General features: G+C 45.2%; 1 protein-coding gene and 1 pseudogene across 2 annotated transcripts in view; one reads left to right on the forward strand and one right to left on the reverse strand.

The window, feature by feature from the left end:
- The first annotated feature begins 3,225 nt into the window (after positions 1-3,225).
- On the forward strand, positions 3,226-30,547 carry LOC121568482 (annotated as a pseudogene).
- Positions 30,548-43,164: 12,617 nt separating this feature from the next.
- Positions 43,165-72,089, reverse strand: part of LOC121567610 (rho guanine nucleotide exchange factor 26-like) — a 70,026-nt gene continuing 41,101 nt past the window's right edge. For both annotated transcript variants that reach the window (XM_041877791.2, XM_041877790.2), the window contains exons 12-15: positions 71,874-72,083; positions 47,343-47,413; positions 45,992-46,096; positions 43,165-44,564 (exon numbers count right to left, since the gene is read on the reverse strand). In XM_041877791.2, coding sequence (XP_041733725.2) covers positions 44,422-44,564; positions 45,992-46,096; positions 47,343-47,413; positions 71,874-72,083 — 529 coding nt within the window. In that variant the 3' untranslated portion in view covers positions 43,165-44,421. The remainder of the gene's footprint in view (positions 44,565-45,991; positions 46,097-47,342; positions 47,414-71,873; positions 72,084-72,089) is intronic.

Raw genomic sequence — 72,089 nt, forward strand, 5'->3', positions numbered from 1 at the left:
AGACAAAATGAGGAAAAAAAATTCAGAAAATCACATTGTAGGATTTTTAATTAATTTATTTGCAAATTATGGTGGAAAATAAGTATTTGGTCAATAACAAAAGTTTCTCAATACTTTGTTATATACCCTTTGTTGGCAATGACACAGGTCAAACGTTTTCTGTAAGTCTTCACAAGGTTTTCACACACTGTTGCTGGTATTTTGGCCCATTCCTCCATGCAGATCTCCTCTAGAGCAGTGATGTTTTGGGGCTGTCGCTGGGCAACACGGACTTTCAATTCCCTCCAAAGATTTTCTATGGGGTTGAGATCTGAAGACTGGCTAGGCCACTCCAGGACCTTGAAATGCTTCTTACGAAGCCACTCCTTCGTTGCCCGGGCGGTGTGTTTGGGATCATTGTCATGCTGAAAGACCCAGCCACGTTTCATCTTCAATGCCCTTGCTGATGGAAGGAGGTTTTCACTCAAAATGTCACGATACATGGCCCCATTCATTCTTTCCTTTACACGGATCAGTCGTCCTGGTCCCTTTGCAGAAAAACAGCCCCAAAGCATGATGTTTCCACCCCCATGCTTCACAGTAGGTATGGTGTTCTTTGGATGCAAATCAGCATTCTTTGTCCTCCAAACACGACGAGTTGAGTTTTTACCAAAAAGTTATATTTTGGTTTCATCTGACCATATGACATTCTCCCAATCCTCTACTGGATCATCCAAATGCACTCTAGCAAACTTCAGACGGGCCTGGACATGTACTGGCTTAAGCAGGGGGACACGTCTGGCACTGCAGGATTTGAGCCCCTGGCGGCATAGTGTTTTACTGATGGTAGGCTTTGTTACTTTGGTCCCAGCTCTCAGCAGGTCATTCACTAGGTCCCCCGTGTGGTTCTGGGATTTTTGCTCACCATTCTTGTGATCATTTTGACCCCACGGGGTGAGATCTTGCGTGGAGCCCCAGATCGAGGGAGATTATCAGTGGTCTTGTATGTCTTCCATTTCCTAATAATTGCTCCCACAGTTGATTTATTCAAACCAAGCTGCTTACCTATTGCAGATTCAGTCTTCCCAGCCTGGTGCAGGTCTACAATTTTGTTTCTGGTGTCCTTTGACAGCTCTTTGGTCTTGGCCATAGTGGAGTTTGGAGTGTGACTGTTTGAGGTTGTGGACAGGTGTCTTTTATACTGATAACAAGTTCAAACAGGTGCCATTAATACAGGTAACGGGTGGAGGACTGAGAAGCCTCTTAAAGAAGAAGTTACAGGTCTGTGAGAGCCAAAAATCTTGCTTGTTTGTAGGTGACCAAATACTTATTTTCCACCATAATTTGCAAATAAATTCATTAAAAATCCTACAATGTGATTTTCTGGATTTTTTTTCCTCAATTTGTCTGTCATAGTTGACGTGTACCTATGATGAAAATTACAGGCCTCTCTCAATTGGTGGCTGACTAAATACTTTTTTCCCCCACTGTATATATATATATTATTTTTTTGGGGGGTGGGGTAAGGGGGGGTAGAGGGATTACTTTATCCTATCCCAGTGGATTGTGCGGAGGAGCGGGGTGACTTGAGAGAACTTGGGAAGGTTGAACACCAGACGGGCTGCAGCATTCTGGATGAGTTGTAGGGGTTTAATGGCACAGGCAGGGAGCCCAGCCAACAGCGAGTTGCAGTAATCCAGACGGTAGATGACAAGTGCCTGGATTAGGACCTGTGCCGCTTTCTGTGTAAGGTAGGGTCGTACTCTGCGAATGTTGTAGAGCATGAACCTACAGGTTCGGGTCACCGCCTTGATGTTAGCGAAGAACGACAGGGTGTTGTCCAGGGTCACGCCAAGGCTCTTTGCTCTCTGGGAGGAGGACACAACGGAGTTGTCAACCGTGATGGCGAGATCATGGACCGGGCAGTCCTTCCCCAGGAGGAAGAGCAGCTCCGTCTTGCCGAGGTTCAGCTTGAGGTGGTGATCCGTCATCCACACTGATATGTCTGCCAGACATGCAGTTTGTTCTTTGTTATAGGGCCAAAAAGATTGGAGAAGTGGTTTACCCATACATCTCCATTTTGGATAGATAGCTCTGCGTGTTGCTGTTTGTTTAGTGTTTTCCAATTTTCCCAGAAGTGGTTAGAGTCTATGGATTCTTCAATTACATTGAGCTGATTTCTGACATGCTGTTCCTTCTTTTTCCGTAGTGCATTTATGTATTGTTTTAGTGATTCTGCATAGTGAAGGTGTAGGCTCAGGTTTTCTGGGTCTCTATATTTTTGGTTGGATAGGTTTCTCAATTTCTTTCTTAGGTTTTTGCATTCTTCATCAAACCATTTGTCGTTGTTACTTTTCTTTGGTTTTCTGTTAGATTTTTTGATTTGATAGAGAAGCTGAGAGGTCAAATATACTGTTTAGGTTTTCTACAGCCAAGTTTACACCTTCACTATTACAGTGGAACGTTTTGTCCAGGAAGTTGTGAAAAAGGGATCGAATTTGTTATTGCCTAATTGTTTTTTTAGTGGGTTTCCACACTACTTTCCTTCCATCTATAGCATTTCTTAATATGATTTAGTTCCATTGGCTTTGATGCCTCATGATTGAGTATTTCTCTGTTCAAGTAGACTGTGATGTTGCTGTGGTCTGATAGGGGTGTCAGTGGGCTGACTGTGAACGCTCTGAGAGACTCTGGGTTGAGGTCAGTGATAAAGTAGTCTACATTACTACTGCCAAGAGATGAGCTATAGGTGTACCTACCATAGGAGTCCCCTGTCTCTCACTTTCTCTGTCTATCATATCTCTCTCTCTCTCCCTCTCTCTCTCCCTCTCTCTCTCTCTCTCCCTCTCTCCCTCTCTCTCTCTCTCTCTCTCTCTCTCTCTCTCTCTCTCTCTCTCACTTACTAAAGGTGTAAGCTGTTTTGCATAGGACGTGTGTTGTGATGACCTCTCCTGTTAGTTTAGATTTGTGAGTGGTTGAGCTGCTGTCTCAATGTTTTCACAGAAAGGAGACCTTTTAAATCCCCTATAGTCCTCCTAAGCTTCTGTCCTATGAGTGATCATCTGCGTTATAGATTGTTTAAAGCTCTGGGATCACCAGTCAGGATGAGTTGAGTTTGTGGCTAATTGAAAGGCAGAAGAATGATGTACAGCCAGTTGTGTGTGCGCGCATGAGAAGGAGAGGGAGTAAGCAGAGGGATAGAGAGAAGTGTGAAGGAGAGAGGAGAGCTGTAGAGAGAAAGAGAAGATGACAGGATCAGTGGAGGAGAGGAGGATGAAGAGGAGAGATGGAGTGGGGGATCAGGGAAGTGAGAGAAGAGCAGAGAGAAACAGAGGAGATCTGTGACAGAGAGAAGAGGATGGCAGTAGAGAGTGAAACATGTACTTACTATGGCTGTTACAGTGGGGGGGGGGGAGTATTTAGTCAGCCACCAATTGTGCAAGTTCTCCCACTTAAAAAGATGAGAGAGGCCTGTGATTTTCATCATAGGTACACGTCAACTATGACCGACAAATTGAGAAAAGAAATTCCAGAAAATCACATTGTAGGATTTTTTATGAATTTATTTGCAAATTATGGTGGCAAATAAGTATTTGGTCACCTACAAACAAGCAAGATTTCTGGCTCTCACAGACCTGTAACTTCTTCTTTAAGAGGCTCCTCTGGTATTGAATAGAGTTGAAGGATGGGACTAATAACAAATAACAACAAATAATAACAAAGATAGCTAATAATGTAAGCATACTGTGTCCATAATAAGTATATAGGTTGTATGTTGGGAGCTTTTGGGAAAGAGCACAGTTAGAAAGATATGGCATTTAGAAGCAAACCGGATGGACATCATGAAAATGATCGGAGAGGTTGAGAGTAGAAGAGGTTCAGGAGAATATATATATATAATTATTGTAAAATTAACTCTGTCCATAAGGTGTAGATAGTAAGTATAGACCGGAAGTAGAGGCCTGGGCGTTGTTGTTCACTAATTTACTCCAAGTAGGGAAAGGATGGTGGGGTTGAAAAGTAATAAAGGGGAATATATATATAAAAAAATTAAAAAAACATGGGGGATTGGAAGTGATGCAGACAATTACATTGATAGAAGATACAATCTATCTGCAATATTAAGCTGATCCATCCCCCCAACAAAAAAAAAAAAAAAAAAAGAGGCTCCTCTGTCCTCCACTCGTTACCTGTATTAATGGCACCTGTTTGAACTTGTTATCAGTGTAAAAGACACCTGTCCACAACCTCAAACAGTCACACTCCAAACTCCACTATGGCCAAGACCAAAGAGCTATCAAAGGACACCAGAAATAAAATGGTAGACCTGCACCAGGCTGGGAAGACTGAATCTGCAATAGGTAAGCAGCTTGGTTTGAAGAAATTAACTGTGGGAGCAATTATTAAGAAATGGAAGACATACAAGACCACTGATAATCTCCCTCGATCTGGGGCTCCACGCAAGATCTCACCCCGTGGGGTCAAAATGATCACAAGAACGGTGAGCAAAAATCCCAGAACCACACGGGGGGACCTAGTGAATGACCTGCAGAGAGCTGGGACCAAAGTAACAAAGCCTACCATCAGTAACACACTACGCCGCCAGGGACTCAAATCCTGCAGTGCGAGACGTGTCTCCCCTGCTTAAGCCAGTACATGTCCAGGCCCGTCTGAAGTTTGCTAGAGTGCATTTGGATGATCCAGAAGAGGATTTGGAGAATGTCATATGGTCAGATGAAACCAAAATAGAACTTTTGGTAAAAACTCAACTCGTCGTGTTTGGAGGCTGAGTTGCATCCAAAGAACACCATACCTACTGTGAAGCATGGGGGTGGAAACATCATGCTTTGGGGCTGTTTTTCTGCAAAGGGACCAGGACGACTGATCCGTGTAAAGGAAAGAATGAATGGGGCCATGTATCGTGAGATTTTGAGTGAAAACCTCCTTCCATCAGCAAGGGCATTGAAGATGAAACGTGGCTGGGTCTTTCAGCATGACAATGATCCAAACACACCGCCCGGGCAACGAAGGAGTGGCTTCGTAAGAAACATTTCAAGGTCCTGGAGTGGCCTAGCCAGTCTCCAGATCTCAACCCCATAGAAAATCTTTGGAGGGAGTTGAAAGTCCGTGTTGCCCAGCGACAGCCCCAAAACATCACTGCTCTAGAGGAGATCTGCATGGAGGAATGGGCCAAAATACCAGCAACAGTGTGTGAAAACCTTGTGAAGACTTACAGAAAACGTTTGACCTGTGTCATTGCCAACAAAGGGTATATAACAAAGTATTGAGAAACTTTTGTTATTGACCAAATACTTATTTTCCACCATAATTTGCAAATAAATTCATTAAAAATCCTACAATGTGATTTTCTGGAGAAAAAAATCTGATTTTGTCTGTCATAGTTGACGTGTACCTATGATGAAAATTACAGGCCTCTCTCATCTTATTAAGTGGGAGAACTTGCACAATTGGTGGCTGACTAAATACTTTTTTCCCCCACTGTATGTGCTTGTCTCACCTTGCTATCTTAAGATGATGTACTAACTGGAAGTCTCTGGATAACGGTGTCTGATAAATGACTCAAATGTGTAGAGTGAGAGACTTCAGCGCAGATGGACAGAATAGATAGACAGAACAGGTGGACAGAACAGATGGACAGAACAGATGGACAGAACAGATGGACAGAACAGATGGACAGAATAGATGGACAGAACAGATGGACAGAATAGATGGACAGAATAGATGGACAGAACAGATGGACAGAACAGATGGACAGAACATATGGACAGAATAGATGGACAGAATAGATGGACAGAACAGATGGACAGAACAGATGGACAGAACAGATGGACAGAATAGATGGACAGAATAGAATAGGGCTCAGAGAGAGGTTAATGTGATCAACACTACATGAACACACGTCATACTGGGACTACAAATCAGCCTTGGAAGAAAGATAGTATTCCTGTCACACACTGTGTGTGTGGGTGTGTAGCAGCCACAAGCTTCCTTCACTCTCTCAAATGTGTTGGTGTAGGAAGATATCAAATATTTGATAGGAAAAGAAAGTGTAGTGTTCTCCCCCACTCAACTATGTAATAATTTCATTTATATGTAATCGAGAGCTTGGGGACGTATTTGACTGAATAGACCTGCTGCTTTTCTTGTGTAGCCGAGGCCGAAGGTCCAACGGTCGGGCCAGTTGGCCAAAAATCTACTGGCCCGAACAGAATCTCTTCTGGCGCGGACATGGTGTAGTTCTTAAATGCATTGTGGTCATGCGGGGCCTATAGGTTGGCATGCTTTCTCTCTATATTCAGCTAATAATAGGCTACATTTGGTTATTATGAAATGTATTAAAGGGGCAGTGCAATCAAAAATTTGAAGTTCCTGTGTTTTATATATATACTGTATTTCCACACTGAGGTTGGAATAATATTGTGAAAATTAGGATAATGCAATTTTAGTATAGGAGCTGTTTGAACCACTGAAATTTCAGCTTATTTAGCTGGGTGTTTTTTTTTTGGTTAATAGACCAATAACAGAGAGAGTTTGCCCTCCTCTCTGCTAATTACAGCTAGTTTTCAGGTTATACATTCCTCCCATTAGACTCCTCCCATTAGGTCCCTCACTCCAGACCACTGCCAGACAGTCCTAGCAAAATACTTGGTTGAGAAATTGCATTTAGCTAAGAAGCTATTGTTGTTTCTTTTTGAACATTTTAATTGAAACAATCACAGTTAAGGTACTTAATTGTTACCCAGAAATAATTTGATATTGGGACAAAAACAGCTGCATTGGACCTTTAAAAAAAAAGCTGTGTAATATATTTTAGCAATGGAAATCATTACTGTGTTCTTTAGAATTGCATTGTATTAATTATTGTTTTCTAAAGTAGGTCTATGTCATTTTGAGAATATTTTTTTTTTGCATCTCAAAATAGGACGCTGCCCCTTTTTGAACACAGAAGTTCCAAAAGAGACATGTACCTGGCTACAGAAGGCTAGCCAAGACTAATGGTAGGTGTCTTTTTGTAGCTTTATTTTAGCACACTATCAACAGTAGCCAGCATATTGCTAGTATGTTCACTATTGAAGGTTTACGTTTGTAAATCACTTTCCCTAAAATAAGTATGCTCAGAGAGCAGATTGATGGGTGCTTCTTTTTCCACTGGACAGCTCTCGGGTGCTGTGTGGAGGCATCAACTCATGTACTGCTCGAGAAGTTGGGACTCGCAGGAGCGTGGTGGTGCTTGAATGAACGACCAATCATATTACTAAACTGTAATAACCTGTATTAATAAGTGAGTATATAAACTGTAATAACCTGTATTAATAAGTGAGGATATAAACTGTAATAACCTGTATTAATAAGTGAGGATATAAACTGTAATAACCTGTATTAATAAGTGAGTATAAACTGTAATAACCTGTATTAATAAGTGAGGATATAAGCTGTAATAACCTGTATTAATAAGTGAGGATATAAGCTGTAATAACCTGTATTAATAATTGAGGATATAAGCTGTAATAACCTGTATTAATAATTGAGGATATAAGCTGTAATAACCTGTATTAATAATTGAGTATTTAAGCTGTAATAACCTGTATTAATAATTGAAGATATAAGCTGTAATAACCTGTATTAATAATTGAGGATATAAGCTGTAATAACCTGTATTAATAAGTGAGGATATAAGCTGTAATAACATGTATTCATAAGTGAGGATATAAGCTGTAATAACCTGTATTAATAAGTGAGGATATAAGCTGTAATAACCTGTATTAATTATTGAGGATATAAGCTGTAATAACCTGTATTAATTATTGAGGATATAAGCTGTAATAACCTGTATTAATAATTGAGGATATAAGCTGTAATAACCTGTATTAATAATTGAGGATATAAGCTGTAATAACCTGTATTAATTATTGAGGATATAAGCTGTAATAACCTGTATTAATTATTGAGGATATAAGCTGTAATAACCTGTATTAATAATTGAGGATATAAGCTGTAATAACCTGTATTAATTATTGAGGATATAAGCTGTAATAACCTGTATTAATAATTGAGGATATAAGCTGTAATAACCTGTATTAATTATTGAGGATATAAGCTGTAATAACCTGTATTAATTATTGAGGATATAAGCTGTAATAACCTGTATTAATAATTGAGGATATAAGATGTAATAACCTGTATTAATAATTGAGGATATAAGCTGTAATAACCTGTATTAATTATTGAGGATATAAGCTGTAATAACCTGTATTAATTATTGAGGATATAAGCTGTAATAACCTGTATTAATAATTGAGGATATAAGCTGTAATAACCTGTATTAATTATTGAGGATATAAGCTGTAATAACCTGTATTAACAATTGAGGATATAAGCTGTAATAACCTGTATTAATAATTGAGTATATAAGCTGTAATAACCTGTATTAATAAGTGAGGATATAAACTGTAATAACCTGTATTAATAAGTGAGGATATAAACTGTAATAACCTGTATTAATAAGTGAGGATATAAACTGTAATAACCTGTATTAATAAGTAAGGATATAAACTGTAATAACCTGTATTAATAAGTGAGGATATAAGCTGCAATAACCTGTATTAATAAGTGAGTATATAAACTGTAATAACCTGTATTAATAAGTGATGATATAAACTGTAATAACCTGTACTAATAAGTGAGGATATAAACTGTAATAACCTGTATTAATAAGTGAGAATATAAGCTGTAATAACCTGTATTAATAATTGAGGATATAAACTGTAATAACCTGTATTAATAAGAGTTTGTATTCAATTGTGTATTCTTTTTTTTTCTCCCTCCCTGTTTGTCGGTTACCACGGAAACAGGCTTGGTGCTGTATTGTTTAACAGGTATTATTCTACAGTGGCTCCGCTCCTCCCCGTGAGTGTCTTCCTGTCCTCTCTTTCCTCTTCATCGTCCTCCTCTCCCATCACCAGATCGTTCTCTTTCTTTACCCAACTGATATTCATTCTGAATCTCTCTCTCTCTCCCTGTCAGTCTGCTGTCCACCATCAGCCACCTGGTTCTAGATGAGATTCATGAGAGGAACCTTCACTCTGACGTTCTGCTCATCATCGTTAAAGACCTGCTACGAGTCCGACAGGACCTCAAGGTCATCCTCATGAGTGCCACGCTCAACGCTGAGAAGTTCTCCAAATACTTTGGTACGCAATGACAAAGTGTAGACTCAGTGTGTGTTTTGTTATAGCAGAAGGTGCAATGGAGTTTGAAAATCTAAAATGGAAATTGGGAATGACCATTGAAATAAAGTCAGTATATTCCTCACTCTGCCCCCTCCACTCTTTCTATTTCCCTCTCTCCATGTCTCTCTCTCTCCATGTCTCTCTCCAGATAACTGTCCTATGATCCACATCCCGGGGATGACCTTCCCAGTTCAATAATTCCTACTGGAGTATGTGTTGGAGATGATTAGGTGAGATCCTACTGGAGGATGTGTTGGAGATGATTAGGTGAGTTCCTACTGGAGTATGTGTTGGAGATGATTAGGTGATGTCCCACTGTACAAACTAGGATATATCCACTAGCCTCAAGCCTAAATGAATGGGGAAGATTAGCACCTTCTAATCCGGTGTCCTTAGACTTTTGGCTGAACTGTTTGTGTGTGTGTGTGTGTGTGTGTGTGTGTGTGTGTGTGTGTGTGTGTGTGTGTGTGTGTGTGTGTGTGTGTGTGTGTGTGTGTCCATGCCCATCCCCAGAAGGAGGAGCGGAGGCCCAGGTGGAAGAGGGGTTTCATGCAGGATCACAACTCCCAACCGGAGAAGGAGTAGAAAGAGACAGAGTACAAGGAGAGCTGGCCCTGCAACGCCCTGCTATGTGAGTTACTGAGAGGAGGAGAGCTGGCCCTGCTACGCCCTGCTATGTGAGTTACTGAGGGGAGGAGAGCTGGCCCTGCTACGCCCTGCTATGTGAGTTACTGAGAGGAGGAGAGCTGGCCCTGCTACGTTCTGCTATGTGAGTTACTGAGAGGAGGAGAGCTGGCCCTGCTACGCCCTGCTACATGAGTTACTGAGAGGAGGAGAGCTGGCCCTGCAACGCCCTGCTACATGAGTTACTGAGAGGAGGAGAGCTGGCCCTGCTACGTTCTGCTATGTGAGTTACTGAGAGGAGGAGAGCTGGCCCTGCTACGCCCTGCTACATGAGTTACTGAGGGGAGGAGAGCTGGCCCTGCTACGTTCTGCTATGTGAGTTACTGAGAGGAGGAGAGCTGGCCCTGCTACGCCCTGCTATGTGAGTTACTGAGGGGGGAGGAGAGCTGGCCCTGCTACGTTCTGCTATGTGAGTTACTGAGAGGAGGAGAGCTGGCCCTGCTACGCCCTGCTACATGAGTTACTGAGAGGAGGAGAGCTGGCCCTGCAACGCCCTGCTACATGAGTTACTGAGAGGAGGAGAGCTGGCCCTGCTACGTTCTGCTATGTGAGTTACTGAGAGGAGGAGAGCTGGCCCTGCTACGTTCTGCTATGTGAGTTACTGAGGGGAGGAGAGCTGGCCCTGCTACGTTCTGCTATGTGAGTTACTGAGGGGAGGAGAGCTGGCCCTGCTACGTTCTGATACATGAGTTACTGAGGGGGGAGGAGAGCTGGCCCTGCTACGCCCTGCTACATGAGTTACTGAGGGGAGGAGAGCTGGCCCTGCTACGTTCTGCTATGTGAGTTACTGAGGGGAGGAGAGCTGGCCCTGCTACGTTCTGATACATGAGTTACTGAGGGGGGAGGAGAGCTGGCCCTGCTACGTTCTGCTATGTAAGTTACTGAGGGGAGGAGAGCTGGCCCTGCTACGTTCTGCTATGTGAGTTACTGAGGGGAGGAGAGCTGGCCCTGCTACGTTCTGCTATGTGAGTTACTGAGGGGAGGAGAGCTGGCCCTGCTACGTTCTGATACATGAGTTACTGAGGGGGGAGGAGAGCTGGCCCTGCTACGTTCTGCTATGTAAGTTACTGAGGGGAGGAGAGCTGGCCCTGCTACACCCCAACTCTACGAGTCAAGTGAGTTACGGGGGGAGGGGAGGGGGGAGGGGGGGGGGGTCTGATGGCACAATCTCATGATGAATCTCCAGTGGTTTAAATAAAGAGATTAATTTCTCCCACCAGTGCCTCTCTAACTTATCATGCTTTTAGTTTAATAGACATCCATTATATTATTCTGATAGGACAATGACAATGTTGTTGAGAGGATTGTCAAAGCTGTCTAACAAATGAAATATTTAATTTAATAAATGACAATTGTTTTTGGTTCTTTATCATTGCCAACAGTATTACTGTCTCATTCATTGATTGATTAGTCTGTATGTCTTCCTGTTTGTGTCTGTTCCTGTCTGTGATTGGTGACTCCGCGTGTGTGTCTCATTGTGATTGGCATATACTCTGACAGCACCATAGATGTGTTGGAGATGATGGACGATGATGATAAGATTGACCTGGAGCTCATTGTGCTGCTGATAGGACACATCGTGCTGAGCCAGGAAGTGAGTTTTAACTTTGCCTTGGTGTGGAGTAGAGCCCAACCAATGTTTTTTTGGGTCCGATACCGATTCAATAATGACATCATGAGAATGGCAGCAAGTGTTCAGATAAGCATGAGATTCAATTTTTTCATCCTATTTATTAAATATTAATTATCAGTGGAATTATCGGCCAATACTGATATGGCAGTAAAAGGACAATATCGCCCAATAATATCGGTGAACCGATATATCGGTCAGGCTCAGTCCCACTGCTGTTTTGGTGTTGACTGTTGATAGGGTGAAATACAACATGAGTCAGTGCAAAGTTCAATACATATCTTTATTGTCCCATTGAGAATTTACAATAATAGAACATACAATATACACATTACAACATGGGACCATTATCCAGTAGCAGTGTTTGATAACATGGAGACTTGAAGAAGGGCTGTGTGGTTGAAACATGGGGAGGAGAGGAGAAGTAAAGAGAGGAGAAGAGATGTAAAGACAGAAGAGACGTAAAAAGAGAAGAAGAGACGTAAAGAGAGGAGTAGAGACGTAAAGAGAGGAGTAGAGACGTAAAGAGAGAAGTAAAGAGAAGAGAGGTAAAGAGAGGAGTAGAGACGTAAAGAGAGAAGTAAAGAGAAGAGACGTAAAGAGAGGAGTAAAGAGAAGAGACGTAAAGAGAGGAGTAGAGAGAATAGAGGATAGTTTCTCTTTACTGTAATGCCTAGAGGTTTGGGCTATAGGTCCATTTGAAATTCAGCAACCCTACCTCTGTCAGCTACCGTGACTCCGAAGGGAGCCAGCCGGCTGATTGGTCGTGACATTGTCAGAGAGCTGAGAGGAAAATAAGTAGATTGGCCATGACAGGGTTCTTAGTTGGGGCTAGGGGCCGGCTGTCAGGGTTCTGACCGTGGTGATTGGTTAATTAAGACATTCGCCCCGGTGATTACACACCCATGGGGACGACATCACAGACCATAATTAATGTCGAGAGAGAGAGAGAGAGAGAGAGAGAGAGAGAGAGAGAGAGAGAGAGAGAGAGAGAGAGAGAGAGAGAGAGAGAGAGAGAGAGAGAGAGAGAGAGAGAGAGAGAGAGAGAGAGAGAGAGAGAGAGAGAGAGAGAGAGAGAGAGAGAGAGAGAGAGAGAGAGAGAGAGAGAGAGAACCATTCATCTTGGGGGGAGCCACAAAGTCATAACCCTCGCCTATTTTTAAATTTTTTCTTCTTAAAGATGGATTTTAAATCTAAGTACTGGTGTGGGAGTTTAAGAAAACAATTCCTTTCTACAATGACAACACATTCAGGAAGTGTCATTTCTTTGGTGGAAAAACAATGAACGATACAAAGCTAAATAGATGTAAACACTCAGTTTGATCTATTTTTCCATGTTTCATGTTGTTAGTCTGTATGTCCCATTGACCCATTCATAAATATCCACCCTTTTAGGCGAAATTATAGAGAAAATTAACCAAATGTAAAACATTTTAAATATGTTTGATAGAGAAGTTAAAATCATGTTCAAGTGTTCATTATCCTAGCTAAATCTTGCTCACTCACAGAGTTGTGGCTAATTTAGGCTCTAAATGTCCACTGTGTTAGGATTATGCACCTAACAGGTTGGAAAATGTACCTAACAGGTTAAAATGCACCTAACAGGTTAAAATGCACCTGCAAAAAAGTAAGCGCTTGACCAATGTAACAACAAAAAAAGTGAAACATGTCCTTTTTCTATTAGAATATGTTTTTAAAAAAATCTAAATATATTGTTTTTCCCTCCAAAAGTTATGAGATCCAAAAGGCACTGGACAGTAGAAATGAAATGTAGAAATGACCCAATCGGCTATTTTACAGACTGTGTGTGTGTGTGTGTCATGGCGTATTCCCTGAATCATGTGTCCCTCCTGGGTCTGTGTGGTTGAGGTTTAGGATGAATTAGCATTAATCAGAGAGCTCTGGGAACAACGGCCCCTGAAGCTGCTCCATCACGACACTATCTCCATTCAGTCAGCTCAGGTGATGAACCCTGAAGCTTCTCCATCACATCAGTCATACCACCTCAAAAAGCACAAGAAATCAGATTGACACCCACCATCTGATTGTTCTTAAATCATTTCTGTAGTTAGAAACCGATAAGATTAGCATTCCTGAAACATTCTTTTGTTGAATAATTTAATCTCAAATTGGCCATTTTAATTTATAGGATTCATATAATCTTCAATAAATATAGTACCTAACATCCGAGCTGCTGCTTGGAGTATTGCTTCTTCATCATATGTAATTAATAACCTGTGAATCTGGCGGAGTTTTTTCCCCTGTTCAGAGAGACTAGCCATTGAAGTCGCTTGCATTTACCATAAATGAGTGTGAAAGTACAACGTTTTGCCCACTAGATGCCACTGTTTCTGCTACTGCCACCACACCCTTTTATCAATTTTACTGGTGTCTTGTGTTTATTAAATGGATCACATTTTATTTGCAACTTTGGGTAGAAAACCAATAGCTTTTACTCATGATATGAAAAAAATGGTGTGGTCATCGTCACAATTCAAGCCAGTTCTCCATGAAAACAATTGAGTTTGTCCTTCTCTTAGACTTAATTTGTCACCAGGAAACGGCCCGTCTGTGTGTGTTTTATTCCCTTAAAAAAAGGTCTGGATTAGTTCAACCATTCCTGCCGAACGAGCACAGTTCTAATGGTTTCAATGTCATGTTCTTTAATGGTCTTCAATGGTTAAAGTACCAAACACACACTGCATAGTGTTTTGTAATGGTATTGGGCTGGGTTGGGTTTAATAGTAAATGTCACTAATCACACTACATATAGAGATGTTTTCTAATAATAATAATAATAATAATAATAATAATAATACGACTGCCATGCAATGGTTTTTAATTCTACTATTTTATTAGAGTTGTCACAACATTTTAGTCACTAGCCCATTTCTCTATCAAATTTTGGGCTTGTAGGAAAAGTCTTTATATGATAATTGCACCATACGGATAGCCCTGTCAGAAACCTGCCATTTGTTGGACTATTCAAGGAGAGTTGGGTTGAAGCATTAGGTTGCTAAGAGAAGGACAAACTAAATTGCTTTCATGGAGGACTGGCTTGACCACACAACTGACCACACAATTTATTTTCATCATGAGTAAAAGCTATTGGTTTTCTACCCAAAGTTGCAAAGAAAGTGTTGTGATCCATTTAATAAACACAAGAGACCAGCAAAATGGATAAAAGGGTGTGGTGGCAGTCGCAGGAACAGTGGCATCTAGTGGGCAAAACATGGTACTTTCATACTCATTTATGGTAAATAATGGCTAATTTCTCGAAACAAAAAAAAACAAAAACATTCACAGGAAATACATTATAAAGGATGAAGACGCAATACTCCAAACCACATCTTTATAATCTGTTTCTAAGTACAGAAACGCTTTGAGAACCATCTGAGATGGTGGGTGTCATGGCTTGGCTGAAATGACATGGAATGACCTCTCACTGTCTCCTTTCTGTCCACTCCGGTACCAGATTCTGTTCACAAATCATAATAATGGGCTACTTTTCATGAATTCAACAGGATCATAATGACATCGCCCCAAACCCTGATGCTAACACGACTACCCTAGACACACGCCAACTAAGCAAACTACCTACCTGTACACTTTTAGGCTGCGTTTACACAGGCAGCCCAATTCTGATCTTTTGCCCAATTATTGGCAAAAGAGCTGATCTGATTGGTCAAGAGACCAATTAGTGAATAAATATCAGAATTGGGCTGCCTGTGTAAACGCAGCCTAACTAATGCTAACACCACCGTTGAATCTAAAGCTAAACTAATGCTAACATGGGCACTATTCTCCTCTGAACCCATTAACCAGCTTAGTGTGGATTGTGGTTAGCTCAGCTTTGTCTCTGGGTGGCTCTGGGTTTTTAGGTGACTGATTACCTTTTCGTTCCCTTTTGAGCAAATTAGGCTTTTATTCATTCCAAAACGCTTATGTTGTGTAATTAGCTCATTTGACTGTGTAGTCAGTGTGCAGCAGGCTTTGTGTGGTTACTCCGAGCAAAGGGAGAGAGAGCTTTTGTCTGCCCCTGGCTTGGCTGAGATGACAAAGTGGGAATGTTTGTGAAAATGGTAGGATTCAGGTCCTGTTAGTTTACTAAGGAACTGTCTGTTAGTTTCTGACTGGAAAAGCTGTGATGTGTGTTGCCTGAGCGTGTTGAAATCAAAATCAAATCAAACAAATCAAGATGTATTGGTCACAGGGAGGGAGACGGAGGGAGGTGAAAGGAGGGAGGCGTAGGGAGGTGAAAGGAGGGAGGGAGACGGAAGGAGGTGAAAGAAGGGAAGGAGAGGGAAGGATGTGAAAGGAGGAAGGGAGATGGTTGGAGATGGAGGGAGGAGGTGAAAGTAATCAAATCAAATTTTATTGGTCACATATGTAGCAGATGTTATTGCAGGTGTAGCGACATGCTTGTGTTCCGAGCTCCAACAATGCAGTAGTATCTAACAATTCACAACAATACACACAAATCTAAAAGTAAAAGAATGGAATTAAGAAATATATAAATATTAGGACGAGCAATGTCGGAGTGGCATTGACTAAAATACAGTACAATAGAATAGAGTATATACATTTGAGATGAGTAAAGCAGTATGTAAACATTATTAAAGTGACTAGTGTTCCATTATTAAAGTGGCCAGTGTTTCCATGTCTATGTATATAGGGCAGCAGCCTCTAAGGTGCAGGGTTGAGTAACCGGGTGGTAGCCGGCTAGTGAATGTGACTAAGTTCAGGTCAGGGTACTGGGTGGAGGCTGGCTAGTGATGGCTATTTAACAGTCTGATGGCCTTGAGATAGAAGCTGTTTTTCAGTCTTTCAGTCCCAGCTATGATGCACCTGTACTGACCTGGTCTTCTGGATGATAGCGGGGTGAACAGGCTGTGGCTCGGGTGGTTGATGTCCTTGATGATCTTTTTGGCCTTCCTGTGACATCTGGTGCTGTAGGTGTCCTGGAGGGCAGTGTGCCCCCGGTGATGCGTTGGGCAGACCACACCACCCTCTGGAGAGCCCTGTGGTTGTGGACGGTGCAGTTGCTGTACCAGGCGGTGAAACAGCCCAACAAGATGCTCTCAATGGTGCATCTGTAAAAGTTTGTCAGGGTCTTAGGGGCCAAGCTGACTTTCTTTAGCCTCCTGAGGTTGAAGAGGCGCTGTTGCACCTTCTTCACCACACTGTCTGTGTGGGTGGACCATTTCAGATTGTCAGTGATGTGTACGCCGAGGAACTTGAAGCTTTTTACCTTCTCCACTGCGGTCCTGTCGATGTGGATAGGGGCGTGCTCCCTCTGCTGTCTTATGAAGTCCACGATCAGCTCCTTCGTTTTGTGTTGATGTTGAGGGAGAGGTTATTTTCCTGGCACCACTCCGCCAGGGCCCTCACCTCCTCCCTGTAGGCTGTCTCGTCATTGTTGGTAATCAGCCCTACTACTGTTGTGTCATCTGCAAACTTGGTGATTGAGTTGGAGGCGTGCTTGGCCATGCAGTCATGGGTGAACAGGGAGTACAGGAGGGGGCTGAGCACACACCCTTGTGTGGCCCCTGTGTTGAGGATTAGCGTAGTGGAGGTGTTGTTTCCTACCTACACTACCTGGGGGCGGCCCATCAGGAAGTCCAGGACCCAGTTGCACTGGGTGGGGTTCAGACCCAGGGCACCAAGCTTAAATGATGAGCTTTGAGGGTACTATGGTGTTGAATGCTGAGCTATAGTCTATGAACAGCATTCTTACATAGGTATTCCTTTTGTCCAGATGGGATACGTCAGTGTGCAGTGTGATGGCGATTGCATCGTCTGTTGATCTATTGGGGCGGTAAGAAAATTGAAGTGGGTCTAGGGTGACAGGTAAGGTAGAGGTGATATGATCCTTAACTAGCCTCTCAAAGCACTTCATGACGACAGAATGAGTGCTACGGGCCGATAGTCATTTAGTTCAATCACTTTCTTGGGTTCAGGAACAATGGTGGACATCTTGAAGCAAGTGGGGACAGCAGACTGGGATAGGGAGAGATTTTATATGTCCGTAAACACTCCAGCCAGCTGGTCTGTGCATACTCTGAGGACGCGGCAAGGGATGTCGTCTGGGCCGGCACTGTGTTATCCTCAAAGCGAGCGAAGATGGTGTTTAGATTGTCCAGGAGCAAGACGTCGGTGTCCGCAACATGGCTGGTTTTCCCTTTGTAATCCGTGATTGTCTGTAGACCCTGTCACATACGTCTCATGTCTGAGCCGTTGAATTGCGACTCCACTTTGTCTCTGTACTGACGTTTGGCCTGTTTGATTGCCTTACAGAGGGAAGAACTACACTGTTTGTATTCAACCATATTCCCAGTCACCTTGCCATGGTTAAATGCGATGCTTCGCACTTTCAGTTTTGTGCGAATGCTGCCATCTATCCACAGTTTCTGGTTTGGGTAGGTTTTAATAGTCACAGTGGGAACAAAATCCCCTATGAACTCAGTCACCGTGTCCGTGTACAGGTCAATGTTATTCTCAGAGGATACCCGGAACATATCCCAGTCCGCGTGATCAAAACAATCTTGAAGCATGGATTCCGATTGGTCAGACCAGCGTCGAATAGACCTTAGCATGTGTGTTACCTTAATGATATGTGTGTGTTGCCTGAGTGTGTGCTGATACGTGTGTTACCTGTCCTTGTGTTCCAGGAAGGAGCCATCTTGGTGTTCCTGCCAGGTTGGGACAATATCAGTGGCCTCAACGACCTCCTGATGACCCAGCAGATGTTCAATCAGGTATGGACTCAGAAACACTCCTTTCTCCCAGAGCAGAACATGAATAACCCAGGGAGTGAGGCTGTCTGTTCTGACTGGTGTTCAAAAAGCCCTCTCCAGGAGTCAGGAAGATTGTCATTGCCACTAGTATCGCTGAGACCAGTTGTGTATGTGTCCTTTTGTTTGTGTATCAGCCTCTGTTAGGGTGTGTGTGTGTGTGTGTGTGTTTTGACTTTTTTTAAATACAGAAACTTCATACTATTATCACACACGCTAAGTGTACAAAACACCCCCTCAGAACAGTGTCAAGTCGTCGGGGCCTGGACTCTACAAGGTGTCGAAAGCGTTCCACAGGTATGCTGGCCCCATGTTGACTCCAATGCTTCCCACAGTTGAGTCAAGTTGGCTGGATGTCCTTTGGGTGGTGGACCATTCTTGATACACACGGGAAACTGTTGAGCGTGAAAAACCCAGCAGTGGTGTAGTTCTTGACACACTCAAACCGGTGCACCTGGCACCTACTACCATACCCTGTTCAAAGGCTCTTAAATCTTTTGTCTTGCCCATTCACCCTCTGAATGGCACACATACACAATCCATGTCTCAATTGTCTCAAGGCTTAAAAATCCTTCTTTAACCTGTCTCCTCCCCTTCATCTACACTGATTGAAGTGGATTTAACAAGTGACATCAATAAGGGGTGATGGCGCTCACCTGGATTCACCTGGTCAGTCTGATGTTTTGTACACTCAGTGTAAACTCTATATACACACACTACACTGACACACACACAAAACCCACACACATTCACTTGCACTACATACGCACACACATATAACCGACACCACATACACACGCACACACTTTCACACTCATAATTTGCTGCTGCTGCTCTGTTCTTTATTTTACTCTTATTATTATCTATCCTGATGCCTAGTCACTTTACCCTGCCTTCATGTACATATCTACCTCAAATATCTTATTATTATCTATCCTGATGCCTAGTCACTTTACCCTGCCTTCATGTACATATCTACCTCAAATATCTTTTTATTATCTATCCTGATGCCTAGTCACTTTACCCTGCCTTCATGTACATATCTACCTCAAATATCTTATTATTATCTATCCTGATGCCTAGTCACTTTACCCTGCCTTCATGTACATATCTGCCTCAAATATCTTATTATTATCTATCCTGATGCCTAGTCACTTTACCCTGCCTTCATGTACATATCTACCTCAAATATCTTATTATTATCTATCCTGATGCCTAGTCACTTTACCCTGCCTTCATGTACATATCTACCTCAAATATCTTATTATTATCTATCCTGATGCTTAGTCACTTTACCCTGCCTTCATGTACATATCTACCTCAAATACCTTATTATTATCTATCCTGATGCTTAGTCACTTTACCCTGCCTTCATGTACATATCTACCTCAAATATCTTATTATTATCTATCCTGATGCTTAGTCACTTTACCCTGCCTTCATGTACATATCTACCTCAAATATCTTATTATTATCTAACCTGATGCCTAGTCACTTTACCCTGCCTTCATGTACATATCTACCTCAAATACCTTATTATTATCTATCCTGATGCTTAGTCACTTTACCCTGCCTTCATGTACATATCTACCTCAAATATCTTATTATTATCTATCCTGATGCCTAATCACTTTACCCTGCCTTCATGTACATATCTACCTCAAATATCTTATTATTATCTATCCTGATGCTTAGTCACTTTACCCTGCCTTCATGTACATATCTACCTCAAATATCTTATTATTATCTATCCTGATGCTTAGTCACTTTACCCTGCCTTCATGTACATATCTACATCAAATATCTTATTATTATCTATCCTGATGCCTAGTCACTTTACCCTGCCTTCATGTACATATCTACCTCAAATACCTTATTATTATCTATCCTGATGCTTAGTCACTTTACACGTGGTCCTCTGTAGCTCAGCTGGTAGAGCACGGCACTTGTAACGCCAAGGTAGTGGGTTCGATCCCCGGGACCACCCATACACAAAAAAATATATAATGTATGCACGCATGACTGTAAGTCGCTTTGGATAAAAGCGTCTGCTAAATGGCATATTATTATTATTACTTTACCCTGCCTTCATGTACATATCTACCTCAAATATCTTATTATTATCTATCCCTGATGCTTAGTCACTTTACCCTGCCTTCATGTACAGTGGGGGAAAAAAGTATTTAGTCAGCCACCAATTGTGCAAGTTCTCCCACTTAAAAAGATGAGAGAGGCCTGTCATTTTCATCATAGGTACACGTCAACTATGACAGACAAAATGAGAATTTTTTTTCCAGAAAATCACATTGTAGGATTTTTTATGAATTAATTTGCAAATTATGGTGGAAAATAAGTATTTGGTCAATAACAAAAGTTTCTCAATACGTTGTTATATACCCTTTGTTGGCAATGACACAGGTCAAACGTTTTCTGTAAGTCTTCACAAGGTTTTCAACACACTGTTGATGGTATTTTGGCCCATTCCTCCATGCAGATCTCCTCTAGAGCAGTGATGTTTTGGGGCTGTCGCTGGGCAACACAGACTTTCAACTCCCTCCAAAGATTTTCTATGGGGTTGAGATCTGGAGACTGGCTAGGTCACTCCAGGACCTTGAAATGCTTCTTACGAAGCCACTCCTTCGTTGCCCGGGCGGTGTGTTTGGGATCATTGTCATGCTGAAAGACCCAGCCACGTTTCATCTTCAATGCCCTTGCTGATGGAAGGAGGTTTTCACTCAAAATCTCACGATACATGGCCCCATTCATTCTTTCCTTTACACGGATCAGTCGTCCTGGTCCCTTTGCAGAAAAACAGCCCCAAAGCATGATGTTTCCACCCCCATGCTTCACAGTAGGTATGGTGTTCTTTGGATGCAACTCAGCATTCTTTGTCCTCCAAACACGACGAGTTGAGTTTTTACCAAAAAGTTCTATTTTGGTTTCATCTGACCATATGACATTCTCCCAATCCTCTTCTGGATCATCCAAATGCACTCTAGCAAACTTCAGACGTGCCTGGACATGTACTGGCTTAAGCAGGGGGACACGTCTGGCACTGCAGGATTTGAGTCCCTGGCGGCGTAGTGTGTTACTGATGGTCGGCTTTGTTACTTGGGTCCCAGCTCTCTGCAGGTCATTCACTAGGTCCCCCCGTGTGGTTGTGGGATTTTTGCTCACCGTTCTTGTGATCATTTTGACCCCACGGGGTGAGATCTTGCGTGCAGCCCCAGATCGAGGGAGATTATCAGTGGTCTTGTATGTCTTCCATTTCCTAATAATTGCTCCCACAGTTGATTTATTCAAACCAAGCTGCTTACCTATTGCAGATTCAGTCTTCCCAGCCTGGTGCAGGTCTACAATTTTGTTTCTGGTGTCCTTTGACAGCTCTTTGGTCTTGGCCATAGTGGAGTTTGGAGTGTGACTGTTTGAGGTTGTGGACAGGTGTCTTTTATACTGATAACAAGTTCAAACAGGTGCCATTAATACAGGTAACGAGTGGAGGACAGAGGAGCCTCTTAAAGAAGAAGTTACAGGTCTGTGAGAGCCAGAAATCTTGCTTGTTTGTAGGTGACCAAATACTTATTTTCCACCATAATTTGCAAATAAATTCATTAATAATCCTACAATGTGATTTTCTGAATTTTTTTTTCTAAATTTGTCTGTCATAGTTGACGTGTACCTATGATGAGAATTACAGGCCTCTCTCATCTTTTTAAGTGGGAGAACTTGTACAATTGGTGGCTGACTAAATACTTTTCTTCCCCACTGTACATATCTACCTCAAATATCTTATTATTATCTATCCTGATGCTTAGTCACTTTACCCTGCCTTCATGTACATATCTACCTCAAATATCTTATTATTATCTATGCTGATGCTTAGTCACTTTACCCTGCCTTCAAGTACATATGTACCTCAAATATCTTATTATTATCTATCCTGATGCCTGGTCACTTTACCCTGCCTTCAAGTACATATGTACCTCAAATATCTTATTATTATCTATCCTGATGCCTGGTCACTTTACCCTGCCTTCAAGTACATATCTACCTCAAATATCTAATTATTATCTATCCTGATGCCTGATCACTTTACCCTGCCTTCAAGTACATATCTACCTCAAATATCTTATTATTATCTATCCTGATGCCTGGTCACTTTACCCTGCCTTCATGTACATATCTACCTCAAATATCTTATTATTATCTATCCTGATGCTTAGTCACTATACCCTGCCTTCATGTACATATCTACCTCAAATATCTTATTATTATCTATCCTGATGCTTAGTCACTTTACCCTGCCTTCATGTACATATCTACATCAAATATCTTATTATTATCTATCCTGATGCCTAGTCACTTTACCCTGCCTTCATGTACATATCTACCTCAAATACCTTATTATTATCTATCCTGATGCTTAGTCACTTTACACGTGGTCCTCTGTAGCTCAGCTGGTAGAGCACGGCACTTGTAACGCCAAGGTAGTGGGTTCGATCCCCGGGACCACCCATACACAAAAAAATATATAATGTATGCACGCATGACTGTAAGTCGCTTTGGATAAAAGCGTCTGCTAAATGGCATATTATTATTATTATTATTACTTTACCCTGCCTTCATGTACATATCTACCTCAAATATCGTATTATTATCTATCCCTGATGCTTAGTCACTTTACCCTGCCTTCATGTACATATCTACCTCAAATATCTTATTATTATCTATCCTGATGCTTAGTCACTTTACCCTGCCTTCATGTACATATCTACCTCAAATATCTTATTATTATCTATGCTGATGCTTAGTCACTTTACCCTGCCTTCAAGTACATATGTACCTCAAATATCTTATTATTATCTATCCTGATGCCTGGTCACTTTACCCTGCCTTCAAGTACATATGTACCTCAAATATCTTATTATTATCTATCCTGATGCCTGGTCACTTTACCCTGCCTTCAAGTACATATCTACCTCAAATATCTAATTATTATCTATCCTGATGCCTGATCACTTTACCCTGCCTTCAAGTACATATCTACCTCAAATATCTTATTATTATCTATCCTGATGCCTGGTCACTTTACCCTGCCTTCATGTACATATCTACCTCAAATATCTTATTATTATCTATCCTGATGCTTAGTCACTATACCCTGCCTTCATGTACATATCTACCTCAAATATCTTATTATTATCTATCCTGATGCTTAGTCACTTTACCCTGCCTTCATGTACATATCTACCTCAAATATCTTATTATTATCTATCCTGATGCCTAGTCACTTTACCCTACCTTCATGTACATATCAAGCCACCGGCGTCTGACAACTTGGATGGAAAATTACTAAGGATAATAGCAGATTATATTGCCACTCCTATTTGCCATATTTTCAATTTAAGTCTACTAGAAAGTGTGTGCCCTCAGGTCTGGAGGGAAGCAAAAGTCATTCCGCTACCTAAGAATAGTAAAGCCCCCTTTACTGGCTGAAATAACCGACCAATCAGCCTTTTACCAACCCTTAGTAAACTTTTGAAAGAAATGGTGTTTGACCAGATACAATGCTATTTTACTGTAAACAAATTAACAACAGACTTTCAGCATGCTTATAGAGAAGGACATTCAACAAGCACAGCACTTACACAAATGACTGATGATTGGCTGAGAGAAATTGATGATAAAAAGATTGTGAGGGCTGTTTTGTTAGACTTCAGTGCGGCTTTTGACATAATCGATCATAGTCTGCTGTTGGAAAAACATATGTGTTATGGCTTTACACCCCCTGCTATAATGTGGATAAAGAGTTACCTGTCTAACAGAACACAGAGGGTGTTCTTTAATGGAAGCCTGTCCAGCATAATCCAGGTAGAATCAGGAATTCCCCAGGGCAGCTGTTTAGGCCCCTTACTTTTTTCCATCTGTACTAACGACATGCCACTGGCTTTATGTAAAGCTATGTATGCGGATGAATCAACACTATACACTTCAGCTACTACAGCGACTGAAATAACTGAAACTTAGTTCGCACACCGGATTTTGTGCCAACACAGTCACTACAGTCCCATTATCTTTTATTGCAGCCTCATTTACATCAGAATCATTGAGCATAGGCCTACTCACCAAAACAGATGTCGTGGCCGTAATTCATCGCCATGCATTGTTCAATGTGGAATTGTTGATACTTTCAACAACAACAAAATTTATTGAACGTCTGTATATCAAAAAGAGGTTTGTAACCCCGAAAAAAATTGTATTTGAACTCGCCAAATTGAGCCCCATTTCAAACGATCACGAGATGCATCACTTTGCACTCGCAACTTTTTTTATTTGGAAACATGTTCTGTTCTATTTTATTCTGTTATATTACATCGTGTTTTTACTATAAAATAGGTGTGTCTTGACTGTGATAAGGGCTTGGGAAATAAAAGCGTCTTGTCTATTAAATTAACAAAACAAGGCTATGCCATTGCAAAGCCACAGGCTTCTACAAGCAATCACCACTGCTGAGGTTACAGCCTTTTTGAAGATTGTGTTTCACAATATTATTTAACCAGTTGATATTAAGGTTTCAATAAATGAATCTTAAATCTTAAATGGCACTTATTTTTTTTATTGACTGAATATACAGTATATGGGGCAATTTAGCAATTACGATTTATCTGTAATGGTTTTGATAAATTAGGCGTTGTTGCGCACTGTTGGCAACTTTGCATATAGATACATGCATATTCAAACATTTATTTCCAGTGCGGGCCTTGTGTTCTAAAAATATATATATATATATATATTTTCATTCGAGTACTCCAAGAAAATCATGCTCGAACAGTCAAAACATTTCAAATGCCCATCCCTAGCCATGGTGACAGCCTGTTAATAAATTCAAGAACAGATGAGACAAACTTTACTGACCTCACTACTACTCTCTCTTCAAGCAGCAGGATACATTTAGACACCAAACTTTTCAAAGTGCCGTATTTATTTATACATTTGTTTCAGAGTTAGAGAGGACACAAATGAGTGCGTGTGTGTGTGTGTGTGTGAGGAGTTTTGATTTTCCTTTCAAAGTGTAGACTCCTCTGTTTCATCAAGCTGCCTTGGATTAATTGGCTGTCTTTTAATAAAGTCTCCCCCATCTCTCTCTCTCTCTCTCTCTCTCTCTCTCTCTCTCTCTCTCTCTGTCTCTGTCTCTGTCTCTGTCTCTGTCTCTGTCTCTGTCTCTGTCTCAGTAGACGATGTGATAGATGGGGCAAAGATTAAGGAGACCCACTTTGACACTCAGAACAACATCAGCGCTATGACTGCAGATTGGGTCGGCCAAAGCCAAAACGCCAAAACGGAGGAGAGGACGCGCCAGCAGGTCAGTCTCTGAGGGTGTCCTGTCGCTCTCTCTCCCTCCATCTGTTTCTGTGTTGATGAGTGCAGCCTGGTTAACGGTGCCTGTGTTCCCTATGGGCCCTATCAGAGCTATGTAACAGTATTCAGACTGAGCCAGGGCACAGTTAGCGCTCCACTAGCCTTGTAACAGTATTCAGACTGAGCCAGGGCACAGTTAGCGCTCCACTAGCCTTGTAACAGTATTCAGACTGAGCCAGGGCACAGTTAGCGCTCCACTAGCCTTGTAAGAGTATTCAGACTGAGCCAGGGCACAGTTAGCGCTCCACTAGCCTTGTAACAGTATTCAGACTGAGCCAGGGCACAGTTAGCGCTCCACTAGCCTTGTAACAGTATTCAGACTGAGCCAGGGCACAGTTAGCGCTCCACTAGCCTTGTAAGAGTATTCAGACTGAGCCAGGGCACAGTTAGCGCTCCACTAGCCTTGTAACAGTATTCAGACTGAGCCAGGGCACAGTTAGCGCTCCACTAGCCTTGTAACAGTATTCAGACTGAGCCAGGGCACAGTTAGCGCTCCACTAGCCTTGTAACAGTATTCAGACTGAGCCAGGGCACAGTTAGCGCTCCACTAGCCTTGTAAGAGTATTCAGACTGAGCCAGGGCACAGTTAGCGCTCCACTAGCCTTGTAACAGTATTCAGACTGAGCCAGGGCACAGTTAGCGCTCCACTAGCCTTGTAACAGTATTCAGACTGAGCCAGGGCACAGTTAGCGCTCCACTAGCCTTGTAACAGTATTCAGACTGAGCCAGGGCACAGTTAGCGCTACACTAGCCTTGCCCGGTCGTGGCAGCTACAGTGTGACTGTGCTCAATGCCCGATTAAGCCACTAACACTTTAATTAAACGCTCTGTCGTAAAGGCCTACATAACACTGTCAGAATAATCACGCTAATGACGTTTGTGTGCGCGCACACTTGCAGGGTGTTATCACCTGAGGGCTACTGGATGCCTACCAGCTACCTTATATTGTGGTCCTCTGTAGCTCAGCTGGTAGAGCATGGCGCTTGTAACGCCAGGGTAGTGGGTTCGATCCCCGGGACCACCCATACGTAAAAATGTATGCGGACGACTGTAAGTCGCTTTGGATAAAAGCGTCTGCTAAATGGCATATTATTATTATCATGCGCACGCCACTGGAGGAACTGTCCGGTAACGCACGTGTGTGTGTATACAGTGCATTCAGAAAGTATTCAGACCCCTTCACCTTATCCACATTTTGTTACGTTTCTGCCTTATTCTAAAATTGAATAAATTGTTATTTTTTTCTCAATCTAAACACAATACCACATAATGACAAAGCAAGGGCAGGTTTATATAAGTTTTTCAAAAATTATTTAAAATAAAACAAATGAAATATCACATTTACATAAATATTCAGACCATTTCCTAGGTACTTTGTTGAAGCACCTTTGGCAATGATTACAGCCTCGAGTCTTCTTGGGTATGGCGCTACAAGCTTGGCACACCTGTATTTGGGGAGTTTCTCCTATTCTTCTCTGCAGATCCTCTCAAGCTCTGTCAGGATGGATGGGGAGCGTCGCTGCACAGCTATTTTCAGGTCTCTCCAGAGATGTTCTGGCTCTGGCTGGGTCACTCAAGGACATTCAGAGACCATTGCGTTGTCTTGGCTGTGTGCTTAGGGTCGTTGTCCTGTTGGAAGGTGAACCTTCCCCCCCCAGTCTGAGGTCCTGAGCGCTCTGGAGAAGGTTTTCATCAAGGATCTCTCTGTACTTTGCTTCGTTCATCTTTCCCTCGATCCTGACTAGTCTCCCAGTCCCTGCCGCTGAAAAACATCCCCACAGCATGATGCTGCCACCATCATGCTTCACCGTAGGGATGGTGCCAGGTTTCCTCAAGACGTGACGCTTGGCATTCAGGCCAAAGAGTTCAATCTTGTTTTCATCAAACCAGAGAATCTTGTTTTTCATGGTCTGAGAATCCTTTAAGGTGTCTTTTGGCAAACTCCAAGTGGGCTGTCATGTGCTTTTACTGAGGAGTTACCATAAAGGCCTGATTGGTGGAGTGCTGCACAGATGGTTGTCCTGCTGGAAAGTTCTACCATCTCCACAGAGGAACTCTGGAGCTCTGTCAGTGACCATCGGGATCTTGGTCACCTTCCTGACCAAGGCCCTTCTCCCCCGATTGCTCAGTTTGGCCGGGCGGACAGCTTTCTATAGGAAGAGTCTTGGTGGTTCCAAACTTCTTCCATTTAAGAATGATGGAGGCCACTGTGTTCTTGGGGACCTTCAATGCTGCAGGAATTTTGAGGTACCCTTCCCCAGATCTGTGCCTCGACACTGTCCTGTCTCGGAGCTCTACGGACAATTCCTGAGCTCAATATCGAATCTCATAGCAAAGGATCTGAATACTTATGTAAATAAGGTATTTATGTTTTTATTTGTAATACATTTGCAAAAATATCTAGAAAACCTGTTTTCGCTTTGTTATGTGTAGATTGATGAGGGGAAAAAAGTATTTAATCAATTTTAGAATAAGACTGTAACGTAACAAAATGTGGAAAAAGTCAAAGGGTCTGAATACTTATGTAAATAAGGTATTTCAGTTTTTATTTTTAATAAATTAGCAAAACATTCTGAAAACCTGGGTAGAGTCCAGTGTGTGTGCATTGAGTCAGTGCAAGAAATGGTCAATGCAGGTAGCCGGGTAGCCATTTGATTAGCTATTTAGCAGCCTTGTTAAGCAGTCTTATGACTTAGGGCTAGAAGCTGTTCAGGGTCCTGTTGGTTTCAGGCTTGCTATGCGGTAGCAGAGAGAACAGTCTATGGCTTGGGTGGCTGGAGTCTTTCACAGTTTTTTGGGCCATCCTCTGACACCGGTATAGTGGTCCTGGATGGCAGGGAGCTCTGCCTTAGTGATGTACTGGGCCATACTCATCACCCTTTGTAGCACCTTGTGGTCGGGTGCCTTGCAGTTTCCATACCAGGCGGTGATGCAGCCAGTCAAGATGCTCTCAATGGTGCAGCTGTAGAACTTTTTGATGATCAGAGGGAACCATGCTAAATCTTTTCAGCCTCCTGTTGGGGAAGAGGCGCTGTCGTGCCCTCTTCACAATTGTGTGTACACTGTCAACACATACACTCTGTCAACACACACACTATGTCAACATCTGTAGGTTATTCTGTCAACACACACTGTCAACATCTGTTGGTCTTCTGTCAACACACATACTGTCAACATCTGTACATTTTTCTGTCAACATACACTGTCAACATCTGTTGGTTTCTCTGTCAACACACACTCTCTGTCAACACAATCTGTCAACATCTGTTGGTCTCTCTGTCAACTTCCACCCATTCCATCCTGGTGTTAGGGAACATAAAGGCAGAGTTGGTGTTGTAATAGCTAGTCTCCCATTCCCCTAATGGGATAATGTGTGTTAATCAGTGTGTTGGTGGCTGAGAGGTACCTAATGCACTAATCACACCTTTCAGAGGGAGATGGCTGTCAACAAGCTGACCTCAGCAGATACACACTAGAGCTGGGACGATAAACTTCAATTATCGACACCGACCTTACCGATCATTTATATCAGGCATTTTGCTGATATCGTTCATTACGATAAGTAGCCTATACTAGAGAAATGGGACGTTTTAAATGAAATAAGTTAACTAATCTGGGTGATTGTTAATGGGAAAACCATCAAACTAGTAGTAGTAGTTTAAAGGATGATACAAAAAAAACTGGTGCACATTAATGATATAAAGGCAAGTCATGCAATCTATCGCGATATGGATATTTGTCCATTTCGTCCAGCTCTAACACACAAACACACACATTAATGTCCTGGATCCACTGGACACGGTGACATAGTACAATAGTACATCCTGAAGCTGAAGAAGCCAGGAAGACTGTAGTACCTCTGGTAGTGAAGAGTTGACTTACTGCTCTCTGTGTAGAGGTGGACTTCCTGTTGGGTCTAGCATTTAGACAGGTCTCTTTCACATTTTGTTTTCTGATCAAGTCAAGCTGTTGGACTTTTCACTAAGTTTGTTTTTAATGTATTTAATGTCTAATTCTCTCTCCCCACCTCTTCTAGATCCTCAAGCTGGGTCCAATAGCAGAGTTCTGGACCCTCCAACAGAGGAGGCTGTCACTCTAGCCATCACACACCTCGATGGACCTCAATGCCCTGGACCGATCAGAGGCTCTGACCCCGTTGGAGTTCCACCTGGCCTGTAGAGCCTCACATCAGGAAGCTGATTATGTTTGGCGTTCTGCTGGTTCTGTCTGGACCCTGTCCTCACTATCGCTGCCTCTCTCAGCTTCAAGGACCCTTTCTTCATACCAATGGTAATCACACGCAGAAACGCCGGCATACACACCTGCTCACACATACACATTTAGGTGGTAAAATCTCTCTCTCCCTCTCGCTCTCTCTCTCAGGGTAAGGAGAAGATAGCGGACTTGAGGAGAAGAATTCTGTCCAGAGACTCAAAGAGTGACCACCTCATCTATTATCTATGCTTTCACAGTAAGATCCTCTTTTCCCACCTACATCATTAGAGGTCTCGCTCATATCTCACCAATCAGATATCACGCTCAAACCACTATTCGGATGCAGCCTTGGCTTCATATTGAGAAGAATCCATCTAACCTGTGACCTGTCTGTCTTTCTGTGGGTCTGTCTGTAGATTCTGCACAACATGATGGCTCAGTTTGCTGAGCACCTGCTAGGGGCTGGCTTCATCAGCAGCAAGAACTCCAAAGACTCTAACATCAACTCAGGTCAACTGTCCTTTTTCTCACCCTCACTCCTGTCTCTTCCTGTGTCTCTCTCCCTCAGAGAATGAGAAATCAAATAAAAGAAAATTTTATTTGTCACATAAACGTGTTTAGCAGATGTTATTGCGGGTGTAGCGAAATGCTTGTGCTTCTAGCTCCGACAGTGCAGTAATATCTAACAAGTAATATCTAACAATTTCACAACATATACCCAATACACACAAATCTAAGTAAGGAATGGAATTAAGAATATATACATAACTGGACGTGCAATGACAGAGCGGCATGGACTAAGATACAGTAGAATATTATAGAATACAGTATATACATATGAGATGAGTAATGCAAGATATGTAAACATTATTAAAGTGACTAGTGTTTCATTTCTTAAAGTGGCCAGTGATTTCAATAGGCAGCAGCAGCCTCTGTAGTGCTAGTGATGGCTATTTAACAGTCTGATGGCCTTGAGATAGAAGCTGTTTTTCAGTCTCTCGGTCCCAGCTATGATGCACCTGTACTGACCTCGCCTTCTGGATGATAGCAACAAGACCATGGTGCTTGCCTACGGAGCTGTGAGGGGAATGGCACCTCCTTACGTTCAGGCTCTGATCAGTCCCTGCACCCAAACGAGGGCACTACGTTCATCCACCTCTGGCCTGCTAGCCCCCCTACATCTACGGAAGCACAGTTCCTGCTCAGCCCAGTCAAAGCTATTCGCTGCTCTGGCACCCCAATGGTGGAACAAGCTCCCCCACGACGCCAGGACAGCGGAGTCACTGACCACCTTCCGGAGACACTTGAAACCCTACCTCTTTAAGGAATACCTGGAATAGTATAAAAGTAATCCTTCTACCCCCCATAAAAAAAAGGGGTTGTCCCACTGGCTATCATAAGTTGAATGCACCAATCTGTAAGTCGCTCTGGATAAGAGTGTCTGCTAAATGACGTAAATGTAAATGTAAATAGCAGGATGAACAGGCAGTGGCTCGGGTGGTTGATGTCCTTGATGATCTTTTTGGCCTTCCTGTGACATCAGGTGCTGTAGGTGTCCTGGAGGGCGGGTAGTTTGCCCCCGGTAATGCGTTGTGCAGAACACACCACCCTCTGGAGAGTCCTGCAGTTGCGGGCGGTGCAGTTGCCGTACCAGGCAGTGATACAGCCCGACAGGATGCTCTCAATTGTGCATCTGTAAAGGTTTGTGAGGGTTTTAGGTGCCAAGCCAAATTTATTCAGCCTCCTAAGGTTGAAGAGGCTGTGGGTGGACCATTTCAGTTTGTCAGTGATGTGTACGCCAAGGAACTTGACATTTTCCACCTTCTCCACTGCGGTCCCGTCGATGTGGATAGGGGGGTGCACCCTCTGCTGTTTCCTAAAGTCCACGATCATCTCCTTTGTTTTGTTGATGTTGGGTGAGAGGTTATTTTTCCTGGCACCACACTCCCAGAACCCTCACCTCCTCCCTGTAGGCGGTCTCGTCATTGTTGTAAATCAAGCCTACTACTGTTGTGTCATCTGCAAACTTGAGTTGGAGGCGTGCTTGGCAACGCAGTCATGGGTGAACAGGGAGTACAGGAGTGGGCTAAGCACGCACCCTTGTGGGGCCCCAGTGTTGAGGATCAGCGAAGTGGAGGTGTTGTTTCCTACCTTAACCACCTGGGGGCGGCCCGTCAGGAAGTCCAGGACCCAGTTGCACAGGGCGGGGTTCAGACCCAGGGCCTCGAGCTTAATGATGAGCTTGGAGGGTACTATGGTGTTGAATGCTGAGCTATAGTCAATGGGATAGGGCAGTATGCATTGCGATGGCGATTGCATCGTCTGTGGATCTATTGGGGCGGTAAGCAAATTGAAGTGGGTCTAGGGTGACAGATAAGGTAGAGGTGATATGATCCTTGACTAGCCTCTCAAAGCACTTCATGATGACAGAGGTGAGTGCTACAGGACGATAGTCATTTAGTTCAGTTACCTTTGCTTTCTTGGGTACAGAAACAATGGTGGCCATCTTGAAGCAATTGGAGACAGCAGACTGGGATAGGGAGAGATTGAATATTTCCATAAACACACCAGCCAGCTGGTCTGCGCATGCTCTGAGGATGCGGCTAGGGATGCCCTCTTGGTCGGCAGCCTTGCGAGGGTTAACATGCTTAAATGTCTTACTCATGTCGGCCATGGAGAAGGTGAGCCCACAGTCCTTGGTAGTGGGCCACGTCGGTGGCACTGTGTTTTCCTCAAATCGGGCGAAGAAGGTGTTTAGCTTCTCCGGAAGCAAGACGTCGGTGTCGGTGACGTGGCTGGTTTTCCTTTTGTAGTCCGTGATTGTTTGTAGACCCTGCCACGTACGTCTCGTGTCTGAGCTGTTCATTTGCGACTCCACTTTGTCTCTATACTGATGTTTTGCCAGTTTAATTGCCTTGCGGAGTGAATAGCTACACTGTTTGTATTCTGCCATATTCCCAGTCACCTTACCATGGTTAAATGCGGTGGTTCGCGCTTTCAGTTTTGCCCGAATGCTGCCATCTATCCACGGTTTCCGGTAGGTTTTAATAGTCACAATGGGTAAAACATCTCCAATACACTTCCTAATAAACTCAGTCACCGTTTGTGTATTCGTCAAAATTATTTTCGCAAGCTACCTGGAACTTCCAGTCCGTGTGATCAAAACAATCTTGAAGCGTGGATTCCGATTGGTCAGACCACTATCGAATAGTCCTTAGCATGAGACTTAGTTTCTGCCTATAGGAAGGGAGGAGCAAAATGGAGTCGTGGTCAGATTTGCCGAAAGGATGGTGGGGGAGGGCCTTGTAAGCATCCCGGAAGTTTGAATAGCAATGGTCGAGTATTTTAGCAGCCCGAGTACAACAGTCGATATGGGATTTCCAGTTCGCATAAAGTCCAGTGAAGTTCTTTGAGGGCTGTCGTGGTATCGGCTTGAGAGGGGATATACACGGCCCTGACTATAACCGAATACAATTATCTTGGGAGATATTACGGTTGACGTTTGATTATGAGGTATTCTAGGTCGGGTGAACAAAAGGACTTGAGTTCCTGTATGTTACTACAATTACATCATGAGTCGTTTATCATGAAACACACACCTCCTCCGCCCTTCTGCTTCCCAGAGAGATATTTATTTCTGTCTGCACGATGAACTGAGAACCCATCTGGCTGGACCGACTTCGACAGTATATCCCCAGAGAGCCATGTTTCCGCGAAACAAAGTATGTTAAAGGCCCTGATGTCTCTCTGGAAAGCAACCCTTGCCCTGAGCTCATCAACTTTGTTGGCGCCATCGTTAAAAGCTGATCAGGGCAGGTCTCTACCCCAAAGTGATCAAACCGCGACAGAAAGAAGAGTGAGTCAGCAGGGACCTACAGTAACACTCATACATAGCACTCACAGGGAGTCAGCATCACAAGTACAGACAGACAGACACTGGCAGTGACAAGAGGATACCTCGGATTCTGCAGAGGAAGTGAAATTCACTCAGACCTGAAATGTACTCTTTGTCAACTTCTTATGGATGTGTACCTGAGAAGATCCACAGCCGACGATGGACGGCAGACCATAAGCCCAAAACTCAGCCAGCCAGACAGATGCATCAATAAATCATCATCACACTTAGCAGACGGTAGCAAAATAGAATTACGATCAAGCTTGAGGCAGTGATATTGTTTGAAAAACAGAGTTGTAAAAAGACTAAAACTTCACACACACACACTGAGTGTACAAAACATTAGGAACACCTTCCTTTTGCCCTCAGAACAGCCTCAATTCGTCGGGATATGGACTCTACAAGGTGTCGAAAGCGTTCCACAGGGATGCTGGCCCATGTTGACTCCAATGCTTCCCACACAGTTGTGTCAAGTTGGCTGGATGTCCTTTGGGTGGTGGACCATTCTTGATAAACACAGGAAACTGTTGAGCGTGAAAAACCCAGCAGTGTTGCAGTTATTGACACACTCAAACTGGTGCGCCTGGCACCTACTACCATACCCCGTTCAAAGGCTCTAAAATATTTTGTCTTGCCCATTCACCCTCTGAATGGCACACATACACAATCCATGTCTCAATTGTCTCAAGGCTTAAAAATCCTTCTTTAACCTGTCTCCTCCCCTTCATCTACACTGATTTTGAAGTGGATTTAACAAGCGACATCAATAAGGGATCATAGCTTTCACCTGGTCAGTCTATGTCATGGAATGAGATGTTCCTAATGTTTTGTGAACTGTGTACATACTAATACAAACCCCTTTCATATCGTCCTGTACAGAACACACACACACACACTAATACATCCGCCTCTCTCTCCTCTCCAGGGTGAGGGTGATGGGAAGGTGTGTGTCCACCCCAAGTCAGTGAATGCTGAGGAGACAGTTTAACTATCACATCAGGATGAGGACCAGCATTGTGAGTACACAGTACAGCATACACATACAGCGCTGCTGCATCAAATCCATTAAACCATAAAGAAAATGGGTAAAAGGTTAACTCTGGTGCCATTTTTAGACGTGATGAATATTGGATTAAACCAGTGCCTTTCAACTCCCTCTCAAAGCCCTGGCAGATCAAAGCTCCCAGACACAGCATCAGGGAAGAGGAACAGTCAATTCCAGCCTTTCTGTCTCTCTGTTCTCTTCTACCCTGCTGCACTGAATGTCATCAGTTAGAGCAGAGATGGGCATCTGTCAGAGGATCAATTATAACCAATACAAATTATATCCGCTCCATGTCGCTATTGGATTAAAGTTGGGGATTCAGAGCAACACTTCTATGCAAACAGAGCCAGAGGACAGACAGAGAGAGAGAGAGGTGAAGAGAAGGAGGGACTGCATCAGTTCTAGGATGTATCATGTAGATGACCAGAGGGCAAGTGCATCAGAGAAGAGACAGGATCCAGCTGCATGTCTCACCCTCTTGTTGTTCTCCTGTCTTCACTCTCCCTCCCTCTCTCCCCCCCTCCCTCCCTCTCTCCCCCTCTCTCTCTCTTCACCCCCTGTACACCAGCGGCTATTAGACCCCAGGGATGCTACAATGTATAATGTATAGTCTTTGTTTTAGTGTGTGTGTGTTTGTGTGTGTGTGTGTGTGTGTGTGTGTGTGTGCGCGCACGAGAAGACAAAGATGTGTATTTTGGAGAGAGGTAGCATCCCTGGGGTCTGGTAGCCGCTGGTGTACAGGGGGTGAAGAGAGGGAGAGCGGGAGAGAGGGGGAGAGAGGGAGAGAGGGAGGGAGGGAGGGAGAGAGAGTGAAAACAGGAGAACAACAAGAGGGTGAGACATGCAGCTGGATCCTGTCTCTTCTCTGATGCACTTGCCCTCTGGTCATCTACATGATACATCCTAGAACTGATGCAGTCCCTCCTTCTCTTCACCTCTCTCTCTCTCTCTCTGTCTGTCCTCTGGCTCTGTTTGCATAGAAGTGTTGCTCTGAATCCCCAACTTTAATCCAATAGCGACATGGAGCGGATAGAAATGGACACATTCACACCTGTGAGGGAGAGAGAGTGGGGTGGAGGGAGCAAGGACATGGAGAGAAGGAGGAGAGGAAGGGGAGTTTGGAGGAAGAGAGGGAGAGAGAGTGGGGTGGAGGGAGCAAGGACATGGAGAGAAGGAGGAGAGGAAGGGGGAGTTTGGAGGAAGAGAGGGAGAGAGAGTGGGGTGGAGGGAGCAAGGACATGGAGAGAAGGAGGAGAGGAAGGGGAGTTTGGAGGAAGAGAGGGAGAGAGAGTGGGGTGGAGGGAGCAAGGACATGGAGAGAAGGAGGAGAGGAAGGGGAGTTTGGAGGAAGAGAGGGAGAGAGAGTGGGGTGGAGGGAGCAAGGACATGGAGAGAAGGAGGAGAGGAAGGGGAGTTTGGAGGAAGAGAGGGAGAGAGAGTGGGGTGGAGGGAGCAAGGACATGGAGAGAAGGAGGAGAGGAAGGGGAGTTTGGAGGAAGAGAGGGGGAGAGAGTGGGGTGGAGGGAGCAAGGACATGGAGAGAAGGAGGAGAGGAAGGGGAGTTTGGAGGAAGAGAGGGAGTGAGAGTGTGTGTGAATGCTGTGAGGGGAACGGCACCTCCGTACCTTCAGGCTCTGATCAGTCCCTACACCCAAACGAGGGCACTGCGTTCATCCACCTCTGGCCTGCTGGCTCCCCTACCTCTGCGGAAGCATAGTTCCCGCTCAGCCCAGTCAAAACTGTTCGCTGCTCTGGCACCCCAATGGTGGAACAAGCTCCCTCACGACGCCAGGACAGCGGAGTCGCTCACCACCTTCCGGAGACATTTGAAACCCCACCTCTTTAAGAAATACCTGGGATAGGATAAAGTAATCCTTCTACCAATTTAGAACTGGTGCATCTCTTCTCAACCCAGAGAAGAGCTCAGGCCATAAAGATGGAAAGAGTTCTCAACTTTGTATATGTGCCATAATGGCGTCTATCTTCTGTCAATCTAATATTGGTGATTTACCGCCTCTTGCAGGGCTGGTCTTAAACTAAATCTTGTGTGTCATTCATTTATTGTGGCCACTTGATGGCGGTGATATAGCTTAATGCCATTTACAAACTAAGCAAACCAATTTGAAGAAGACAATGCTCTGATCATTGGCTGATCGCACCAATAGGAAGTCCCACCCACTTGACTATTTAAAAATGGTGGAAGCCCTCAATGGCAATGTCCATGCTAAAACGGGTTATTTCCAAGTAGAGGTCTCTACACATCAACTATGGATTAGGCACATTGACACGTTTCCATTAGATTGGAATCCACCCATGTACGGGCAGGATGGTGTGTGAAGAAACCAAGGACTGCTCTGGACGCTGTCCCCAAACGTGTTAATTTCATTCTATAAGCCAACTGGAAAAGACTGAGCAGTGGATGACTATATTTTTGTATTATTGCATTTATTAACAACAATATACTCCTGAGTGGCGCAGTGGTCTAAGGCACTGCATCGCAGTGCTAACTGTGCCACTAGAGATCCTGGTTCGAATCCAGGCTCTGTCGCAGCCGGCCGCGACCGGGAGACTCATGGGCGGCGCACAATTGGCCCAGCGTAGGGTAGGGGAGGGAATGGCCGGCAGGGATGTAGCTCAGTTGATAGAGCATGGCGTTTGCAACGCCAGGGTTGTGGGTTCGATTCCCATGGGGGGCCAGTATAAAAAAAAAAAATGTATTCACTAACTGTAAGTCGCTCTGGATAAGAGCGTCTAATAAAATGTAATGTAAATATGTTATATAAAATTGTACTGAATGCTGTTTTGTTGACATTGCTTGAATATGTTCTCATATGTTATCAAATAGACTACTTGGTTGACATTGCTATGTTGTAATATTCACATTCTGTGTAAGGCTGGCTGACTAACGAACTAAAAAGGCTGGCTGACTAACGAACTAACAAACTAAAAGGCTGACTGACTAACGAACTAATGAACTAAAAGGCTGGCTGACTAACGAACTAACGAACTAAAAGGCTGACTGACTAACGAACTAATGAACTAAAAGGCTGGCTGACTAACGAACTAAAAGGCTGACTGACTAACGAACTAAAAGTCTGACTGACTAACGAACTAACGAACTAAAAGGCTGACTGACTAACAAACTAAAAGGCTGACTGACTAACGAACTAACGAACTAAAAGGCTGACTGACTAACGAACTAACAAACTAAAAGGCTGGCTGACTAACGAATAACGAACTAAAAGGCTGACTGACTAACGAACTAAAAGGCTGACTGACTAACGAACTAACAAACTAAAAGGCTGGCTGACTAACGAACTAACAAACTAAAAGGCTGACTGACTAACTAACAAACTAAAAGGCTGGCTGACTAACAAACTAAAAGGCTGGCTGACTAATGAACTAAAAGGCTGACTAATGGTTCACTCACCATTGTTTCTTTTCAGTTTGTGTTCAAATATTTAAGCTGAACCATTAAAGCTGACCTTATTGCAGTGTGACGTTAGTCTTTTCTAGTATGTGGTGAAATGGGAGAGATTAATGCCTAGATTCATTCCGATCTGGGCTAGATCCACATTATAGCGTGCTTGACATTTAAAGGTAATTTCTAATTGAGCCGACATCTGCAGCGTTTACCTTGAACGTGATCTCTACGAATGCGGAAACATTGACTTTGAGGTGCATAGCCGAAAAGGGGGCGATCAGATTGAATCCTGACCTAAGTTAAAGATGTTAAGTTTGTAGCAGCTGTAATATATATATATATATATATTCCAGTATCTAAAACTTTCCTAAATTGGGTCCTTATTAAAACATAACAGCCGTAACCATGACAGCCGTGATAAATGTACATCTGTGGTAGATAAACAGATACAATCCCACATTAAAGGGGTTATCCGGTACTGAAAGTAGTGCCTGAAAATTACATACAGTTGAAGTCGGAAGTTTACATACACTTAGGTTGGCGTCATTAAAACTAGTTTTTCAACTACTCCACAAATATCTTGTTAACAAACTATAGTTTTTGCAAGTCGGTTAGGACATCTACTTTGTGCATGACACAAGTCATTTTTCCAATAATTCTTTACAGACAGATTAATTTAACTTATAATTCACTGTATCACAATTCCAGTGGGTCAGAAGTTTACATACACTAAGTTGACTGTGCTTTTAAACAGCTTGGAAAATTCCAGAAAATTATGTCATGGCTTTAGAAGCTTCTGATAGGCTAATTGACATAATTTGAGTCAATTGGAGGTGTACCTGTGGATGTATTTCAAGGCCTACCTTCAAACTCAGTGCCTCTTTTCTTGACATGGGAAAATCAAAAGAAATCAGCCAAAAAAAACAATTGTAGACCTCCACAGGTCTGGTTGATCCTTGGGAGCAATTTCCTGAAGGTACCATGTTCATCTGTACAAACAATAGTACGCAAGTATAAACACCATGGGACCACGCAGCCATCATACCGCTCAGGAAGGAGACGCGTTCTGTCTCCTAGAGATGAACGTACTATGGTGTGAAAAGTGCAAATCAATCCCAGAACAACAGCAAAGGACCTTGTGAAGATGCTGGAGGAAACAGGTGCAAAAGTATCTATATCCACAGTAAAACGAGTCCTATATTGACATAACCTGAAAGGTCGCTCAGCAAGGAAGAAGCCACTGCTCCAAAACCGCCATTAAAAAGCCAGACAACGATTTGCAACTGCACATGGGGACAAAGATCGTACTTTTTGGAGAAATGGCCTCTGGTCTGATTAAACAAAAATAGAACTGTTTGGCCATAATGACCATCGTTATGTTTGGAGGAAAAAGGGGGTGCTCGCAAGCCGAGGAGCACCATCCCAACCGTGAAGCACGGGGGTGGCAGCATCATGCTGTGGGGGTGCTTTGCTGCAGGAGGGACTGGTGCACTTCACAAAATAGATGGCATCATGAGGAAGGAAAATTATGTGGATATATTGAAGCAACATCTCAAGACATCAATCAATCAGGAAGTTAAAGCTTGGTCGCAAATGGGTCTTCCAAATGGACAATGACCCCAAGCATACTTCCAAAGTTGTGACAAAATGGCTTAAGGACAACAAAGTCAAGGTATTGGAGTGGCCATCACAAAGCCCTGACCTCAATCCTATAGAACATTTGTGGGCAGAACTGAAAAAGCATGTGCGAGCAAGGAGGCCTACAAACCTGACTCAGTTACACCAGCTCTGTCAGGAGGTATGAGCCAAAATTCACCCAACTTATTGTGGGAAGCTTGTGGAAGGCTACACGAAACATTTGACCCAAGTTAAACAATTTAAAGGCAATGTTACCAAATACTAATTGAGTGTATTTTCTGACCCACTGGGAATGTGATGAAATAAATAAAAGCTGAAATAAATAAATAATTCTCTCTACTATTATTCTGACATTTCACATTCTTAAAATAAAGTGGTGATCCTAACTGACCTAACACAGGGAATGTTTACTAGGATTAAATGTCAGGAATTGTGAAAAACTGAGTTTAAATGTATTTGGCTAAAGTGTATGTAAACTTCCGACTTCAACTGTTTGTGCACCACATCATTGCGCTCTCGTGCTGCTGTGTGTGATTATTGCTAGCTGTCACTCAAATGGCCAAAAGCTGAATCTCATTGGCAGGAACTCAAATTGCTAGGTGTGCTAGCCCACGTGGGGTAAAATATAGGGAAAATGGCACATCTTCCAGAAAAGTCGCTTTCAAACTAGGGATTTCGTGGCTTGAGGTAAAACAGTAAATCTGATCAGATGTATGAACTACACATTGACACATCCAGCCCAAAGCGGGAGGTTTAAAAAAAAAAAAGACTTAGTAGTCACCAACGTACCGGAGCATGTCTTTAATAGAATCCATTTGTGCTGTTTTATCTTGAGCATTGTGAGAATGATGCATCCACCTGTCTAATCTCATTTAACAGGAGGTACAGTTACTGCTGTAAAGTTTTACTTCAAACAGCTTCACTGAATGTTACCAATTAAAACCAATACATTCTCTCTTCTCGGACTGTCCACTTGTCCTGAGTCATAACAGATGTCTGTTCCCCGGTCCCCAGCCATAACAGATGTCTGTTCCCTGGTTCCCAGTCATAACAGATGTCTGTTCCCCGGTCCCCAGCCATAACAGATGTCTGTTCCCTGGTTCCCAGCCATAACAGATGTCTGTTCCCTGGTCCCCAGCCATAACAGATGTCTGTTCCCTGGTCCCCAGCCATAACAGATGTCTGTTCCCTGGTCCCCAGCCATAACAGATGACGGTTCCCTGGTCCCCAGCCATAACAGATGTCTGTTCCCTGGTCAAAACAGATGTATGTTCCCAGGTCCTCAGCCATAACAGATGTCTGTTCCCAGTCATAACAGATGTCTGTTCCCTGGTCCTCAGCCATAACAGATGTCTGTTCCCAGTCATAACAGATGTCTGTTCCCTGGTCCCCAGCCATAACAGATGTCTGTTCCCAGTCATAACAGATGTCTGTTCCCTGGTCCTCAGCCATAACAGATGTCTGTTCCCAGTCATAACAGATGTCTGTTCCCTGGTTCCCAGTCATAACAGATGTATGTTCCCAGGTCCTCAGCCATAACAGATGTCTGTTCCCAGTCATAACAGATGTCTGTTCCCTGGTTCCCAGTCATAACAGATGTCTGTTCCCAGTCATAACAGATGTCTGTTCCCTGGTCCTCAGCCATAACAGATGTCTGTTCCCAGTCATAACAGATGTCTGTTCCCTGGTTCCCAGTCATAACAGATGTATGTTCCCAGGTCCTCAGCCATAACAGATGTCTGTTCCCAGTCATAACAGATGTCTGTTCCCTGGTTCCCAGTCATAACAGATGTCTGTTCCCTGGTCCCCTAAATTCACTGAGTGATTCTTCAAACATACATCAGCATTCTGAAAGAAAACAACAGATCCCAAATACGCCATAGCACTTTTATTAACAAGAACAAATGCAACAATTAACAATTTACAGTTCATATAAGGATATCAGTAAATTGAAATAAATGCATTAGGCCCTAATCTATGGATTTAACAACTGGGCAGGGGCACAGCCATGGGTGGGCATAGGCCCACCCACTGGGGAGCCAGGCTCAGCCAATCAGAATGGGTTTTTCCCCACAAAAGGGCTTTATTAGACAGAAATACTCCTCAGTTTTATCAGCTGTCCGGGTGGCTGGTCTCAGACGATCACGCAGGTGAAGAAGCCGGATGTGGAAGTCCTGGGCTGGCGTGGTTACACGTGAGGCCAGTTGGACATACTGCCAAATTCTCTAAAACGACGTTGGAGGTGGTTTATGGTAGAGAAATGAACAGTTAATTATCTGGCAACAGCTCTGGTGGACATTGCTGCAGTCAGCATGCCAATCGCACGCTCCCTCAAAACTTGAGACATCTGTGGCATTGTGTTGTGTGACAAAACTGCACATTTTAGAGTGGCCTTTTATTGTCCCCAGCACAAGGTGCACCTGTGTAATGATCATGCTGTTTAATCAGCTTATTGATATGCCACACCTGTCAGGTGGATGGATTTTCTTGGCAAACGAGAAATGCTCACTAACAGGGATGTAAACAAATTTGTGCACAAAATTTGACCAAAATAACCTTTTTGTGAGTATGGAACATTTCTAGGATCTTTTATTTCAGCTCATGAAACATGGGACCAACACTTTACATGTTGCGTTTATATTTTCGTTAAGTATAGATTATATATCCAAAAGGCATCATCATCTGCAATATAAATCTACAGCCGTGGATTACATACACGTTTAAACAGAGGTTGTTATTAGTTACATATTTACATTAATGATGTACATTGGTTAAATGCATGTCGTATCAGTTTTTCCCTGAGTGCAAACGCAAAGCTTTTTGTCTGGGTCAGACCAGATGGACAGTAGTGGTCTGGTTTGATGAACGGTGTTACAACAGGAAGCTGACCAGGCCATTACTTGTTTCCTTCAGCGATGCGAGACAACATTACACACTTTGGAGATGAATCACGCCGGACAATCATGTTAAAACCCTCCGCTGGCTTTTCCAGTTTTAGAACAGAGAGCGTCACACCATTTCATTTTATTTTCTCTCCTGCCACGCGTCACTGAAATCATAAGGAGGGTATTTATAAAACTTCCATCTCTGACATCACTGGGCCTTCTAAATGCGTCTATCTCTGACATCACTGAGCATAATCACACCGAGTGGCAGACTGACGGAGGTCCGTGGGACAGAAATTGTTCTATTTATTAAGGTGACATTAAGCTAGAGACAAAGTGCCCAATTACAGATCAACTTCCAGCCCCTATGCATTGTGTACCTCTGAAAGGACTGGATAGGTCTACATGGTTCAGTTTAACAAAGCTTTACCAGAGAGTAAGGTGAAGCTAATACCTGTCTAATAGTTTTAGGTATCTAAAATTGCTAGAAGTCGGAAATCGGGATTAGGGTTTGGGAACGGGACCATTCATTCCACCATTTTGGCTCTTTACATTCAGCCTCTTCAGCAGTCACACAGCCTCCTACTAGCCACACAGGGCAGTCTAGAAACTGTCCGTTTATTTGGCCATTTTGGACCATCGTGACATTCAGTTACATTACAAAAGGCCTCCTAGCTACACACACAGATAAGTCTGAAGTACAGTGCCATTTGTGTATCTTTACAATGAGCCTCTTCCCCATCAGTCTCATCACACACTATAGTCTAACCACAGAGCAGAGGTGAAACTGAACTGTCCACGGAGCCATGTTGGCTCCATACATTCAGCCAATTCATCATCAGGACCGTCTGGCACATTTAAAAAGGATGACCATAACAAATATACAGATCATCACCGTAGTTGTTTTGGCTCATATAAATTGTTAGTTGCTATGTAATAGAGAGGGTGAGCTTCATTCATGGAAATTCCTGGGGAGTCTTTCAGAAGGAAATAGTTCATCAAAATGAATACATGCCCTATTAGTTTTAATGCAAACTATTATAGGTGACCTGTCCACTTTGGCAGTTTTAAACTTTGACCCCAGCACGTCCTGTGTGTGTGTCCAAGGGGAATGTCCTTCAGGGGCCAAAAAGCAGTCACACGGGAAGTGGTTGGACAGTCTCCCATCAGTGGGAGGAGTCGGAGTGTTGTTGACAGGTCATAGGGTCAAACTTCCTTACCATATAGACTGGTAGAAGGTTAGACTGCATGGGTAAGAATCAAAACTCATTCTAATAGATGCAGTCACCTGGCAAGGCTCATACATACATTTGTCTGTTGACCACGGAGATATTCTCTCATTGGTTGATAGTGCTTGAAGGCAGCTCATTGGTGTATTCAGTCGCTGGTGGAAAGAGCTCACACATTGCTCTGTTGACCAAAGAGCCTTTCAATTGGTGTATTCAGTGGAGGCCCGCTCAACGTTAGTCAAAGACCGTCGCTGGCATAAAGCTCACTCATTGGTCTGTCTGATTGAAGGCAGGTCACTTGTGTATTTAGGGGGTGGAGCCTGCAGTTCCAGCTTACACATTGGTCTCCAGCCCCTGGAGGCGGTCCATCCGCTGCATGTTGCGCTCAATAGTGGCCTGGCACGTGATTGGTTCAGCACATTCTGACAGGAACCAACCCCTCTCGCCATCACGGAGTCGCTCGCCCTCATACCAGCCTGAAAGAGAGAAAGAGAGATACACACATCACTCTATATTCATTAATTTATCCTTCAGAAAATCCCTTCACAGGGCTGCAGCGCCACAGACCTGAAAATAAGTTTCCTGTTCAAAGCAGGCTCTAAGTCCGCTTTTGAACTCTTAAATGGCGTCTGTTTGATGCTCTATTCTGTCTGTTCTAGAAAGCCCTTTCACATGAAATAGATGGTTGCCATGGAGACACAAAGGGAAATTACCTTTAACCTTGAGAGTGTGACTGTGTGTACGCATCAAACATATCTCTGGTCAGACACTACACAGATAAATCTCTTTCAATGATTTTCAATAGAAACAAGGAGAAAGACGGAGTGAGAGACAAATAGGGGGGGGGAGAGGAACAAGAGCAAGAACAGATGTGAAAGAGTGAGGACAGGGTGGGAGGGAGGGAGGGAGAGAGGGAGAGAGAGAGGAGAGAGAGAGATGAGCAAGAGAGAGAGAGAGAGAGAGAGAGAGAGCGACAGAGACAGAAAGAGGGAGAGAGAGCGACAGAGAGAGAGTGACAGAGAGAGAGGAGAGAGAGAGATGAGCAAGAGAGAGAGAGAGAGAGAGAGAGAGAGAGCAACAGAGAGAGAGACAGAGACAGAAAGAGGGAGAGAGAGCGACAGAGAGAGAGAGAGCGAGACAGAGGGAGAGAGCGACAGAGAGAGAGAGAGAGCGACAGAGAGAGAGAGAGAGCGAAAGAGACAGAGACAGAAAGCGGGAGAGAGAGAGAGAGCAACAGAGAGAGAGAGAGAGAGAGAGAGAGCAACAGAGAGAGAGAGAGCGACAGAGAGAGAGAGCAACAGAGAGAGAGAGAGAGAGAGAGAGAGAGAGAGAGAGAGAGAGAGAGAGAGAGAGAGAGAGAGAGAGAGCGACAGAGAGAGAGAGAGAGAGAGAGACAGATGGAGAGACAGATGAGAGAAAGAGAGAGAGAGACAGCGAGAGAGACAGAGAGAGAGCGAGCGAGACTGAGAGAGAGAGCGAGACAGAGGGAGAGAGCGAGAGAGCGAGAGCGAGAGAGAGAGCGCGAGAGAGAGAGAGCGACAGAGAGAGAGAGAGAGAGAGAGAGAAGCGGGAGAGAGCGACAGAGAGAGAGAGCGACAGAGAGAGAGCGACAGAGAAAGAGAGAAGGGACAGAGAGAGAGAGAGACGACAGAGAGATGACAGAGAGAAACAGAGACAGAGAGGCGAGAGAGAGAGAGAGAGAGAGAGAGAGAGCGACAGAGAGAGAGAGAGAGAGAAGCGGGAGAGAGCGACAGAGAGAGAGAGCGACAGAGAGAGAGCGACAGAGAAAGAGGGAGAGAGAAGGGACAGAGAGAGAGAGAGACGACAGAGACAGAGAGATGAGAGAGAGAGAGAGAGAGAGAGAGAGAGAGAGAGAGAGAGAGAGAAACACAGCGTAGCGTACCATCCTCCACAGTCTGTGACACCAGGACCACGTCAGCCACCTGCAGTGAAAGCTCATCAGGCTGCTTGGCTGTGTACGTCCTAGTCACCTCCACCTGCATGGCATCTGGGACAATACAAACACAACACATAGTTTACACTCTAACCTTGGGACAACACAAACACAACACAGAGTTTACACTAACCCTGGGACACCACAACAGAGTTTAAACTCTGGGACAATACAGACACACAAAGTTACAACTCTAACTCTGGGACAACACAGACACAACACAGAGTTTAAACTCTAACCCTGGGACAATACAAACACAACACAGAGTTTACACTTTAACCCTGGACAACACAACCCTTCAGTCCTGGCTTTTTAAGTAATACACTAGTTCTAAAAGTTATAACGCTTGTATTTGATCCTAGCAGTGCTTTCAGTTTTGTTTATTATGTAAGTTCAATAGAAAAGCCCTGAAAATGTTATGACTCATATGGGTTTACTACCAATACACAAGCACTGAATAATCATTCAACCAGTTATACAGGGAGACCTCGAAACCAGTTCACACTTACATTTACGTCATTTAGCAGACACTCTTATCCAGAGCGACTTACTGTTAGTGAGTGCATACGTTATTTTTATTTGTTTTTCATACTGGCCCCCCCGTGGGAATCGAACCCACAACCCTGGCGTTGCAAACGCCATGCTCTACCAACTGAGCTACATCCCTGCCGGCCATTCCCTCCCCTACCCTGGACGACGCTGGGCCAATTGTGCGCCGCCCCATGGGTCTCCCGGTCGCGGCCGGCTACGACAGAGCCTGGATTCGAACCAGGATCTCTAGAGGCACAGCTAGCACTGCGATGTAGTGCCTTAGACCACTGCGCCACTCGCCACTGCTGATTTTCACTATTCTTCTTTAATTAAAGGCATAGTTCGGTATTTTGGCAATTGCTAACTAGCGTTGGAGCAATGACTGGAAGTCTATGGGAACAGCTAGCATGCTAGCAGCTCCTGTAGACTTCTTATCATTTTGCTAACGCTAGTTAGCATTGACTTGCAAAACTACCTCCAACGTCCTTCATACTGGATGCAGATACATAAAAATGGTATCCACGAGTTCGTCAGACTCTGGGGAAGTAGATAAAGGACCTCATTGTCAAAATCCCAAAGCATCCCTTTAAGGACTGATTTAGACAGAAAAGCAGCAAATCTCCAGACCTACAGGCTTGGATTTGAATCCCCCTGTCCTACTGTAGACTCCCTCTGACAGTGATTGGGAGACTGTTCTACTACTCCACCACAAGGTGGTGCTGTCTGCCTACATCTGAGTGAAGGTAGGTGTGTGTGGTGTTGAACTCACTGGTTCGGTCTTGGTTCTTCTTGTCATTGCTGCTCTGGCCCAGAGCACTGATCCAGCGAGCGCGCTCATTCCTGTGGGACAAACACACATCATTTTACAAATATTTTTTAATACTTTTTCTCTTACTTGTTAGTGAGTCATTCACCATAACAATATACATGGTCATGTGGCCAGGAAAAAGCACAATTTCACTTCCCTTTTTCACCATAGCTGATATTATCAACCCAGGGGCCTGTTTCAACAAACAAATATAATCTGTGCAATACATTTGACTTTTACATTTTAGTCATTAAGTAGACATAGTTTTTTCAGAGCGACAATCCAGAGGACAAGCAGCTAACGTATTGAGATACGACCTCACAGCATCACATTAAAACCTCACAGCATAAACCAACGACCTCACAGCATCACAAACAACAACCTCACAGCATCAAACAACAACATCACAGCATCAAACAACAACCTCACAGCATCAAACAACAACCTCACAGCACCACACAACAACATCACAGCATCAAACAACAACCTCACAGCATCAAACAACAACCTCACAGCACCACACAACAACATCACAGCATCAAACAACAACCTCACAGCATCAAACAACAACCTCACAGCACCACACAACAACCTCACAGCATCAAACAACAACCTCACAGCATCAAACAACAACAGCACACAGTCAGTCAGTCACAACAACACACACTAGTCCACAGAGAGGAAAAGACATCAACAGCTTCATTAGTCCATTAAGAAGGGAGATTTGTCATCCTGAGCTCTCTCAACTCCCCTCCTTCCCCCCCAGTCCCTGAGAGAGAGGGAGAACAGAGGGAGAACAGAGGGAGAACAGAGGGTTTTTGATTCAGTTGAACAGGGACAAAGGTTAATTCACAGGAAAGGAACAGAGCAGTTTTTGGTTTGTGTCTCTGGTGAATGGGAGGAGGGACGCGGGTCAGGTTTCACCAGGTAACTCCACCTGCCCACACCAAGGAGAGAGGGAGAGAAGAGGGAGATTCAGTGAAAGAGAGAGGGGTGGTAAGAGAAAAGGAGAGGGGTGAAAGAAAGAAAGGAGGTAGAATATAGTGATTCATAGAGAAGGAGTGAGCTAGATCGACAGATGGAGAGAGAAAAAGAAAGAAGGGTGGAAAGAGAACGAAACATAGCGAGAGGGGACAGAAGGGTGCACTTTCTGTCTCACCCCTTTCACCCCCACCGTGGACAGCCAGCCAGGACCAGGAGATCAGAGGCTGAGTCCCAAAGTGCACCCTATTCCCTATGTAGTGCATTCATTTAGGTCAAACGTAGTGCTGTATGTAGGGAATAGGACATAGCCACAGACTCGGAGATACTGACCCAGAACCCGACCACAGGTCAGACCAGGCGGAGTGATTGGAGTCTAGGGTGGAGAATCTGAACAAGGACACAACAGAACTCCAAGACTCAGACTTCCATCATTCCATCATTTGGTTTCTCATTCCAGTTCTGTTCCAGCATAATCCGGAATATTTCCCCTCCTAAACACACCGTGTCAGCACCTAACTGTACAGGACAGCACACCGTCTCAACATGATATCATCTGCTCATATACCCTGATTCATCATTTACAATGAATGTAACTCCTTAGGTTGGTATACATTGTGTAATTACTAGACTGTAATCCCACTGCATAGTTTTAGCGACTCTATAAAAAGTGGCCTCAAAATGCAGTACGTAACCGTCTCTACCGTTATCACCCTAGTGAAGTCACCTGTACTAAAGTCATCTAGCTCGGGTGCCTTTGCAAAGCCACATACTATGGCAGTGTCCTATGGTCCCTTGCATGTCTGAGGCTCAACAGCACCACAACTATCATTCAGGACATTTCACCACGATCAAGCATTCTTTATGACTGTGATTGGATGGTCGCAGGTGGTCGATGTGACCACAAACACATCCCTTTTCCATCCTGGGTCACAGTGAACGGAAACTGTAATGGTGTATTAACTAGGGTACAGGGACTGAAGGAAATACACAGGGTTGGTTCCCTGGCTTCCTCGAGTGAACCTGTCCTGAGAAGCACAGGTCATAACACACGGCAGGAGAAAATACACACATTTCTCAGTGACTGAATGTTTGTGTGGCTGTCTGAGTCTAAAGGGAGACGTGGGAATGACATCTGTTCATTGCTGGCCTTGGCAGTTGGACACACACACAGACACACACACACACTGACATGTAGGGTTCCAACTGAGGTATCAGGACTATTAAAATACACACCTCTCATTCATATATTAGTACAGGCGCCAATACGCACACATTCCTGTTGGAACACACACACACACATTCCTGTTGGAACACACACACACATTCCTGTTGGAACACACACACACATTCCTGTTGGAACACACACACACATTCCTGTTGGAACACACATCCGCATACAGGCATCATGTGTGCACCGTGATTTAATGGTTGTGTGTGGAATGGGAGGCACATACCGACGGATCTCCGGTTAAAACAGCCCTCAAGCTCTCTCTCTCTCTGTGTGTGTGTAAGTGTGTGTGTGTGTAAGTGTGTGTGTGTGTAAGTGTGTGTGTGTGTGTAAGTGTGTGTGTGTGTAAGTGTGTGTGTGTGTGTGTGTGTGTGTAAGTGTGTGTGTATAGCAGGTGTTTCCTTACTTCTTTAAAACGCCTTCACTTCTCATCCACCATTCAAATTCATACAATATCAGACTATTCAAGGCTATAGCCTACATGTCTAAACTAGTAATCACTATATGAAAACACCATGAGCCGGGAATGAAAACTATTGTGAGATGTTCATGTTTCACATTGAGACAGAAATTAAATGGAGAAGAGGTCCCATGTGGAAAGCAGTTGCTATGAATGTAGTGAGACTGACTGGAGTTTAGTAGAGAGAGGCTGTCAGAGAGACTGGATTTAGACTGACTGGAGTTTAGTAGAGAGACTGGATCTAGACTGGATCTAGACTGACTGGAGTTTAGTAGAGAGACTGGATCTAGACTGACTGGAGTTTAGTAGAGAGGCTGTCAGAGAGACTGGATCTAGACTGACTGGAGTTTAGTAGAGAGGCTGTCAGAGAGACTGGATCTAGACTGGATCTAGACTGACTGGAGTTTAGTAGAGATGCTGTCAGAGGGACTGGATCTAGACTGACTGGAGTTTAGTAGAGAGACTGGATCTAGACTGACTGGAGTTTAGTAGAGAGGCTGTCAGAGAGACTGGATCTAGACTGACTGGAGTTTAGTAGAGAGACTGTCAGAGAGACTGGATCTAGACTGACTGGAGTTTAGTAGAGAGACTGGATCTAGACTGACTGGAGTTTAGTAGAGAGACTGTCAGAGAGACTGGATCTAGACTGACTGGAGTTTAGTAGAGAGAGGCTGTCAGAGACTGGATCTAGACTGACTGGAGTTTAGTAGAGAGACTGGATCTAGACTGACTGGAGTTTAGTAGAGAGGCTGTCAGAGAGACTGGATCTAGACTGACTGGAGTTTAGTAGAGAGGCTGTCAGAGAGACTGGATCTAGACTGGATCTAGACTGACTGGAGTTTAGTAGAGAGGCTGTCAGAGGGACTGGATCTAGACTGACTGGAGTTTAGTAGAGAGACTGGATCTAGACTGACTGGAGTTTAGTAGAGAGGCTGTCAGAGAGACTGGATCTAGACTGACTGGAGTTTAGTAGAGAGACTGGATCTAGACTGACTGGAGTTTAGTAGAGAGAGGCTGTCAGAGAGACTGGATCTAGACTGACTGGAGTTTAGTAGAGAGAGGCTGTCAGAGAGACTGGATCTAGACTGACTGGAGTTTAGTAGAGAGGCTGTCAGAGAGACTGGATCTAGACTGACTGGAGTTTAGTAGAGAGGCTGTCAGAGACTGGATCTAGACTGACTGGAGTTTAGTAGAGAGGCTGTCAGAGGGACTGGATCTAGACTGACTGGAGTTTAGTAGAGAGACTGGATCTAGACTGACTGGAGTTTAGTAGAGAGACTGTCAGAGAGACTGGATCTAGACTGACTGGAGTTTAGTAGAGAGACTGGATCTAGACTGACTGGAGTTTAGTAGAGAGACTGTCAGAGAGACTGGATCTAGACTGACTGGAGTTTAGTAGAGAGAGGCTGTCAGAGACTGGATCTAGACTGACTGGAGTTTAGTAGAGAGACTGGATCTAGACTGACTGGAGTTTAGTAGAGAGGCTGTCAGAGAGACTGGATCTAGACTGACTGGAGTTTAGTAGAGAGGCTGTCAGAGAGACTGGATCTAGACTGGATCTAGACTGACTGGAGTTTAGTAGAGAGGCTGTCAGAGGGACTGGATCTAGACTGACTGGAGTTTAGTAGAGAGACTGGATCTAGACTGACTGGAGTTTAGTAGAGAGGCTGTCAGAGAGACTGGATCTAGACTGACTGGAGTTTAGTAGAGAGACTGGATCTAGACTGACTGGAGTTTAGTAGAGAGAGGCTGTCAGAGAGACTGGATCTAGACTGACTGGAGTTTAGTAGAGAGAGGCTGTCAGAGAGACTGGATCTAGACTGACTGGAGTTTAGTAGAGAGGCTGTCAGAGAGACTGGATCTAGACTGACTGGAGTTTAGTAGAGAGGCTGTCAGAGACTGGATCTAGACTGACTGACTGGAGTTTAGTAGAGAGAGGCTGTCAGAGAGACTGGATCTAGACTGACTGGAGTTTAGTAGAGAGACTGGATCTAGACTGACTGGAGTTTAGTAGAGAGGCTGTCAGAGAGACTGGATCTAGACTGACTGGAGTTTAGTAGAGAGACTGGATCTAGACTGACTGGAGTTTAGTAGAGAGGCTGTCAGAGAGACTGGATCTAGACTGACTGGAGTTTAGTAGAGAGGCTGTCAGAGAGACTGGATCTAGACTGACTGGAGTTTAGTAGAGAGGCTGTCAGAGACTGGATCTAGACTGACTGGAGTTTAGTAGAGAGGCTGTCAGAGAGACTGGATCTAGACTGACTGGAGTTTAGTAGAGAGGCTGGATCTAGACTGACTGGAGTTTAGTAGAGAGAGGCTGTCAGAGGGACTGGATCTAGACTGACTGGAGTTTAGTAGAGAGAGGCTGTCAGAGAGACTGGATCTAGACTGACTGGAGTTTAGTAGAGAGACTGGATCTAGACTGACTGGAGTTTAGTAGAGAGAGGCTGTCAGAGACTGGATCTAGACTGACTGGAGTTTAGTAGAGAGACTGGATCTAGACTGACTGGAGTTTAGTAGAGAGGCTGGATCTAGACTGACTGGAGTTTAGTAGAGAGGCTGGATCTAGACTGACTGGAGTTTAGTAGAGAGGCTGTCAGAGAGACTGGATCTAGACTGACTGGAGTTTAGTAGAGAGGCTGGATCTAGACTGACTGGAGTTTAGTAGAGAGGCTGTCAGAGAGACTGGATCTAGACTGACTGGAGTTTAGTAGAGAGGCTGTCTAGACTGGATCTAGACTGACTGGAGTTTAGTAGAGAGGCTGTCAGAGAGACTGGATCTAGACTGACTGGAGTTTAGTAGAGAGGCTGTCAGAGAGACTGGATCTAGACTGACTGGAGTTTAGTAGAGAGAGGCTGTCAGAGAGACTGGATCTAGACTGACTGGAGTTTAGTAGAGAGGCTGTCAGAGAGACTGGATCTAGACTGACTGGAGTTTAGTAGAGAGACTGGATCTAGACTGACTGGAGTTTAGTAGAGAGGCTGTCAGAGAGACTGGATCTAGACTGACTGGAGTTTAGTAGAGAGGCTGTCAGAGAGACTGGATCTAGACTGACTGGAGTTTAGTAGAGAGGCTGTCAGAGAGGCTGGATCTAGACTGACTGGAGTTTAGTAGAGAGGCTGTCAGAGAGACTGGATCTAGACTGACTGGAGTTTAGTAGAGAGAGGCTGTCAGAGAGGCTGGATCTAGACTGACTGGAGTTTAGTAGAGAGACTGGATCTAGACTGACTGGAGTTTAGTAGAGAGAGGCTGTCAGAGGGACTGGATCTAGACTGACTGGAGTTTAGTAGAGAGACTGTCAGAGAGACTGGATCTAGACTGACTGGAGTTTAGTAGAGAGAGGCTGTCAGAGACTGGATCTAGACTGACTGGAGTTTAGTAGAGAGACTGGATCTAGACTGACTGGAGTTTAGTAGAGAGGCTGTCAGAGAGACTGGATCTAGACTGACTGGAGTTTAGTAGAGAGGCTGTCAGAGAGACTGGATCTAGACTGGATCTAGACTGACTGGAGTTTAGTAGAGAGGCTGTCAGAGGGACTGGATCTAGACTGACTGGAGTTTAGTAGAGAGACTGGATCTAGACTGACTGGAGTTTAGTAGAGAGGCTGTCAGAGAGACTGGATCTAGACTGACTGGAGTTTAGTAGAGAGACTGGATCTAGACTGACTGGAGTTTAGTAGAGAGAGGCTGTCAGAGAGACTGGATCTAGACTGACTGGAGTTTAGTAGAGAGAGGCTGTCAGAGAGACTGGATCTAGACTGACTGGAGTTTAGTAGAGAGGCTGTCAGAGAGACTGGATCTAGACTGACTGGAGTTTAGTAGAGAGGCTGTCAGAGACTGGATCTAGACTGACTGACTGGAGTTTAGTAGAGAGAGGCTGTCAGAGAGACTGGATCTAGACTGACTGGAGTTTAGTAGAGAGACTGGATCTAGACTGACTGGAGTTTAGTAGAGAGGCTGTCAGAGAGACTGGATCTAGACTGACTGGAGTTTAGTAGAGAGACTGGATCTAGACTGACTGGAGTTTAGTAGAGAGGCTGTCAGAGAGACTGGATCTAGACTGACTGGAGTTTAGTAGAGAGGCTGTCAGAGAGACTGGATCTAGACTGACTGGAGTTTAGTAGAGAGGCTGTCAGAGACTGGATCTAGACTGACTGGAGTTTAGTAGAGAGGCTGTCAGAGAGACTGGATCTAGACTGACTGGAGTTTAGTAGAGAGGCTGGATCTAGACTGACTGGAGTTTAGTAGAGAGAGGCTGTCAGAGGGACTGGATCTAGACTGACTGGAGTTTAGTAGAGAGAGGCTGTCAGAGAGACTGGATCTAGACTGACTGGAGTTTAGTAGAGAGACTGGATCTAGACTGACTGGAGTTTAGTAGAGAGAGGCTGTCAGAGACTGGATCTAGACTGACTGGAGTTTAGTAGAGAGACTGGATCTAGACTGACTGGAGTTTAGTAGAGAGGCTGGATCTAGACTGACTGGAGTTTAGTAGAGAGGCTGGATCTAGACTGACTGGAGTTTAGTAGAGAGGCTGTCAGAGAGACTGGATCTAGACTGACTGGAGTTTAGTAGAGAGGCTGGATCTAGACTGACTGGAGTTTAGTAGAGAGGCTGTCAGAGAGACTGGATCTAGACTGACTGGAGTTTAGTAGAGAGGCTGTCTAGACTGGATCTAGACTGACTGGAGTTTAGTAGAGAGGCTGTCAGAGAGACTGGATCTAGACTGACTGGAGTTTAGTAGAGAGGCTGTCAGAGAGACTGGATCTAGACTGACTGGAGTTTAGTAGAGAGAGGCTGTCAGAGAGACTGGATCTAGACTGACTGGAGTTTAGTAGAGAGGCTGTCAGAGAGACTGGATCTAGACTGACTGGAGTTTAGTAGAGAGACTGGATCTAGACTGACTGGAGTTTAGTAGAGAGGCTGTCAGAGAGACTGGATCTAGACTGACTGGAGTTTAGTAGAGAGGCTGTCAGAGAGACTGGATCTAGACTGACTGGAGTTTAGTAGAGAGGCTGTCGGAGAGGCTGGATCTAGACTGACTGGAGTTTAGTAGAGAGGCTGTCAGAGAGACTGGATCTAGACTGACTGGAGTTTAGTAGAGAGAGGCTGTCAGAGAGGCTGGATCTAGACTGACTGGAGTTTAGTAGAGCGACTGGATCTAGACTGACTGGAGTTTAGTAGAGAGAGGCTGTCAGAGAGACTGGATCTAGACTGACTGGAGTTTAGTAGAGAGACTGGATCTAGACTGACTGGAGTTTAGTAGAGAGGCTGGATCTAGACTGACTGGAGTTTAGTAGAGAGGCTGTCAGAGAGACTGGATCTAGACTGACTGGAGTTTAGTAGAGAGACTGTCAGAGAGACTGGATCTAGACTGACTGGAGTTTAGTAGAGAGGCTGTCAGAGAGACTGGATCTAGACTGACTGGAGTTTAGTAGAGAGGCTGTCAGAGAGACTGGATCTAGACTGACTGGAGTTTAGTAGAGAGAGGCTGTCAGAGAGACTGGATCTAGACTGACTGGAGTTTAGTAGAGAGGCTGTCAGAGACTGGATCTAGACTGACTGGAGTTTAGTAGAGAGGCTGTCAGAGACTGGATCTAGACTGACTGGAGTTTAGTAGAGAGGCTGTCAGAGACTGGATCTAGACTGACTGGAGTTTAGTAGAGAGAGGCTGTCAGAGAGACTGGATCTAGACTGACTGGAGTTTAGTAGAGAGGCTGTCAGAGACTGGATCTAGACTGACTGGAGTTTAGTAGAGAGGCTGTCAGAGACTGGATCTAGACTGACTGGAGTTTAGTAGAGAGACTGGATCTAGACTGACTGGAGTTTAGTAGAGAGGCTGTCAGAGAGACTGGATCTAGACTGACTGGAGTTTAGTAGAGAGGCTGTCAGAGACTGGATCTAGACTGACTGGAGTTTAGTAGAGAGGCTGTCAGAGACTGGATCTAGACTGACTGGAGTTTAGTAGAGAGACTGGATCTAGACTGACTGGAGTTTAGTAGAGTGGCGCAGTGGTCTAAGGCTGTTCCACTAGAGATCCTGGTTCGAATCCAGGCTCTGTCGTAGCCGGCCGCGACCGGGAGACCCATGGGGGCGGCGCACAATTGGCCCGGCGTCGTCCAGGGTATGGGAGGGAATGGCTGGCAGGGATCTAGCTCAGTTGGTAGAGCATGGCGTTTGCAACGCCAGGGTTGTGGGTTCGATTCCCACGGGGGGCCAGTATAAAAATAAAATCAGTAAATAATGTATGCACTCACTAACTGTAAGTCGCTCTGGATAAGAGCGTCTGCTAAATGACTAAAATGTAAATGAGAGGCTGTCAGAGAGACTGGATCTAGACTGACTGGAGTTTAGTAGAGAGAGACTGGAGCTGGAACTGGACCCAACACAGCAGGATTCGAGAGGAGACGGAGACATCGCTCAGAACTGGACCCAACACAGCAGGGTTCGAGAGGAGACGGAGACATCGCTCAGAACTGGACCCAACACAGCAGGGTTCGAGAGGAGACGGAGACATCGCTCAGAACTGGACCCAACACAGCAGGGTTCGAGAGGAGACGGAGACATCGCTCAGAACTGGACCCAACACAGCAGGGTTCGAGAGGAGACGGAGACATCGCTCAGAACTGGACCCAACACAGCAGGGTTCGAGAGGAGACGGAGACATCGCTCAGAACTGGACCCAACACAGCAGGGTTCGAGAGGAGACGGAGACAGCGCCCAGAACTGGACCCAACACAGCAGGGTTCGAGAGGAGAAGGAGACATCGCTCAGAACTGGACCCAACACAGCAGGGTTCGAGAGGAGACGGAGACAGCGCCCAGAACTGGACCCAACACAGCAGGGTTCGAGAGGAGACAGAGACACACAGAGCATTTAAAAGCATGTAACAAACAATGACAGAGTGAGAGAGCAACAGCTGTGTGCCAGTCTCACAGTGCAGACACAGATTCAGACTCAACACAGAGCCAGTCTGCTCACAACAACACTGCTCCAGCTGTCTGTCTTACTAGGACGAGATCCAGGCCTTGATAAAAAGGGGGAGAGGAGGTGAAGAGAGAGGGATGAGGGGGTTAGTGTGAATCGCGGGTACAAGCCGATTCAACAATGGGTTACTGCTAGGAAACCAAAGTGTCACAATGCGGAGCAACCACTGTAACAATGGCCAGTCACCGGGGGCTCTCTACTCCAGATCATTCACTGGGCTACTACAGTGACTGGCAAACTGCTCAATCAAACACACACACACACACACAAGACAAAGACAGCCAAACACACACACACACAAGACAAAGACAGCCAAACACACAAAGACCTTACTATTATCAACTCATTACATTACAGCAGGGGGCCCTGACCCACTCTCTTAGAGGGGGAAACCTGGGGCTTTCTAAACGGACACACACACTAAAAGCAAGGGAGGGAGGCAGGCAGGGGGGCCTCTGTGATAGACACACAGGGAGAGGGGGACCCAGTCTAATGCAGCTCAATGGGCAGTATGAGTCAGGGCAGGGCATGGCATGAGGTGGCTAGCATATAGACTGGAAAAGCCCTCCATTCAGTCAGTCACACAACACTATTACTGGAAGCAGACAGACAGACAGTCTGGCCTCACCACTATGGACTATTTCAAATGGCTAAAATGGTTCACAAGGCATTCCAGTTGTTATGGATCAAGGCTGTCCCTGACAAAAATACATCTTGGTCGACCGAAAGTTGTCCGTTCTTTCGACCAATCGATTGGTCTAAATTTTAAAACGTGTATTTTTCCATATATAGACACACCCTGTGTTTTAATAAAATCAGCTATATATGCATTGAGCTTGACTGATGCTTTAAGCTCACTGTTTGATTAAATCAGACACAAATGACTCAAGAGGGAGCCAGAGATAAAGATAACCAGAAGAAAAAGATAAACTTAACCTGTCCTGACCATCCTCCTCCCGCTCCTGCTGGCTTTCACAGATTCTGCCGTTACTCTCCTGAAGTTGCCGGTAATAGGCTACACAAGTAATCGGCAACCTTTCTCATGTGGAATGCTAATGTATCTTACCATTTCTGCCGATCTGGGTGTCAGTTATGGTTTTCATATGCACATTTTCGTGGAACAGTTTCATTTCATTTATAGTAACGTCTTCGTATCTCAAAATCATTGTCATGTGGTTAATAAAAATGATATCCAAATGTAAATGAAAATGATACAAACATAAAAAGTAACTTCTATTGCCATTGCCAACTATGTAAAAAAAATCCTACATAAAGCCAACAAATACAAACATTGCAGCCTGCAGGTAGAAAATATCCTATGAATCACATTGGCTACACATGGCATGTCTGCAACATACTTGAAACATTGTATCAACTATTAACTTGGGTCTGGCCTGAAGCTCCTTGCAACATTGTATAAAATATTCTGGGCCCTCAGAGTGTCCAGCGGCTGTGAGCTCAGGACAGACACAGCTGTAGGCTATTTGCGCAAGGGATAAGGAGTAATCAGCAGGCCTATTTTATTACGTTTTCACTGGATCAGAGCATGACATTTTTCCCTTTCACGCCGAGTGGTTATCGAAAGGGAGAGAGCTGGAAAGGTTTTTCAAATACATCGAGGAATTATTGTAATTCTCAATGGATGTAAAAACAGACTTTGTTTGCTTGCTGTTTGAGGTGAAGAAAACATTACTTTGAGAAGCTCCACAGGTCATTAGTGGTGGTGCTTTAAGCCAATCAGAAATACTATCAGATCCTACATTTGCGCGCAGGCCAGGTAGCCTATAGGCCTGTTTCTATGCGTGTAATCAACATTGACAGCAGCGCTACAAACATGACAAAAGTCGTAAATGGAATGAAATAAACCTAAACTTGTTTCTCACAAGTGTAGCAGGTTGTGCTCTCTGCAAACAACGTGTCCACTCCGACAATGAGAACGGTAAAAAAATTGAATAATAATATATTGAATGCATTAACAGACATTACCGTAACCAAAGTAACAAACATTGTAGATTAGAAATTATAGGAATTAAACGGTAAATGTACTACTCGTGATATATGTAATGGGGAATTGATAAGACACTAACAATCAAACGCAAACAATTCACACAATGAAGTTATGAAACAATGAATAATGCACAAATTGGTGGGAGAGAGCGCATTCTGGAGAGAGAAGGGCGTTGTGCATCTGGGCGCAGGGTCAGTCCGACGTCTGCATTGGCCATGCAGCATTTACGGTGATACGGCCTCAGTAGAAGAGGGCGCTCATCATTCTTGCGCTTCGCAGAGCAGTGCAGAGATGTTGTCAAGGAAGTGAGTGTGTTTTCTACAGGATGTACCGCCACCACCTACCTCCAGTGGACACTCTCTACATAACTCCCCCTCTTTCTCTACATAACTCCCCCCTCTCTCTACATTACCTCCCCCTCTCTACATGACCTCTGCCCCCCCACTACATGACCTCCCCCCCTCCCTCTACATAACTCCCCCTCCCTCTAAATGACCTCCCCCTCCCTCTAAATGACCTCCCCCCTCCCTCTAAATGACCTCCCCTCCCTCTAAATGACCTCCCCCTCTACATCTACATGACCTCCCCCCTCTCTCGCTACATGACCTCCCCCTCTCCCGCTACATGACCTCCCCCCTCTCTCGCTACAGACCTCCCCCCTCTCTCGCTACAGACCTCCCCCCTCTCTCGCTACAGCACCTCCCCCCTCTCTCGCTACATGACCTCCCCCCTCTCCACATGACCTCCCCCCTCTCTCGCTACATGACCTCCCCCCTCTCCCACTACATGACCTCCCCCCTCTCTCGCTACATGACCTCCCCCCTCTCTCGCTACATGACCTCCCCCCTCTCGCTCACATGATCTCCCCCTCTCTCGCTACATGACCTCCCCCCTCTCTCGCTACATGACCTCCCCTCCCCTCTAAATGACCTCCCCCCTCTACATCTACAGACCTCCCCCCTCTCTCTCGCTACATGACCTCCCCCCTCTCCACATGACCTCCCCCCTCTCGCTACATGACCTCCCCCCTCTCCCGCTACATGACCTCCCCCCTCTCGCTACATGATCTCCCCCCTCTCTCGCTACATGACCTCCCCCTCTCCCTCTACATGACCTCCCCTCTCTCGCTACATGACCTCCCCCCTCTCCACATGACCTCCCCCCTCTCTCGCTGCACATGACCTCCCCCCTCTCTCACTACATGACCTCCCCCCTCTCTCACTACATGACCTCCCCCCTCTCTCACTACATGACCTCCCCCCTCTCTCGCTACGCACCTCCCCCCTCTCCACACGACCTCCCCCTCTCTCGCTGCAGACCTCCCCCCTCTCCCACTACATGACCTCCCCCTCTCCCACTACATGACCTCCCCCCTCTCTCGCTACATGACCTCCCCCCTCTCCCGCTACACGACCTCCCCCTCTCTCGCTACATGACCTCCCCCCTCTCTGCATGACCTCCCCCCTCTCTACAGACCTCCCCCCCTCTCTACATGACCTCCCCCCTCTCCCGCTACATGACCTCCCCCTCTCGCTACAGACCTCCCCCTCTCCACGCACCTCCCCCTCTCCCACTACATGACCTCCCCCCCTCTCCACATGACCTCCCCCCTCTCTCGCTACGCACCTCCCCCCTCTCTACATGACCTCCCCCCCTCTCCCACTACATGACCTCCCCCTCTCTCGCTACATGACCTCCCCCCTCTCCCGCTACATGACCTCCCCCCTCTCCCGCTACATGACCTCCCCCCTCTCTCGCTACATGACCTTCCCCCTCTCTCGCTACAGACCTCCCCCTCTACATCTACATGACCTCCCCTCTCCCGCTACATGACCTCCCCCTCTCCCGCTACAGACCTCCCCTTGCGGCCTCCCTTACATCTACATGACCTCCCCCTCTCTCGCTACGACCTCCCCCCTCTCTCGCTACATGACCTCCCCCCTCTCTACATGACCTCCCCCCTCTCCCACTACATGACCTCCCCCCTCTCTACATGACCTCCCCCCTCTCTCGCTACATGACCTCCCCCCCTCTCTACATGACCTCCCCCCCTCTCTACATGACCTCTGAAAAACACCAAAAGAAAGATGCCCAGGGTCCCTGCTCATCTGCGTGAACGTGCCTTAGGCACGCTACAAGGAGGCATGAGGACTGCAGATGTGGCCAGGGCAATAAATTGCAATGTCTGTACTGTGAGACGCCTATGACAGCGCTACAGGGAGACAGGACGGACAGCTGATCGTCCTCACAGTGGCAGACCACGTGTAACAACACCTGCACAGGATCGGTACATCTGAACATCACACCTGTGGGACAGGTACAGGATGGCAACAACAACTGCCCGAGTTACACCAGGAACGCACAATCCCTCCATCAGTGCTCAGACTGTCCGCAATAGGCTGAGAGAGGCTGGACTGAGGGCATGTAGGCCTGTTGTAAGGCAGGTCCTCACCAGACATCACCGGCGACAAAGTCGCCTATGGGCACAAAGCCACCGTCGCTGGACTAGACAGGACTGGCAAAAAGTGCTCTTCACCGACGAGTCACGGTTTTGTTTCACCAGGGGTGATGGTCGGATTCGAGTTTATCATCGAAGGAATGAGCATTACACCGAGGCCTGTCCTCTGGAGCGGGATCGATTTGGAGGTGGATGGTCCGTCATGGTCTGGGCGGTGTGTCACAGCAACATCGGACTGAGCTTGTTGTCATTGCAGGCAATCTCAATGCTGTGCGTTACAGGGAAGACATCCTCCTCCCTCATGTGGTACCCTTCCTGCATGCTCATCCTGACATGACCCTCCACCATGTCAATGCCACCAGCCATACTGCTCGTTCTGTGCGTGATTTCCTGCAAGACAGGAATGTCAGTGTTCTGCCATGACCAGCGAAGAGCCCGGATCTCAATCCCATTGAGCACGTCTGGGACCTGTTGGATCGGACGGTGAGGTCTAGGGCCATTCCCCCCAGAAATGTCCGGGAACTTGCAGGTGCCTTGGTGGAAGAGTGGGGTAACATCTCACAGCAAGAACTGGCAAATCTGGTGCGGTCCATGAGGAAGAGATGCACTGCAGTACTTAATGCAGCTGGTGGCCACACCAGATACTGACTGTTACTTTTGATTTTGACCCCCCCTTTGTTCAGGGACACATTATTCAATTTCTGTTAGTTACATGTCTGTGGAACTTGTTCAGTTTATGTCTCAGTTGTTGAATCTTGTTATGTCCATACAAATATTTACACACGTTAAGTTTGCTGAAAATAAACGCAGTTGACAGTGAGAGGATGTTTCTTTTTTTGCTGAGTTTATAACCTGTGGGTGAGGTAGGGGGGGCTGTGTGGGGTGATGCTCACACTACAAGCAAGAATAGGCGTATATTTCAGCTTAAGTTTCTGCACTGAGGATAGCTCTATACTGGGACCATGATGATGGTGATGAGGGGATGAAGTCGGCATGGCAACACACACCAATGCCAACTGCCACCTAAACATCATCTTAAGTTCTATATGGAACACAACAAAGGCCCTCCAAGGTAACACTTTTTTTGCTGATGTTTAAAATACACACCAAAGTCTGTGGACACTCCTTCAAATTAGTAGATTTGGCTATGTCAGCCACACTCGTTGCTGACAGTTGTATAAAATCATCTGGAAGCAACGTCAGCACAATAACTGTTCGTCGGGAGCTTCATGAGATGGGTTTCCATGGCCGAGCAGCCGCACACAAGCCTAAGATCACCATGCGCAATGCCAAGTGTCGGCTGGAGAGGTGTAAAGCTTGCCGCCATTGGACTCTGGAACGGTGGAAACGCGTTCTCTGGAGTGATGAATCACCATCTGGCAGTCCGACGGACGACTCTGGGATTGGCGGATGCCAGGAGAACACTACCTGCCCGAATGCATAGTACCAACTGTAAAGTTTGGTGGATGAGGAATAATGGTCTGTGGGTGTTTTTTTATGGTTCGGGCTAGGCCCCTTAGTTCCAGTGAAGGGAAATCTTAATGCTCCAGCATACAATGACATTCTAGATGATTCTGAGCTTCCAACTTTGTGGCAACTGTTTGGGGAAGGCCCTTTCCTGTTTCAGCATGACAATGCCCCTGTGCACAAAGTGAGGTCCATACAGAAGTGGTTTGTTGTGATCGGTGAGGGAGAACTTGACTGGCCTGCACAGAGCCCTGACCTCAACCCCATTGAACACCTTTAAGATTAATTGGAAAGCCGACTGCGAGCCAGGCCTAATCACCCAACATCAGTGCACAACCTCACTAATGCTCGTGGCTGAATGGAAGCAAGTCCCCACAGCAATGTTCCAACATCTAGTGGAAAGCCTACCCAGATAAGTGAAGGCTGTTATAGCAGCAAAGGGGAGACCAACTCCATATTAACACCCATGATTTTGGAATGAGATGTTCGAGCAGGTGTCCACATACTTTTTGTCATGTAGTGTATATTTGCTACTGCTCGACAAAAGAAAATCTTGGGCAACCAACAGCCTATCGACCAAACAATCGACCAGTCGAATAATTGGATACGGATACGTTTAGCTAAGATGGGCATTTGACTAGTTGAAGTTAATGTTATGTTTATGCTAGCTGTCTAACAGAGGTAAGAACTGTAGAGAATGTGATTCGAAAGGGAGGTTTACCTAAACAGATAGAGGAATGAGGGAGATCTGGCCTTGTTTGTTTGTGTGTGTGTGTGTGTGTGTGTGTGTGTATAAACACGTGCTGACAAAGGAAGTAAACTGAACATGCCCTTTATGTAAAGACCAGTGATTGGCAGGCGTCTTTGTGTGAGTGAGTTATATAATCAAACTGCCCTGCTGAGACACTACTGTAGGTCTACACCCAGGACAAGGGGAGAGAGAGAGAGAGAGAGAGAGCGAGAGAGCGAGAGAGCGAGCGAGCGAGAGAGAGAGAGCGAGAGAGAGAGAGAGCGAGAGAGAGGAGAGAAAGAGAGAGAGAGAGAGAGCGAGAGAGAGAGAGAGAAAGAGAGAGAGAGAAAGAGAGAGAGAGAGAGAGAGAAAGAGAGAGAGAGAAAGAGAGAGAAAGAGAGAGAGAGAGACAGAGAGAGAGAGAGAGAGAAAGAGAGACAGAGGGAGAGAGAGAGACAGAAAGAGAGAGAGAGAGAAAGGGAAAGGGGATACCTAGTCAGTTGTACAACTGAATGCATTCAACTGAAATGTGTCTTCCGCATTTAACCCAACCCCTCTAAATCAGAGAGGTGCCTTAATCGACATCCATGTCTTCGGCGCCCGGGGAACAGTGGGTGAACTGCTTTGCTCTGAGAGAGAGAGAGCGAGGCGAGAGGGAGAGAGAGAGAGAGACAGAGATGGTAGGCTTCGAGGGGACTCCTACGGTAGGTACACCTACAGCACATCCCTGGACAAACTTCCTGGACAAAATGTTTTCCTGCAATAGTGAAGGTGTAAACTTAGCAGTAGCCTGAACAGTATATTTGACATATCAGCTAACATATCAAATTCAAAAGGAAAACCTAAGTAAATTAACAGCAATTAGAAATGATGAAGAGTGCAAAAACCTAAAGAAAGAAATTGAGAAACCTATCCAACCATAAACAGAGACCCAGAAAACCATATGCCTTCACTATGGGGAAACACTGAAACAGTACAGAAATACGTCAGAAAAAGGAACAGCACATCAGAAAACATCTCAATGTTATTGAATACTTTTTCCACATTTTGTTACGTTACAGCCTTATTCTAAAATGGATTAAATTGTTTTTTTCCTCATTAATCTACACAAAACACCCCATAATGACAAAAAAAAAACAGAAATACCTTATTTAAATAAGTATTCAGACCCTTTGCTATGAGACTCGAAATTGAGCTCAGGTGCATCCTGTTTCCATTGATAATCCATGAGCTGTTTCTACAACTTGAGTGGAGTCCACCTGTGGTAAATTCAATTGATTGGACATGATTTGGAAAGGCACACACCTGTCTATACAAGGTCCCACAGTTTACAGTGCATGTCCGAGCAAAAACCAAGCCATGAGGTCTAAGGAATCTTCCGTAGAGCTCCGAGACAGGATTGTGGCGAGGCACAGATCTGGGGAAGGGTACCAAAACATTTCTGCAGCATTGAAGATCCTCAAGAACACAGTGGCCTCCATCATTCTTAAATTGAAGAAGTTTTGAACCGCCAAGACTCTTCCTTGAGCTGGCCGCCCGGTCAAACTGAGCAATCGGGGGAGAAGGGCCTTGGTCAGGGAAGTGACCAAGAACCTGATGGTCACTTTGAAAGAGCTCCAGAGTTCCTAGGTGGAGATGGGAGAACCTTCCAGAGGGACAACCATCTCTGCAGCACTCCACCAATCAGGCCTTTATGGTAGAGTGGCCAGACGGAAGCCACTCCTCAGTAAAAGGCACATGACAGCCCGCTTGGAGTTTGCCAAAAGGCACCTAAAGGACTCTCAGACCATGAAAAACAAGATTCTCTGGTCTGATGAAACCAAGATTGAACTCTTTGGCCTGAATGCCAAGCGTCACATCTGGAGGAAACCTGGCACCATCCCTATGGTGAAGCATGGTGGTGGCAGCATCATGCTTTAAGGAAGTTTTTCAGCTGGGAGACTAGTCAGGATAAAGGGAAAGATGAACGGAGCAAAGTACAGAGAAATCCTTGATGAAAACCTGCTCCAGAGCGCTCAGGACCTCAGACTGGGGCGAAGGTTCACCTTCCAACAGGACAATGACCCTAAGCACACATCCAAGACAACGCAGGAGTTGCTTCGGGACAAGTCTCAATGTCCTTGAGTGGCCAAGCCAAAGCACGGAATTTAACCCAATAGAACATCTCTGGAGAGACCTGAAAATAGCTGTGCAGCGACACTCCCCATCTAACCTGACAGAGCTTGAGAGGATCTGCAGAGAAGAATGGGAGAAACTCCCCAAATACAGGTGTGCCAAGCTTGTAGCGTCATACCCAAGAAGACTTGAGGCTGTAATCGCTGCCAAAGGTGCTTCAACAAAGTACTGAGTAAAGCGTCTCAATACTTATGTAAATGTGATATTTCAGTTGTTTATTTTTAATACATTTCATGTCATTATGGGGTATTGTGTGCAGATTGATGAGGAAAATAAACCATTTTTTTCAATTTTAGAATAAGGCTGCAACATAACAAAATGTGGAAAAAGTCAAGGGGTCTGAATACTTTCGGAATGCAATGTATGGATAAACCACTTCTCCTTTTCGGTTATATAACAAAGAACCAAGACCAAAAACATATACATGACAATTGACAAAACGTAGAACCAGCTATGAAAGACTACCAGAACCCATTGGATTCTCCATTTACGTTGAATGAACTACAGGACCCTGTATATACCCTGCACACCTAACGTTACAAACAAAACAAAAGCAAAGTCTTCTCATGTTTTGTTGATTTCAAAAAAGCTTTTGACTCAATTTTGCATGAAGGCCTGTTGTACAAATTAATGGAAATTATTGTTGGTTGGAAAACCTACGATATTATAAAATCAATGTACACAAACAATAAGTGTCAAAATTGGCAATAAACACACAGATTTCTTGCCTCAGGGCTGTAGGGTGAGCCAAGGATGAAGATTGAGCCCCACCCTCTTCAACATTTACACAAATATTTTTTTTTTTTTAGCAGACGTTCTTATCCAGATAAACGAAACATGTAAAGTGTCGGTCCCATGTTTCATGAGCTGAAATAAAAAATCCCCAAAATGTTCAATACGCACAAAAAGCTTATTTCTCTCAAATTTTGTGCACAAATTTGTTTTCATCCCTGTTGGTGAGGATTTCTCCTTTGCAAAGATAATCCATCCACCTGACAGGTGTGGCATATCAACAAGCTGATTAGACAGCATGATCGTTACAGGTGCTGGGGACAATAAAAGGCCACTCTAAAATGTGCAGTGTCACACAACACAATGACACAGATGTCTCAAGTTTTGAGGGAGCGTGCAATTGGCATGCTGACTGCAGGAATGTCCACCAGAGCTGTTGGCAGATAACTGAATGTTAATTTCTCTACCATAAACTGCCTCCAACGTCGTTTTAGAGAATTTGGCAGTACGTCCATCCGGCCTCACAACCGCAGATCACGTGTAACCACGCCAGCCCAGGACCTCCATATCCGGCTTCTTCACCTGCGGGACCGTCTGTGGGGGGGGTGCTGAGGAGTATTTCTGTCTGTAATAAAGCCCTTTTGTGGGGAAAAACTCATTCTGATTGGCTGGGCCTGGCTCCCCAGTGGGTGGGCCTGGCTCCCCAGTGGGTGGGTCTGCCTGCCAAGTGGGTGGGCCTATGCCCTCCCAGGCCCACCCATGGCTGCGCCCCTGCCCAGTCATGTGAAATCCATAGATTAGGGACTAATGAATTTATTTCAATTGACTGATTTCCTTATATGAACTGGCACTCAGTAAAACCTTTGAAATTGTTGCATGTTGCGTTTATTTTTGTTCAGAATATATCAATTAATTGGCCACTGTTTGCAGATGATCTGGTGCTGTCCCCAACCAAGGAGGGCCTGCAGCAGCACCTAGCTCTTCTGCATAGATTCTGTCAGACTTGGGCCCAGACAGTGAATCTCAGTAAGACAAAAATAATGTTGTTCCAAAAGGTCCAGTTGCCAGGACCACGAACATACATTCTATCTAGACATTGTAGAGCACACAAAGAATTACACATACCTAAAACATCAGCACCACAAGTAACTTCCACAAAGCTGTGAATGATCTGAGAGACAAGGCAAGAAGGGCCTTCTATGCCATCAAAAGGAACATTAAATTTGACATACCAATTAGGATCTGGCTAAAAATACTTGAATCAGTTATAGAACCCATTGCCCTTTATGGTTCTGAGGTCTGGGGTCCACTCACCAACCAAGAATTCACAAAATGGGACAAACACCCAATTGAGACTCTGCATGCAGAATTCTGCAAAAATATCCTCCATGTACAACGCAAAACCCCAAATAATGCATGCAGAGCAGAATTAGGATGGTTCCCGCTAATTATCAAAATCCAGAAACGAGCCATTAAATTCCACAACCACCTAAAAGAAAGCGATGCCCAAACCTTCCATCACAAAGCCCTAACCTGCCAGAAGATGAGCTGGTTCTGGGGCTCTGTTCACAAACACAAACAGACCCCACAGAGCCCCAGGACAGCAACACAATTAGACCCAACCAAATCATGAGAAAACAAAAAGTTAATTACTTGAAACATTGGAAATAACAAAAAAACTAAGCAAACTAGAATGCTATTTGGCCCTAAACAGAGAGTACACAGTGGCAGAATACCTGACCGTTGTGACTGACCCAAAATGACCCAAAATGAAGGAACGCTTTGACTATGTACAGACTCGGTGAGCATAGCCTTGCTATTGAGAGAGGTCGCCTTAGACAGTTTATGTGGCCACTGTCCACAACATTAGGTGGAAACTGAGCTACACTTTCTAACCTCCTATCAAATGTACAACCATATAAGAGACATATTTTGCTCAGATTACACAAACCCACGAATCAAATTGACTAACTCCCGTATCTGTTAGCCGTGCAATCCCAGCGGCAAAACGTGTGACCTGCTGCCACAAGAAAGACACACCAATGTAAATATAACCTATATTTATCAGAGAGAGAGAGAGAGACAGAGAGAGAGAGAAAGAGAGAGAGAGATGACCTGTAGGGTAATAAAATGACTGTTAAAAGATGAAAGAGCTCTAGACAACTTCAGGAAGTTCTAAGTCTCTAGAAACAGTTACTGTTGGGAAGCATGCCGGTACTTAAACTCCTCTGTTACGCTTTCTACTCAACTCACTGCATTTCCAATTACCATACAGAGGATGAATTGTCTACTATCCCAAATGATAGAATGGGTGTGGGTGATATCAAACTATTGCCCAAAATACCCAAAATAGGCTGCTATGTCATTGTAAAGTGATTCCCTATATAGCCAGTGTTTGCTGGGAGGAACATTATTCCATTAGAAGCAGAAATGTGAAAGGCCAAGCTCAGCTGTTTCCTACTGTAGGTCATTACCCTAAGAGGGTTAATGATAGGCTGTGGGGAGGGACCGCAGAGTGGAGGGGGTTAATGATAGGCTGTGGGGAGAGACCGCAGAGTGAAGGGGGTTAATGATAGGCTGTGGGGAGAGACCGCAGAGTGGAGGGGGTTAATGATAAGCTGTGGGGAGAGACCGCAGAGTGGAGGGGGTTAATGATAGGCTGTGGGGAGAGACCGCAGAGTGGAGGGGGTTAATGATAGGCTGTGGGGAGAGACCGCAGAGTGGAGGGGGTTAATGATAAGCTGTGGGGAGAGACCGCAGAGTGGAGGGGGTTAATGATAGGCTGTGGGGAGAGACCGCAGAGTGGAGGGGGTTAATGATAAGCTGTGGGGAGAGACCGCAGAGTGGAGGGGGTTAATGATAGGCTGTGGGGAGAGACCGCAGAGTGGAGGGGGTTAATGATAGGCTGTGGGGAGAGACCGCAGAGTGGAGGGGGTTAATGATAGGCTGTGGGGAGAGACCGCAGAGTGGAGGGGGTTAATTAACAGGCTGTGGGGAGAGACCGCAGAGTGGAGGGGGTTAATGATAGGCTGTGGGGAGAGACCGCAGAGTGGAGGGGGGTTAATGATAGGCTGTGGGGGAGAGACCGCAGAGTGGAGGGGGTTAATGATAGGCTGTGGGGAGAGACCGCAGAGTGGAGGGGGGTTAATGATAGGCTGTGGGGAGAGACCGCAGAGTGGAGGGGGTTAATTAACAGGCTGTGGGGAGAGACCGCAGAGTGGAGGGGGTTAATGATAGGCTGTGGGTAGAGACCGCAGAGTGGAGGGGGTTAATGATAAGCTGTGGGGAGAGACCGCAGAGTGGAGGGGGTTAATTAACAGGCTGTGGGGAGAGACCGCAGAGTGGAGGGGGTTAATGATAGGCTGTGGGGAGAGACCGCAGAGTGGAGGGGGTTAATGATAGGCTGTGGGGAGAGACCGCAGAGTGGAGGGGGTTAATGATAGGCTGTGGGGAGAGACCGCAGAGTGGAGGGGGTTAATTAACAGGCTGTGGGGAGAGACCGCAGAGTGGAGGGGGTTAATTAACAGGCTGTGGGGAGAGACCGCAGAGTGGAGGGGGTTAATTAACAGGCTGTGGGGAGAGACCGCAGAGTGGAGGGGGTTAATGATAGGCTGTGGGGAGAGACCGCAGAGTGGAGGGGGTTAATGATAAGCTGTAGGGAGAGACCGCAGAGTGGAGGGGGTTAATTAACAGGCTGTGGGGAGAGACCGCAGAGTGGAGGGGGTTAATGATAGGCTGTGGGGAGAGACCGCAGAGTGGAGGGGGTTAATGATAAGCTGTAGGGAGAGACCGCAGAGTGGGGGGTTAATGATAGGCTGTGGGGAGAGACCGCAGAGTGGAGGGGGTTAATGATAGGCTGTGGGGAGAGACCGCAGAGTGGAGGGGGTTAATGATAGGCTGTGGGGAGAGACCGCAGAGTGGAGGGGGGTTAATTAACAGGCTGTGGGGAGAGACCGCAGAGTGGAGGGGTTAATGATAGGCTGTGGGGAGAGACCGCAGAGTGGAGGGGGTTAATGATAGGCTGTGGGGAGAGACCGCAGAGTGGAGGGGGTTAATTAACAGGCTGTGGGGAGAGACCGCAGAGTGGAGGGGGTTAATGATAGGCTGTGGGGAGAGACCGCAGAGTGGAGGGGGTTAATTAACAGGCTGTGGGGAGAGACCGCAGAGTGGAGGGGGTTAATGATAGGCTGTGGGGAGAGACCGCAGAGTGGAGGGGGTTAATGATAGGCTGTGGGGAGAGACCGCAGGGTGGAGGGGGGTTAATTAACAGGCTGTGGGGAGAGACCGCAGAGTGGAGGGGGTTAATTAACAGGCTGTGGGGAGAGACCGCAGAGTGGAGGGGGTTAATTAACAGGCTGTGGGGAGAGACCGCAGAGTGGAGGGGGTTAATGATAGGCTGTGGGGAGAGACCGCAGAGTGGAGGGGGGTTAATTAACAGGCTGTGGGGAGAGACCGCAGAGTGGAGGGGGGTTAATGATAGGCTGTGGGGAGAGACCGCAGAGTGGAGGGGGTTAATGATAGGCTGTGGGGAGAGACCGCAGAGTGGAGGGGGTTAATGATAGGCTGTGGGGAGATAAGGCTATACATGCTGATACCAGGGGACTTTGATCAGTGTGTGTGTGAGAGAGAGAGAGAGCCCCTTGAATTGAATAGAGAGAGAGAAAATGGGTCTCTATAAACTCTATAAAGACTTTGATCTGAGTGAGTTGTCTCAGAGGCATTGTGGGATTAAAGATGCCCATCCCATCAGATGTACTGAGGGACATAAACAAACATGTTCCTGATGGAACACACACATGCCCACACACTCCCAGGGCACATCATATTTGACCCAACTGACAGAAGGATGAAGTGATGACAGGAAGATATGTAGAAAAGAGAGACAGGAGAGATAGACAGCAGAATATAACCTCAGTGGCTTCGGAAGGTGAAGACATAAGAGACAGATAGAGAAGAACCCAGATAGGACCCAGCTCAGAGAGAAGGACCCAGCTCAGAGAGAAGGACCCAGCTCAGAGAGAAGGACCCAGCTCAGAGAGAAGGACCCAGCTCAGAGAGAAGGACCCAGCTCAGAGAGAAGGACCCAGATAGGACCCAGCTCAGAGAGAAGGACCCAGATAGGACCTAGCTCAGAGAGAAGGACCCAGATAGGACCCAGCTCAGAGAGAAGGATCCAGATAGGACCTAGCTCAGAGAGGAAGAGATAGAGAGGAAGACAAACATAGATGCAAAGGTTAAGGGTCGCACACTAGACGGTGACACTTACATTAGCTCCACCCCCAGGACCATGGGCACCTTGTCTCCGGAGTGGTTGCTACGGAAACGCAGGCGGAAGAGGTGGCTGGCCCCGGGCTGCCGTGACGTCAGCATTACAGCGGTGGTTCTGACGGGTGATAGGTTGATATCCTCGGCCTGGCAGGGTCCCACCCAGATATGGTCCCTCAGAGCATAGTCGATCACTGCATAGCTGTCCTCACTGAGG

The sequence above is a fragment of the Coregonus clupeaformis genome, chromosome 6 (genome assembly GCF_020615455.1).
Source record: "Coregonus clupeaformis isolate EN_2021a chromosome 6, ASM2061545v1, whole genome shotgun sequence".
NCBI lineage: Eukaryota > Metazoa > Chordata > Actinopteri > Salmoniformes > Salmonidae > Coregonus > Coregonus clupeaformis.